Source organism: Schistocerca serialis, chromosome 4, assembly GCF_023864345.2.
Source record: "Schistocerca serialis cubense isolate TAMUIC-IGC-003099 chromosome 4, iqSchSeri2.2, whole genome shotgun sequence".
Classification (NCBI taxonomy): Eukaryota; Metazoa; Arthropoda; class Insecta; order Orthoptera; family Acrididae; genus Schistocerca; species Schistocerca serialis.
Genome location: NC_064641.1, coordinates 487,367,481 through 487,439,569, shown reverse-complemented (window position 1 = coordinate 487,439,569; position 72,089 = coordinate 487,367,481). Strand labels below are relative to the sequence as shown.

The 72,089-nt window shown below is 40.0% G+C and overlaps 1 protein-coding gene across 1 annotated transcript; it reads right to left on the bottom strand.

Moving 5' to 3' along the window:
- Positions 1-30,718: 30,718 nt before the first annotated feature.
- LOC126475198 (39S ribosomal protein L21, mitochondrial) lies at positions 30,719-68,976 on the bottom strand. Its single transcript, XM_050102850.1, has 5 exons — positions 68,708-68,976; positions 63,411-63,530; positions 35,939-36,102; positions 31,776-31,932; positions 30,719-30,886 (listed from the first exon to the last, which is right to left on the bottom strand). The coding sequence occupies exons 1-5, from the start codon at positions 68,796-68,798 to the stop codon at positions 30,819-30,821; spliced, it is 600 nt and encodes a 199-aa protein (XP_049958807.1). The 5' UTR covers positions 68,799-68,976; the 3' UTR covers positions 30,719-30,818.
- Between the last annotated feature and the right edge of the window lie 3,113 nt (positions 68,977-72,089).

The window sequence follows — 72,089 nt, the reverse complement described above, 5'->3', positions numbered from 1 at the left end:
CCAAGTTCTAGTTGTTTTCTGTACGGCAAAGGAGTAGACCGCTGACCACATCAAAAACTTATAAAATTGTACCACAAAAGACCTTGATTGTAGAAAATCACATAGGAACATTACATGAAGAAGAATATAGAAAGTAGGATGTATGAAGAGCTTGTTGAAAAATTTCTAAATGATATAAAACTGTAGACCAAAGTGTAATAAAAACTTAATCACAAAATTTGAGATCAAGTTTCATAAAATAGCTCAGAAATGTGGAGGCGTGTGAGAGAAGCAGAAAAAGGAAAGGATGAATTCTATAAATGAAAAAAGTTGCTTGTACTATGTTCATTATTGTTACAATTTTTTTGCATTACTATGTTGCATTCATTATTTTACATTGCAAACTATTTTTCTTTACGAAGGCTCAAGAACAGCCTCTTCCTAGCATATCAAACCTCCAAAATTCTCAGAGGAGTGCAGACGATTGAGAAAGCTGCTCTGCTTGTGTGGCCTGTCATTTCCGCCTTCCCAGCACTGTCTATTTTCCCATTGCACCGAGCCCTGTTGACTCCTGGGCCAGGCGGGGTACGCAAATGAGTCGCGGGCTTCGACAGCACATTGCAGCTCATGCACTCTGTTTCCGGTACACCTGACTGCCACATGGTGCGGTTGACCACCGGTGGGCTGAGGCAGGTAAATGTGGCATGATGAAGCACTCTGGTTTCAGTGTGTTTACGAAAAATGTAATCAGCATTGCTCATTCGTATCATTTCACTTATTTTTCCATAAAAACAAGAGATATGTAATCATTGTTGTGTCACATCCCATGTATTTAAATTGTAACCAGCAGATCGTAAAATTTCTTGTAACTATCAACAACTTCTGTAATTTTAGTTAGTGAATTTACTATACACAACAATACATCAATTGCTATCAAGAGTATACAAAACCCATGAGAAATCGTGTAAGATCTTGAGCAGCACTCTGTGATTTAATGAATTGTACACCTAAAACTTACACTGAAGAAACTTGCAGGAAACATCAACTGCAGCAAACAACGAAATGAAGGTAAGTTCTCATAAATGTTTATATTTTGAACAAACTGAGTTACATCCACCGAATTTCAAGAACATTTACTTCAGTTACCACTTACATAACTAATATTTCGTAAAGATGTTTAGTTTGAATAATTTTCTGTTGACAGCATTTATCCCCAGCAAGGTGGTTACACCACAAGCAGTTGTCGAACAGGAGTTATCCTGTTGCTTTTGCATTCAGACAGTTGAAGAGAGTGAAATGGAACTACTGTACAGCGAAGAGGGAGATGCTTAGCTTGTTGTACAGATTAACATGCTTCCAGTGTTACTTGTGTGGTAGAAAGTTCAAGGTTGTGGCGGTTGCTGCTGCTTTGAAGTAGTTGCTAGGTTTGAAGGACCAATCCAGTAGATTGACTAGGTGGGCACTAAAACTCAGTGAATTTGAGTATGAAGTAATCCACAAACCAGGGAAAAAACACAGATATGCAGGCAAATTGAGGAGGAAGATAGTGGTTGAGTGCTCGCAGAACAACGTGGGTGCTAGATGCGCAAGCGGCAGGTTATGCGTGATGAGGGCGGTAGTGGTGGGAGCTGGGGGCAGGAGCTGTATGGGAAATGCCAAGCAGAGGGTAAGTGCCATTTTAAACTGAACCCTATACTCATATCTTTTGTAAATATTACGTGGAGCCCCTCCACACCCACACTTGAATGGTGACTATTCAAAAAGATCTACTGTCACCTCTGATTTGGCTATATCTAAAAACATTTCTGCTGAACATAAAAGATATAGGAATGAAATAATGACTTCCAAGCACAAAGGACATTGCGTCAATGCAACGTCAATTTTTTTATTGTTAATAAGTGGCACAACTCTTTCATCATGTCTGACATGAAGTCTGTCCTCTGCTCTGCAATTATTGTACCTAGCCCACCAAACGTCAGTATCCACCAATTCACCAACAAATGTGTGACTGTGACTGCCTTTTGGTCTGGAATTGGCACAATATCTTTATAACAAAAAGACAGTCTATTATTGTCAGTGCAAAACGATTACCTGCTGGTGTTCAGATGAATGGTCGTAACATATCTACCCCAATAAAACTAAATGTTTCCATTGTCTCTGCAACAGTACCTGCTTTTGAGTCGAATCAGCATACATACACATACAATTTCTGACAAAAAATGCAATGACTCAAACCCGGATGTCCCACTTCTCTACAACAGTTGCCTTAATTGCTTTTGGCACCTGGACATGCTCTCTGTCTGACCCAGACTCCCAACTCCCTGCTTGCTGCACCACAACGACCGCTGCCTACTAACTCCCTACTCGCTGATTTCTGATTCTGATAGGAGTTTGGACATTGGTTGTGCATCTGCACTGAAACTATTTCACCGTACAGCTGTTGCGCCCATAGAATTATAGAGATGCTGTATGTCCTATCGGACATGTTCTGACTAACTTGTATCTATAATCAATATGTAGTGTGATTTTAGGTATTTTTTTCTTGTGTGTGTAGCATAGGTTGTGTACATTGTTACAGATAGGTTGTGTGTTTTCATTACGGTAGGATGTATCTATAATGACTGAGACATGCTGCCGGAGACAGCATGCTTGTGAGGGGAGGTTAGGTGATAATGGTCCCTATCCTTGGTTGCCATTTGGAGAAAGGGCCAAAGGAGAAGAATGCTGTTTTAACAGTGCTGTACCTCTTCAGTGGAGGTGGAGCGGGGGTGCTGCAAGACCATCACCGCTATTTTCCAGGCAACAAGATGTAGTGTTATCCTGTGAGAGATGGTCATTGACTTTAGTATTTAATGTATGGGAATTATAGAGTGAGGTAAGGAGGCTTGAAGAGGAGTTTTCGAGGGTACTTCAGTTAATGAATAGTAACAGGGTGATTAGAGAGGTTGCCAAGGAACACAAAAAGTTACTTAGGGCATATGCATGATTAAAAGAGGAGATGCAGAAAGTAATCACAGTACTGTCAGCAGTTGGCACACCGCACAAACCCAGGAAGGTAACAAAAAGGGTGGATAGATGCGGGAGGTAGAATTCTGAAGACCATATTCGGGACAGCCAATGCAAGTGATGGGAGCAAATTGAATAAAACAGTAGAAGACGCAAAGATGTTAACAAAAACAAATATAGTAACAACAGAGTGCCATTTCAAGAATGCTGTGCATCTGAAGAATGGTGTGTTGAACAACATACACATGCACACTTTGGCAGCTTGCCAAGTTATGAATTACATCAGGGCCTCATGTGGTACTCTGAACCGAGATTTGGAAGCCATACAAGCATGGATACAAAGAGTCCAGTCCTGCTGTCACCTGAGCAGTGTTTGAGGGGGTGGAGGAACGTACAAGGAACTTAATGCCAGAATTACAGTTGGTAGCAGAGCCAGGTTGCCAGAAATTCCCATTCTACTACCATAGTGCAACAGTGGGTGTGACAATGGATAATGCATGGTTGTATGTATCAGTGAGGATACTGGTAGTGAGCGAGTACACATTATTCAGATGGTACATGGTGCACACCTATCCAGTGAAGTTAGCAGCAGTTAGGAAGTTTGTGCAAGTGAGAGAAGAACCCGTGTTATTAGTGGCAGAAGACAGGTATCGACACATGGTAATGACTGAGTGTGAGCTTCAGCAATGCCAGAACAGGATGGTCACCATATGTCCAATGTTGTTGTTGTCTTTGTGGTCTTCAATCCTGAGACTGGTTTTATGTAGCTCTCCATGCTACTCTATCCTGTGCAAGCTTCTTCATCTCCCACTACCTACTGCAGCCTACATCCTTCTGAATCTGCTTAGTGTATTCATCTTTTAGCCTCCCTCTACAATTTTTAGCCCCCAAACTGCCCTCCAATACTAAATTGGTGATCCCTTGATGTCTCAGAGCATGTCCTACAAACCGATCCCTTCTTCTAGTCAACTTGTGCCACAACCTCCTCTTCTCCCCAATTCTGTTCAATACCTCCTCATTAGTTATGTGATCTACCCATCTAATCTTCAGCATTCTTCTAAAGCATCACATTTCGAAAGCTTCTATTCTCTTCTTGTCTAAACTATTTATCGACCACGTTTCACTTCCATACATGGCTACACTCCATACAAATACTTTAAGAAACGACTTCCTGACATTTAAATCTATACTCGATGTTAACAAATTTTTCTTCTTCAGAAACGCTTTCCTTGCCATTGCCAGTCTACATTTTACATCCTCTCTACTTCGACCATCATCAGTTATTTTGCTCCCCAAGTAGCAAAACTCCTTGACTACTTTAAGCGTCTCATTTCCTAATCTAATACCCTCAGCATCACCCGACTTAATTCGACTACATTCCATTATCCTCGTTTTACTTTTGTTGATGTTCATCTTATACCCTCTTTTCAAGACACTGTCCATTCCGTTCAACTGCTCTTCCAAGTCCTTTGCTGTCTCTGACAGAATTACAATGTCATCGGCGAACCTCAAAGTTTTTATTTCTTCTCCATGGATTTTAATACCTACTCTGAATTTTTCTTTTGTTTCCTTCACTCCTTGCTCAATATACAGATTGAATAACATCGGGGAGAGGCTACAACCCTGTCTCACTCCTTTCCCAACCACTGCTTCGCTTTCATGCCCCTCGACTCTTATAACTGCCATCTGGTTACTGTACAAATTGTAAATAGCCTTTCGCTCCCTGTATTTTACCCCTGCCACCTTCAGAATTTGAAAGAGAGTATTCCAATCAACATTGTCAAAAGCTTTCTCTAAGTCTACAAATGCTAGAAACGTAGGTTTGCCTTTCCTTAATCTCTCTTCTAAGATAAGTCGTAGGGTAAGTATTGCCTAACGTGTTCCAATATTTCTACGGAAACCAAACTGATCTTCCTCAAGGACTACTTCTACCAGTTTTTCCATTCGTCTGTAAGGAATTCGCGTTAGTATTTTGCAGCTGTGACTTATTAAACTGATAGTTTGGTAATTTTCACATCTGTCAACACCTGCTTTCTTTGGGATTGGAATTATTACATTCTTCTTGATGTCTGAGGGTATTTCGTCTGTCTCACACATCTTGCTCACCAGACGGTACAGTTTTGTCAGGACTGGCTCTCCCAAGGCTGTCAGTAGTTCTAATGGAATGTTGTCTACTCCGGGGGCCTTGTTTCGACTCAGGTCTTTCAGTGGTCTGTCAAACTCTTCACGCAGTATCATATCTCCCATTTCATCTTCATCTACATCCTCTTCCATTTCCATAATATTGTCAATATTGTCCTCAAGTACATCGCCCTTGTATAGACCCTTTATATACTCCTTCCACCTTTCTGCTTTCCCTTCTTTGCTTAGAACTGGGTTTCCATCTGAGCTCTTGATATTGATACAAGTAGTTCTCTTTTCTCCAAAGGTCTCTTTAATTTTCCTGTAGGCAGTATCTATCTTACCCCTCGTGAGATAAGCCTCTACATCCTTACATTTGTCCTCTAGCCATCCCTGTTTAGCCATTTTGCACTTCCTGTCGATATCATTTTTGAGATGCTTGTAGTCCTTTTTGCCTGCTTCATTTACTGCATTTTTATATTTTCTCCTTTCATCAATTAAATTCAATATTTCTTCTGTTACCCAAGGGTTTCTACTCGCCCTTGTCTTTTTACCCATTTGATCCTCTGCTGCCTTCACTATTTCATCCCTCAAAGCTACCCATTCTTCTTCTACTGTATTTCTTTCCCCCATTCCTGTGAATTGTTCCCTTATGGTCTCCTAAAACTCTGTACCACCTCTGGTTCTTTCAGTTTACCCAGGTCCCATCTCCTTAAATTCATACCTTTTTGCAGTTAGTTCAGTTTTAATTTACAGTTCCGAATCAATAAATTGTGGTCTGGGAACACATCTGCCCCTGTAAATGTTTTACAATTTAAAACCTGGTTCCTAAATCTCAGTCTTACCATTATATAATCTATCTGATACCTTCTAGTATCTCCAGGATTCTTCCATGTATACAACCTTCTTTCATGATTCTTGAACCAAGTGTTAGCTATGATTAAGTTATGCTCTGTGCAAAACTCTACCAAACGGCTTCCACTTTCATTTCTTAGCCCCAATCCATATTCACCTACTATGTTTCCTTCTCTCCCTTTTCCTACTCTCGAATTCCAGTCACCCATGACTATTAAATTTTCGTCTCCCTTCACTACCTGAATAATTTCTTTTATCTCGTCATACATTTCATCAATTTCTTCATCATCTGCAGAGCTAGTTGGCATATAAACTTGTACTACTGTAGTAGGCACGGGCTTCGTGTCTATCCTGGCCACAATAATGTGTTCACTATGCTGTTTGTAGTAGCTTACCCGTACTCCTATTTTTTTTTTTATTCATTATTAAACCTACTCCTGCATTACCCCTATTTGATTTTGTATTTATAACCCTGTATTCACCTGACCAAAAGTCTTGTTCCTCCTGCCACCAAACTTCACTAATTCCCACTATATCTAACTTTAATCTATCCATTTCCCTTTTTAAATTTTCTAACCAACCTGCCCGATTAAGGGATCTGACATTCCACACTCCGATCCGTAGAATGCCAGTTTTCTTTCTCCTGATAACGACGCCCTCTTCAGTAGTCCCCGCCCAGAGATCCGAATGGGGGACTATTTTACCTCCGAAATATTTTACCCAAGAGGACACCATCATCATTTAATCATACAGTAAAGCTGCATGCCCTCGGGAAAAATTACGGCTGCAATTTCCCCCTGCTTTCAGCCGTTTGCAGTACCAGAACAGCAAGGCCATTTTGGTTAGTGCTACAAGGCCAGATCAGTCAATCATCCAGACTGTTGCCCCTGCAACTACTGAAAAGGCTGCTACCCCTCTTCAGGAACCACACGTTTGTGTGGCCTCTCAACAGATACCCCTCCATTGTGGTTGCGCCTACGGTACGGCTATCTGTATCGTTGAGGCACACAAGCCTCCCCACCAATGGCAAGGTCCATGGTTCATGGGGGGGGATGTCCAATTTTTTTTATTTTGGTGTCCCTCTGCTCTACCCCTGAACCAACATACGTCCAATGAGTGAGGTTACAAATGTTGGTTCAGGGGTAGAGCAGAGGGACACCAATGTAAAAAAAAGGTGATCAAACCAAAACCATATTTTCATAGAGGAGTTTTACATTGGACATTCTCAACATACGACAATGTAGTAGGTAGTTAGTTACATGTTCCTTAGATCATTTGAACAATTCTTTTATTGAAATGAAGTGAAACGAGTCAGTTTACAGGATTTGTTGATTAGTGTTAACATTAATAAACACATTATCATTTTATTCCTACTCTTGCAGTTACACTTTAATTTAATTTAATTTTTTTACTGGCTACCAGTTTTTAAATAGGAATTCTTCAATAGAATAGGAGGAGTTATCTAGGAGAAATGATTTTAAATTAGATTTAAAACTTGGTTTGCTACTTGTCAGACAGTTTATGTTATTGGGCAAACGACAAAAATTTTATTGCTGCATACTGAACTCATCTATGGGCCACTCACTGCCTTAACAATGGGTAATAAAGATAATTTTTCCTCTAGTGGTGTAGGTATGTATATCACGGTTCTTCTCAAATTGTGATGGATTATTTATGATGAATATCATTACTGAAAATATGTTTTGTGACAGCACAATTAAACTGCCAAGCTCCTTGAAGAGGTACTACATGATGTCCATGGGTGAACACCATATATTATTGTTACTGCTCACTTTTGTGCAATCAATACTCTCTTTCTAAGTAATGAGTTACCCCAGAAGATTATTCTGTTTGACATTACTGAGTAGAAATATGCTAGATATGTCAGGAGATTGATACATTTGTTTCCAAGATGAGCAATTATATGAAGAGCAAAAGTCACTGAACTTAATTGTTTCGGAAGCTCAGTAATATGCTTCTTCCATTTCAACTTTTTATCCATACGTACAACCAAAAATGTGGAGCATTCTATCATTCTTACTGAGTCCTGCTCATGTGCTACATCTGTTGTTGGTATGACTCTATTTGTTGTACAGAACTTAATGTAGTGAGTTTTTTTTCTCAACATTTAAGTATAGCCCATTTTCAGACAACTACTTCTCTCTAATGGAATTTATTATAACACTAATATCATCTGCACAAAGTACTGATTTTGCTTGTTAAATATTGAGTGGAAGGTCATTCACATGTACAAGGAATAGGAGTGGGCCCAAAATTGAACCCTGTGGGATTTTACTCCGGTCACTAAAATTTTCTGCCTTTCTGACATGGTATGAATCATTCAGCACAACCTCTGTTTTTCCAGTATGATTCAAACCAGTTGTGTGTAAAATCATCAAGGCCATAGAAGTTGAGTTTTCCTAAGAAAGCATCATGATCTAACAGTCAAGGGTCTTGGAGGTCTCACAAAAAATACCACGCGTAATTTAGCATTATTTAAGGCTTGTACTATTTGATGAGTGAATGTATAAACAGCATTCTCAGTCGAGCAACGTTTCTGGTATCCAAACTGTGATATTCTAAGTAAATTGTTTCCACTTAAGTGTGTGACGACTATTGAGAAAGAAACTGGATGATAATTGTTCAAGTCTGCTTTGTCACCTTACTTATCAATTGTTTTAATAACTACATATTTCAACCTGCCTGGAAAAATTCCCTGTGGCAGGGAGGCATTGCATATATCACAGTTCTGTTTGAAATACCATCAACTCCAGAAGAGCTTTTGCTTTTTAGAATTTTTATAGCTGTATTAATTTCAATGAAGGATGCTGGTGCTACTTCTAGTCGCTTAAATTTTTGTGGAATGACATTTTTAATATATCCTCTTGCTTCTTCAACTGAACCACTTAATCCTATATTTGCTCCAACATTATGAAAGTAATTGTTAAAAGTACTTGCAACTTGTGAATTATGAGTCTGAACATTGTCATTTAGTTTAATTGTTATGGAATCTTGAACACCGACTGACGGGCTGTCCTGTCTCCTGTTTGACAGTGTCCCATATAGTTTTAATCTTATTACCTGCATTATTTCTGTCAGGTCATGCATACATCTGGACACTGTAATGAATTTCCTTAAAATACTAGTGTACGAGGTGCACTCAAGTTCTAAGGCCTCCAATTTTTTTTCTAATTAACTACTCACCCGAAATCGATGAAACTGGCGTTACTTCTCGACGTAATCGCCCTGCAGACGTACACATTTTTCACAACGCTGACGCCATGATTCCATGGCAGCGGCGAAGGCTTCTTTAGGAGTCATTTTTGACCACTGGAAAATCGCTGAGGCAATAGCAGCACGGCTGGTGAATGTGCGGCCACAGAGAGTGTCTTTCATTGTTGGAAAAAGCCAAAAGTCACTAGGAGCCAGGTCAGGTGAGTAGGGAGCATGAGGCATCACTTCAAAGTTGTTATCACGAAGAAACTGTTGTGTAACGTTAGCTCGATGTGTAGGTGCGTTGTCTCGGTGAAACAGCACACGCGCAGCCCTTCCCGGACGTTTTTGTTGCAATGCAGGAAGGAATTTGTTCTTCAAAACATTTTCGTAGGATGCACCTGTTACCGTAGTGACCTTTGGAACACAATGGGTAAGGATTACGCCCTCGCTGTCCCAGAACATGGACATCATCATTTTTTCAGCACTGGCGGTTACCCGAAATTTTTTTGGTGGTGGTGAATCTGTGTGCTTCCATTGAGCTGACTGGCGCTTTGTTTCTGGATTGAAAAATGGCATCCACGTCTCATTCATTGTCACAACCGACGAAAAGAAAGTCCCATTCAAGCTGTCGTTGCGTGTCACTTGGCAACATGCCACACGAGCAGCCGTGTGATCGTCCGTCAGCATTCGTGGCACCCACCTGGATGACACTTTTCGCATTTTCAGGTCGTCATGCAGGATTGTGTGCACAGAACCCACAGAAATGCCAACTCTGGAGGCGATCTGTTCAACAGTCATTCGGCGATCCCCCAAAACAATTCTCTCCACTTATCGATCATGTCGTCAGACCGGCTTGTGCGAGCCCGAGGTTGTTTCGGTCTGTCGTCACACGATGTTCTGCCTTCATTAAACTGTCGCACCCACGAACGCACTTTCGACACATCCATAACTCCATCGCCACATGCTTCCTTCAACTGTCGATCAATTTCAATTGGTTTCACACCACGCAAATTCAGAAAATGAATGATTGCACGCTGTTCAAGTAAGGAAAACGTCGCCATTTTAAGTATTTAAAACAGTTCTCATTCTCGCCGCCGGCGGTAAAATTCCATCTGCCGTACGGTGCTGCCATCTCTGGGACGTATTGACAATGAGCGCGGCCTCATTTTAAAACAATGCGCATGTTTCTATCTCTTTCCAGTCCGGAGAAAAAAAATAGGAGGCCTTAGAACTTGAATGCACCTCATATTTTCTGTAGTATGCAGTAATGTTGGATCTTGACTTACTCTGGCCTTTACATAAATTTTCCTCTTAAACGAGATTTTAATTCCCTTAGTTATTCACAGCTTACTTTGCCCCTTTTTTTTCTAATTGATCTTTTGGATAATTTTTTAGCAAATCAACTTTCATATATTGACATAAATTTACTATAGAATAAATTGAATTAGTTGTTATCATCTCTTTTTGCATATACCTCATCCCATACCACTGTTTTTACCTTAGAGTTGTTCAGTAGCAGGTTGTTGGTCAACAGCACTAACAAGGGGAGGCCGCCAATTGTGAAATTCAGATTCGATTGATACTGCGCATAATAAAAGCTCATGGCCAGAGGTGTAATGTGGCAAAGCACCAAGATGCACTTCTCAGCCATTGTCGAGAAAATCGACAGTTAAAATAAACCGTTGCGGTGAAATACTCTCTACGATTAATAGCTTTCTACAGCGTCGTGGCGCAGCGGTAAGCCCTCGGGTTCGTAATCCGAAGGTCGCCGGATCGAATCTCGCGCCATGCAACATTTTTTTATTATTAGTTTTTTGTAATTCAAATATATATATATAAACTATTAATGAATTGCTTACGCACGTTGGTGAAGGCAGATCGCTCTCCAATTGTACCGCCTCCATTTTTGTGTTTGTTTAACAGGGTGTACCAAAGCTCTCACGTCCGCACTGATTTTTGACGATGTTATAAGTTGCGCTACGGACCGCATCTACCTTCTTTCGAAGTTAGCAGGCAACTACGCTGTTATGCGGCGGCTCGTTTCGGCCCATTCAACATCTGTCCTTCAAGTGTAACGAGCGAGTAACGGAGTTTATATTTCATACCTGCCACAGCAAATTTGTGTTCATGGGGTTTCTATTCTAATTCGAACGTTTGACTTACGCTATACGTATTCGTTTCAGAATATCGTTTCTACGTCTTCCGTTAACTATACGTGATTAACATTATGAAGACAATTAATAACATTTGTGAAATACAACTTTGTTTGCGGAAAACATAATGATGTTCGAAGTCGCCAGTTTTTCCACGACAAACGACTTTCAACAACTTATTATATGCATAATTGTTGCAACTGATTACCGGGAATTTTTTATATATATATATATATATATATATCTGTGTGTGTGTGTGTGTGTGTGTGTGTGTGTGTGTGTGTGTGTATATGTACACACATTTGAATTACAAAAAACAAATACTAAAAAAAAAAATAAAAAAAAGTTGCATGGCGCGAGATTCAATCCGGCAACCTTCGGATTACGAACCCGAGCCCTTACCGCTGCGCCACGATGCTGTAGAAAATTATTAATCGTAGAGAGTATTTCACCGCAATGGTTTATTTTAACTGTCGATTTGCTCGACAACGGCTGAGAAGTGCATCTTGGTGCTTTGCCACATTACACCTCTAGCCATGAGCTTTTATTATGCGCAGTATGAATTGAATCTGAATTTCACAATTGGCGGCCTCCCCTTGTAAGTGTGATGTTGCAGGACCTACATTTAATTTACCAGCCACTATGATGGGTGTTAACCTGTTACATATAACACTGCCACAGCTGTATTGGCCAGATGAACTGGTGGAAATGATGTCCAAACAGATACCTGGGAACCCATCCTGGACCATTCATTGAGCCAGACGATTGGCATGCAGGAGGGGTGAATCACAGCGGAACAACTGTTGCAGCATATAAAACAATATTTGGATGGCAGATATCAAATAACCTTGATGTGGGAGCCACAATTCCTAGCATCATAGTAATTCTGATTTTGCTTGGCTTAGCCTTTACGTATCAGAGAGGACGAGCCATTCAGAGACCTGATCCAGTGACAATTTGAGTTCCCGCAGACTGAATACCCAGAGCGAGGGATGGAGAATAGACTGTTAGGTTCAGGATTAATGTGATAATTGCTTAATAAGTAGGAATAACAAGTCTAGTGGTAAATGTATTTGTTCACGAAGGGGAGGAAGTAATCTTAGCAGAAGAAATGGTCGAATAAGACGTGAGGGGCCAGGTCTACCCTGTGGAGGAGGGCAGTCTAATCCCAGTACCCAGATTTAGCAAAAATAATGAGTAATCTGCTCTGGATCATTGCATTAACAGTCACAGGCTTGTAACCACAAATAAGGCAACATGTGAGTCAGAATAACATACATGTAAGGGGATTGTGAGACGAGGGTAGCTGCACTCAGTGGAAAAGTGCACCACACAGAGATAATGACTGTAGCAGGTGGGTCAATGTCACCACACCAGCCCAAGTCTCTTGTTATGGTCGATGTGACTAGGGGCCTGGTATTAGTGGAACAAATGCTCTTCAGAGTGCTGTAAATATATCTGCATTTTGAGGCAGAAGGCATTCTCTTGCTGACAGAGCCCGGCAGCAGCACCACCATGATGCCAAGGGCCATGCTGGGCAGCAAGAAGAGTGGGCATTACCAGCAGCAGCCATGGGTTTGAGGCCAGACTGTGCCTGCCACCACCAGCACTAAGTTCCTCAGTTCTGCCACCCTTCCACCCATGCCTGCTGCCACCAGCACTGAGTTTCTAGTGGGACTTAGTGCTTAAGTGCAAGCCATTGTCCGCTCCTGCCAGGCAGCAGTGAGTCGAAGCCCTCACACAGCTGTCTCCACATGCCACTGCAGTAGATGTGTGCTGAGTCAAGGGGCTGCAAGGGACCCACAGCGCTGAGGAAAGTAGAACGTTGCTGTCATGGTCATTGCCTCGACAGTCCACCAGCCTTCCATGGGCCTTCTATCAGCATCACAGGGTGCCTACACAGCATTTGAGGTGGAAGCTGCTCCCCATGCATCAGCACTGGCCAGGGACAACAGAGTGAGATATGTTTGCCTTGCTGAATTATGGCATACTGTGTATTTGAATGAAATAAAGGCATTCTTCACTGTTGCCTTTGTTTCCACTAGGCCTCCCAGCATGTCACAACCACTCACTCACCCCACCCCTCCCCCTGAGTGCAACTGCACTCTTCACTACAGGCCATTGAAGTTACAGGGAAAAATGCACGCCACTGAGCCATTCATTTAGCAGCAAACACTGATGTCTCTGCCGACACTGTACTTAGCAGCACCTGTAGTGTTGTTGCGACAGGCATAGACATATTAGATGCCATCTAATGTCCTGATTGCTGTCAGGACCAGTGCATGGAGATTGGCGCAAACCCATCAGCATTACACTTCACGTTTAAGCCAAAGGAGTGGTCTAGTGGCAGGCTTTTGCCCCTGTAATTTTGATGGTATGTAGCATTGTCAAATCGTTGATGGGTTCTGGGTTCTTGTCCTCACTTTGTCTCTCAAGACACTTTCCACAGCACCACAAAGTTTGTTGGTGCACTTTTGTTATTTGCGAAATATCTATATGTCAATGAAACATTAGATCCAGCTAAATTCCTGTTGTCACCAATCTTAAAGAAAGGTCATCAGGTTACTAGTTTATTTGAACTACATTAAGGACAAAATTTCACATTTATAAGTGATAAACTAAAAATACTTTGAATTAAAAAGTATCCACCTTCTTGCAAGAACACTTTCTTTTTCCTGTTGTTTAATCCCCAAACATGTTTCATTACAGTTGGGGTATTTTCAGTGGTTTTTGTTTCTTTTATTGTTTCTCAAATACATACAAATTCAGCTAAGTACCTAGTGTTTACAATTATAAATAACTTAAATTGGAATGATCACAAAGTCAATGTTGTGGGGGAAAACAAACTAAAGACTGCTATTTATTGGCAGAGCACTTCTAAAACACCACATACTATGCTTGTTAGTCCTCTTCTGGAGTATTGGTGTGCAGTGTGCAATCTGCATGAGATAGGATTGACAGAGGACAACGGAAAAGTTCAAAGAAAGACAGCTCATTCTGTATTATCACAAAATAGGCGACACAGTGCCAAGGATATGATACACTAATTTGGGTGGCAATGATTAAAACAAAGTGGTTTTCATTACAACAGGATCTTCTCATGATATTTCCATCGCCAACTATCTCCTCAGAATGTGAAAATATTTTGTTGGCACTCACTCACATTGGGACACATGATCATCATAATACACAATAAGAGAAATCAGACCTTGCATGGAAAGTTTTAAATGTTTGTTTTGCCCTGCACTGTTCGAGAGTGGAACAGTAGAGAAATCTGTGATTCTTCAGTTTCCCTCGGTGTATTTCTTGCTCGATCAGTCCATAGTGTCCAATAGGCAACATTTCAGCGATCAGCCAAGTCGCCAGTCTCCATGATCCGCGCCAGCGGGCATGCGTCAGCAGTCACTGAGATGCTGGCATCGGCGTCTGTGGTGGCGTTGGTGTAATTGCCTCGTCCCCCATGGTCGCCCTCTTTGCTGAGCGTCTTTTAAATTAGACTCAATGCTGGTTCCCATGCCCTGCTGAGGTTATAGCTGTAATCTCGGTTGATGAGTCCATCCCTGGTACAAATTTTGATAGCCTCTCTAATGACACTGTCCCAGTATTTAGATGTCTGTGCCAAGACCCGGGTATGTTGGTAGTCCATTTCATGATTTTCGGAGAAACAGTGCTCTGAGACCGCCAACTTGTTGGGGTACCCAAGTTGCATGTGCCTCTGATGTTCTTGGCAATGATGTTTGATGGAGCACACTGTCTTTCCAATATAAGTCTTCCCACACTGACATGGAATTTGGTATATGCCGGCCTTCTGCAAACTGAGACTCTCAGCAAAGAAAACGAATGCGCGACCAGGGCGCACGAGGCAATTACACTGATGCCACCACAGACGCTGATGCCAGCATGTCAGTGACCACCGACACATGGCCACGGGTGCGGATAGAACGCCTCACAGGGAGGGGATTTAAGAAGGCTACACCCCCCCCCCCCCCTCAGGAGCTCAACTCATCAGTGCACCTGACGATGGTGACATGTCTGATCACCGAAATATTGTGCCCTGTGGACACTATGGACCGGCAGTACACCCGTGGACTGTTCAAGCAAGAAATACGTTGGGAGAAACTGAAGAATCACGTCATATACCTCTACGCGGAGGAGGTCTATCGCAGCATGAAGAAATTCAACAAGCTGCACCACCAAAGGAGCTGCTTGCTCAGTGCTCTTGCTTTTCTGAAGAGATATGTGCCAATTAGGTTGTGCCAAACTTTGCTAAGGTCACGCATTACATTGATTCTGCAGCAGCTAAGAGAATTAAGAAGCGTGCTAGCCATGCTTTTTTTTGTGAGAGGGTGCAATTTACCAGACGCAGCCTTGAGAACAACTCCCAGGAACTACTTAAACTACATCTACAACTAGCCAATCATTTTAATTCCAGGACCTGGGACTGGATTGATGGTGTTACCTGGGTGACAGCTGATTCTGCACATAAGAAGGCCTCGGGATGTCAGATATCTAAATTCTCTCGTCTCTCTGACAAACCATTGTTGGAGGCCCCACGCAAGACGGTCATCGATCTCACGGACATTGAGCTGACTGGGGATGCAGTTTCTGTTCTGGAGAAGGGACTTAATTTAGTTCCCACACTTAGGTTCACGCCAGTAGCAGACATTGTCAGTGCAGTTGAACAGGTTGCTGCGCGACTACCACCTGAAACAGCTGAAGAAGTACGATGGGAAACCTGCCGTGCTCTGACAAGAACTAAACCGATCAAGTCAAATATTACCAGCAGGGAGGGGGCAGCCATTTGAGACCTGAGACAGAGCCCTGAAATTGTTGTCTTACTGGCTGAACAAAGGTAATGCTACAGTTGTTCTTTCCCATAAGGACTACATTGAGAAGATGCAGAACCTGCTAAATAACAAATCTTACAGGAAGATCAATGCTGACCCCACAAAAAAGGTGAACAACAAGAATAAGGCTCTTCTCAAGGATGCAGATTTACCAGAGCGTGTCGCCAAGAAGTTGACACCTCAAGGGCCTGTACCGCCAAGACTTTATGGACTCCCTAAAGTCCACAAAGAAGGGGTGCCATTACGCCCAATTGTCAGCAACATTAGGGCACCTACATATTTACTGGCCAAATACCTGGCAGAATTACTAAGCCCTTATGTGGGTAAATGCCCTGATCATATTTGTAACTCTGTGGATTTAAAACGCCTTGACAACTTCAAGCTGAAAGACTCAGATATCCTGGTGAGTTTTGATGTCATTTCATTATTCACCAGGGTGCCTCTTCGAGTCAGTTGAGCTTATTGCACAGAAATTTGACGAGAAGATGACCGACCTTTTCAGGCACATTCTGACCTCCACATATTTTCTCTTTAATGGAGAATACTACCAACAAACAGAAGGAGTCACACTGGGGAGCCCACTCTCACCTGTGGTCACAAATTTCTGTATGGAGTACTTTGAGGAGGAAGCTTTGGCACCATACAAATGGAAACTATCTTGTTTTCTCCATTATGTGGATGACACATTCATGATCTGGCCAAGCTCCTAGACTTCTGTACACACCTGAACTCCATATATCCGAACATCAGATTCGCTATCGAGACTGAAACAGAAGGAAGATTACCATTCCTGGATGTCATGGTCAAAAGAAGAGTGCATGGCATGCTGGGCCAAGGAGTACACAGGAAGAAAACGCACACCGACCCATATTTGCATGCGGATAGCTGCCACCACCATTCCCAGGAGAATGGGGTGCTGAAAACATGCTAAAAACACTGGTGCACAGGGCGTGCACCATCTCTGACACAGAGTGTCTGCCCCAAGAGGTGAAACACCTCAAAACTGTATTCCGGAAAAACTGTTACTCGGAATGGCAGATCAGACACGCTCTCTGCCCCACCTCTACAGTACAGCGTGTGGAGATGAAAGAAGAGATAGCCGCTGTCTATATACCATATACCAGTGCACTATCAGGGAAAATAGGACAAATGTTGAGGAAACACCGAGTAGGAACTGAGTTTTGCCCACCCAATAAAACACAAGCATTATTGGGAAGTGTCAGAGATGACCTTGGTTTGCGGAAGGCCGAAATACACCAGATTCCATGTCAGTGTCAGAAGACTTATACTGGACACACAGGGCGTACCATCGAAGATCTTTGCCAAGAACATCAGAGGCACATTCGACTTGGATACCCCAACAAGTCGGCGGTCGCAGACCACTGTTTGTCCGATAATCATGAAATGGACTACCAATGTACCAGGGTCTTGGCAAAGACATCCAAATACTGGGACAGTGTTGTTAGAGAGGCTATCAAAATTCGTACCAGGGATGGACTCATCAACCGAGATTGCAGCTATACCTCAGCAGGGCATGGGAACCAGCATTGAGTCTGATTAAAAAGACATTCAGCAAAGAAAATGAACGGGCGAACAAGGCAATTATGCCGACACCAGTGTCTCAGCGACTGCCAACGCATGGCCGTGGGTGCGGATAGAACGACTCGCAGGGGGAGGGGATTTAAGAAGGCCACCCTCTATCAGGAGCTCAGCTCGTCAGCGCACCTGATGATGGTGACACATCTGGACCGGCAGTATACCCGTGGACTGTTCCAGTAGAGAAATAGATTGAAAGTGATTCAATGAACATCTGCCAGGCACTTTATTATGAATTGCAGGGTAATAATGTGGATGTAGACAAGAAGTTGCATTCCTCTGACTGTTAAGGTTGCAAATTAAACCTGGGTACGCCAAGCTACTCTGCAATTCAGTATCCATACTAAACTTTACGTCCCTCTGTAATTGGATGTGCAAGTTCGATCAAAAGTTGGAGCTAGCAAGGGCATACCACTTCAGATAGACCTGCCTAGTAAAGCACATGTGTTTACTCCAAGCTTTGGGTTGAGAATAACTTTAAATTTTAGTAATAAGTGCATCTTAGTTAAGTAGCAGCTTTTCTGTGCCTTTTTAAAAAACCTCACTATTTCCATAGGACTGCTATTTTTAGCATTACTTAAATTTAGCACAACGAATATTGATACTGGAACAGGTGCAGACAAAGATGTAAGAAATTGATAGGTGGTAACACAGAAAGTCACACAAAGATATGAGTGGTGTTTTCACTATAAAGCTGTAAGAATTAACACAAAAGTAACGGAAAAAGTAAATCTATAAGCTACACGTAAATCTCTCACCATTTCTCTGTTCCAATAAACAACTGAAAAGGGTTGCAGACCATGACAAATTCTTACAGAAATAATGCAAGGAAAGCTGAGTTACATATTAATCAGAAGAAAACAGAAAACAAGGTCGTGATCAAGGCACTAGTCATGGTACTCCACTGACAACTGATGAATTCACTTTTTAAAGAGTAGACCCATTCAAATATTTGGGAGACATCTTTAGCAAACAGAATAGAATGGAAATTGAGATTAAGGCAAGGATTACAGCAACAAGACGACCATATTTTCACTTTGGGGAGCATGCTGTGCAGTTGAGCTATTTTGAGAAGTTTTAAAATCAGACTATAACAGAGTGTTATTTTCTCGGTAGTTCTATATGTGCCAAACAATTACATTAAGGAAAGCAGGTGCAGATGAACAAAATCAATCTTCAAGAGGAAGATACTAAGGGAAATATTTGGCCCCATGAGGGGCCGAGACCACTGGACATAGAACTAGAGGATACTAAAAAGCAGTAACTGGCCGAGCTATACCCACAAGATGATATTGAAATAGTTAAAAAAAAAAAAAAATGATGTTGGCAGGACACCTAATCAGGATGAAAGAGGAAAAACCCCTACGAGTAGCATTCTCAGGATTTATAAAGGGGCTGAGGAAGACCATGAACAATGGTGGTACCAACAAGGATAAGGAGGCAATGGGCCTGAGAAAAAAAGAATGAACCTTGGAAGCTACGAACAGATATGGCTGGTGGAAGTATGTAGAGTACGTTTACAGTCTTCAAGGCCAAAGTTACAATTAAGAAGAAGAAGACACCTTTTTTAATGTTGCTAGCTACTTTCTTTACAGTAGCATCTCTAAATCCTTAACAGCTGACCTTAGAGTGTTTCCCTAATGTGGAATTTCTGATATGATCTTCACTTTGCATTTTCATACAGTGCTTATCAACTAGTTCTTACCGATTCGCCTTTCTGTTTACCATTGTTTCCATGCACCAGCACTTGTTTTGTTTAATTTTCATGTACTTTTGAAACTATTTAATCAACATTCTCATAAATTTATTATTATGAAATGACTAATTGGGTCTTCTGTGCATAAATGCAGAATGTTGCAAAATGTGAGAAAACATAAGGTCCAAAAAAGTTTCATTTCAACATCATCTCCTTTATATTCCATTATGCATTCAGCTAAATGGGAGATGGTCTTTGATGTTAGGTTATCATGGAGTCATTTCTCTATATGTTGTAGAGCTTTTGCTACTGTGATGTTTTATACTATGAGGGACAGTTAAATGAAAACTGAACATCCACCGCAACAAGACCATGGAATCATTCCATTAAAAAGTAAGCACCATACATGTTAAGACATTTATCCCCCTGGGAGATGAGATGATCAATTCCTGTTTCATAGAAAGTGGTTGGCCTCTGATAGATCCACAACCACATCTGCTCTTGCACTTACTCGTCCGACTGAAACTGACGTCTACACATCTTTCTTCAGGTTGCCAAAGATGTGAAAATCGTGCAGTGAAAGATCAGGCTGTACGGAGGATGTTGCAGTGTTTTCTATCTGAATTGCTGGAGTTTAGCCTTCATCCAATTGGCAGAGTGGGGTGTGCATTATCGTGCAACAAGATGGCTCTGTCTGACAGCAGGCCAACAGCCTCAGGGCGAAAGGCAAGCCAACAATGGAAATGACCTTCTGCTTCAACTACAGGGGCCGAGAGAGAGAGAGAGAGAGAGAGAGAGAGAGAGAGAGAGAGAGAGAGAGAGAGAGAGGAGGGGGGGGGGGGGGGCAGAAAGAGGAGTTATAGGTTTGGTGGCTAGGAACACATGAGGTGTGGACTGGGAAGGGGACAGGACAGAGGAGGCGACACTGTTGGGTGGAGGGTGTGGAGACAGTGGGTTAAGTGAGTGTTACGGGAGTGAAGGATATGTGGCAGCGGTAAATCCCACCTGCATTGTTCAGAATAGTTCATGCTGGATGGAAGGATACAGATGGCACAGGTTGTGAAGCACCCTTTGAACTGGAGCAAGTTGTGCTCAGCTGCATGGTGTGCCACTGGGTGGACAACTTTGTTCTTGGCCACAGTCTGGCAGTAGCCATTCACTCTCATTGCAGTGACTGCTGCAGAGCTGATAGGTGGCTGCTACTCTGATTTGGTAGGATAAGCCCCTGAATGGACTGGAGTAGGAAGTTCTGGGTGGTTGGATTGTACAGGTCTTGCACATGGGTCTTCCGTAGGGATATGGTCCCTGTGCCAAGGGGTTGGGAGTGGAAGTTGATACACAACAAACAAGTTTTGAAAGCATATTGCATTGTTTGATACCATGACTTATCATTTCACTTAGGGCACGTAAACACCCAAAGTTCAATTACTGCAATAATTATAATTCAGAATAATGTTTGAAACAGGAATCTCTACCTTGTGGATGACATACAATGTTAATAAGTATGAAACATCAATACATCTAATTTATAGAATTTGGTTGATTGGCATGAATGTTGGAAATTATCGTATTCTGTTGTAATAATTGAAATAATGTAATACAGTGTTACTCACTGTTATCTGCTATCTAAAAATACCTGAAACAGAATGTGGAACAAATTGCTGACTGTTGTTATCTATCTGTATAAGAAATGTATGCAACCAAAGTTACTAATTTTCAAAGTAATTATATCAACTTGAGGGTTTATTCCAAACAAGACATGTCAACAAATCATCAAACAGCACTTTCTGAGTAAAAGACAGCATTTATACTAATACTGTACTATTAAAACAGGAACATGCCAGAAAGTCATGTTTAATTTCATCTTCATGTAATTAGGAAAACTTGTAAGTTCAGGGTTTGTTTTACATCTTATTATTGTTGTTATGGTCTTCAGTCCAGACACTTGGTGCAGCTCTCCATGCTACTCTATCCTGTGCAAGCTTCATATCCCAGTACCTACTGCAACCTACATGCTTCTGAATCTGCTTAGTGTATTCATCTCTTGGTCTCCCTCTACAATTTTTACCATCCACGCTGCCCTCCGATACTAAACTGGCGATCCCTTGATGCCTCAGAACATGTTCAACCAACCAATCCCTTCTTCTAGTCAAGTTGTGCCACAAGTTTCTCTTCTCCCCAATTCTATTCAATACTTTCTCATTAGTTATGTGATCCACCCATCTAATCTTCAGCATTCTTCTGTAGCACCACATTTCAAAAGCTTCTATTCTCTTCTTGTCCAAACTATTTATCAGCCATGTTTCACTTCCATACATGGCTACACTCCATACAAATACTTTCAGAAAAGACTTCCTGACACTTAAATCTATACTAGATGTTAAAAAATTTCTCTTCTTCAGAAACACTTTCCTTGCCATTGCCAGTCTACATTTTATATCCTCTCTACTTCGGCCGTCATCAGTTATTTTGTTCCCCAAATAGCATAACTCATTTACTACTTTAAGTGTCTCATTTCCTAATCTAATTCCCTCAGCATCACCCGATTTAATTCAACTGCATTCCCTTTTCCTCATTTTGCTTTTGTCGATGTTCATCTTATATCCTCCTTTCAAGACACTGTCCATTCCGGTCAGCTGCTCTTCCAAGTCCTTTGCTGTCTCTGACAGAATTACAATGTTACTGGCGAACCTAAAAGTTTTTATTCTTCTCCATGGATTTTAATACCTACTCTGAATTTTTGTTTCCTTTACTGCTTGCTCAATATACAGATTGAATAACACCGCAGATGGGCTACAACCCTGTCTCACTTCCTTCCCAACAACTGCTTTCATTTCAAGCCCTTCGACTTTTATAACTACCACCTGGTTTCTGTACAAATTGTAAACAGCCTTTCTCTCCCTGTATTTTATCCCTGCCACCTTCAGAATTTGAAAGAGAGTATTCCAGTCAACACTGTCAAAAGCTTTCTCGAAGTCTACAAATGCTAGAAACATAGGTTTGCCTTTCCTTAATCTATCTTCCAAGGTAAGTCGTAGGGTCAGTATTGCCTCACATTCCCGTATTTCTACGGAATCCAAACTGATCTTCCCCGAGGTCGGCTTCGACCAGTTTTTCCATTCGTCTGTAAAGAATTTGTATCAGTGTTTTGCAGCTGTGACCTATTAAAATGATAGTTCCGTAATTATCACATCTGTCAACACCTGCTTTCTTTGGGATTTGAATTATTATATTCTTCTTGAAGTCTGAGGGTATTTTTCCTGTCTCATACATCTCGACCTCCAGATAGTAGAGTTTTCTCGGGGCTGTGATAACATTGCAATTTGGCTGAATTGTATGCCTAAAACTGATGATAGTATTTGGAACTACAATACATGCAGGTCAGTTCAGTTACATGTAATTATTTTTACTGCAATATCTAAAATGCATAACACCAACAATGAAAACATTGTTTGGTATGGTATATAAGTGCCAAATCTAGATTCTGTCAAGTCTTTATAGTCATATTTTTACATAAATTAGTTTTTATTTAAAGATGATGATGTTACAACATGAAGTAGTTGGAATATTATGACTTATATAAATAGAAACACCAGTGAGTGACATAGGGATGGATCAGAATGTTGTATAGGTTGCATGGGTGATAGAATACTAATTCAGGTGGCAAGGTAAGTTCTTCAGTAGGATGTCCCTAATTTTCGGGCACAACGATCTACATCTGCATCTACGTCTACATCAATACTCTGCAAATCATATTTAAGTGCCTGGCAGAGGGTTCATCAAACCACCTTTACAGTTCTGTATTATTCCAGTCTCGTATAGCGATTGGAAAAAACAAACACCTATATCTTTCCCTATGAGCTCTGATTTCTCTTATTTTATCGTGGTGATCGTTTTCCCTATTTAGGATGTGTCAACAAAATATTTTCACACTCGGAGGAGGAAGTTGGTGATTGGAATTTCGTGAGACGATTCCATCGCAATGAGAAATGCCTTTCTTTTAATGATGTCCAGCCCAAATCCTGCATCATTTCATTGACACTCTCTCCCATATTTTGCGATAATACAAAACATGCTAACCGTCTTTGAACTTTTTGGTTGAACTCCGTCAGTCCTATCTGGTAAGGATCCCACACCGTGCAGCAGTACTCTAAAAGAGGACGGACAGGTGTAGTGCAGGCAGTCTCCTTAGTAGATCTGTTACATTTTCTAAGTGTCCTGCCAATAAAACACAGTCTTTGCTTAGCCTTCCCCAGAACATTTTCTGTGTGTTCCTTCCAATCTAAGTTTTTCGTAATTGTAATTCACAAGACCAGTCACATAACAGACGATATTCCATAAGCACGCAATTTCACTACAAGCTGCTTGTGTGAAACAGTGTCCAAAGCATTAAGGAAATACGGAATCGATCTGAAATCCCTTGTCGATAGCGCTAAACACTTCATGCGAATAAAGAGATAGTTGTGTTTCACAAGAACAATGTTTTCTAAACTCATGTTGACTGTGTGTCAATAGACTGTTTTCTTTGAGGTAATTCATAATTTCCAAACACAATATATGTTCCAAAATCCTGCTGCATATCAACATGAACGATATGGGCCTATAATTAAGTGGATCACTCCTAATACCTTTCCAGTCTTTGGGTACAGATCTTTCGTCGAGCGAATGGTTGGATATGATTGTTAAGTATGGAGCTAATACACGAGCATACCCCGAAAGGAATCTAATTGATATACAGTCTGGACCAGAAGACTTGCTTTCATTAAGTGATTTAAGATGCTTCATTACTCCAAGGATATCTACTTCTACGTTACTCATATTGGCACCAGTTCTTGATTCCAATTCTGGACCATTTACTTCATCTTCTTTTGTGAAGGCATTTCGGAAGGCAGTGATTAGTAACTCTGCTTTGGCAGCACTCTCTGCAATAGTATCTCCATTGTTATTGTGCAGAGAAGGCATTGACTGTTTCTTGCACCAACATACTGCACATACAACCAGAATTTCTTTGGATTTTCTGCCAGGTTTTGAGACAAAATTTCCTTGTGGAAATTGTTATAAGCATCTCGCATTGAAGTCCGCGCTAAATTTCGAGCTTAAAGATCGCCAAACTTTGGGATTTTGTGTCTGTTTAAATTTGGCATGTTTGTTTCATTGTTTCTGCAACAGTGTTCTGACCCGTTTTGTGTACCAACACCTCCGTTGTTTGTTAATTTATTTGGTATAAATCTCTCCACTGTTGCCTATACTATTTCTCTGAATTCAAGCTACATCTGGTCTACACTTATATTATTAATTTGGAAGGAATGAAGATTGTCTCTCAGGAAGGCATCAAATAAATTTTTATTTGCTTTTTTGAATAAGTATGTTTTTCATTTATTTTTGGAGGATTTGGGAGTTACAATAGTCAATCTCGCTACGACAACCCTATGTTCACTAATCCCTGTATTGGTTTTGATGCTTGTTATTAACTCAGCATTATTTGTTGCTCAGAGGTCAAGTGTGTTTTCACAATCGTTTACTATTTGCATACCGAGCGAGGTGGCGCAGTGGTTAGCACACTGGACTCGCATTCGGGAGGAAGACAGTTCAATCCCATCTCCAGCCATCCTGATTTAGGTTTTCTGTGATGTCCCTAAATCGTTTCAGGCAAATGCCGGGATGGTTCCTTTGAAAGGGCACGGCTAATTTCCTTCCCCATCCTTCCCTAATCCGAGCTTGTGATCCGTCTCTAATGACCTCGTTGTCGACGGGACGTTAAAAAACACTAACCTAACCTAACCTACTATTTGCATGGACTCATGAACCTATTGTTCAAAATAATTTTCAGTGAATGCATTTAGCACAATTTCGGATGATGTTTTATGCATACTCTGGAATTAAACATGTATTTTTGCCACCACATCGAGGATAAATTAAAGTCACCACCAACTATAATCGTATGAGTCGGGTACGTGTTTGAAACCAAACTCCAGTTTTCTCTGAACCTTTCAGCAACTGTATCATCAGAATTGGGAGGTAACAATGCATAACCAAAGTCCTGGCAATAGGTATGATTAAGTTGTTCCAGTCTAAGGTGATGTTGTTGTTGTCTTCAGTCCTGAGACTGGTTTGATGCAGCTCTCCATGCTACTCTATCCTGTGCAAGCTTCTTCATCTCCCAGTACCTACTGCAACCTACATCCTTCTGAATCTGCTTAGTGTATTCATCTCTTGGTCTCCCTCTACGGTTTTTACCCTCCATGCTGCCCACCAATGCTAAATTTCTGATCCCTTGATGCCTCAGAACATGTCCTACCAACCGGTCCCTTCTTCTCAAGTTGTGCCACAAACTCCTCTTCTCCCCAATTCTATTCAATACCTCCTCATTAGTTATGTGATCTACCCATCTAATCTTCAGCATTCTTCTGTAGCACCACATTTCGAAAGCTTCTATTCTCTTCTTGTCCAAACTATTTATCATCCATGTTTCACTTTCATACATGGCTACACTCCATACAAATACTTTCAGAAACTACTTCCTGACACTTAAATCTATACTCGATGTTAACAAATTTCTCTTCTTCAGAAACGCTTTCCTTGCCATTGCCAGAATACATTTTATATCCTCTCTACTTCGACCATCATCAGTTATTTTCCTCCCCAAATAGCAAAACTCCTTTACCACTTTAAGTGTCTCATTTCCTAAATAATTCCCTCAGCATCACCCAACTTAATTCGACTACATTCCATTATCCTCGTTTTGCTTTTGTTGATGTTCATCTTATATCCTCCTTTCAAGACACTGTCCATTCTGTTCAACTGCTCTTCCAAGTCCTTTGCTGTCTCTGACAGAATTACAATGTCATCGGTGACCCTCAACAGTTTTGTTCTTCTCCATGGATTTTAATACCTACTCTGAATTTTTCTTTTGTTTCCTTTACTGCTTGCTCAATATACAGATTGAATAACATCGGGGATAGGCTACAACCCTGTCTCACTCCCTTCCCAACGGCTGCTTCCATTTCATGCCCCTCGACTCTTATAACTGACATCTGGTTTCTGTACAAATTGTAAATAGCCTTTCGCTCCCTGTATTTTACCCCTGTCTTATTTAGAATTTGAAACAGGGTATTCCACTCAACATTGTCGAAAGCTTTCTCTAAGTTTAATGCTAGAAATGTAGGTTTGCCTTTCCTTAATCTATTTTCTAAGATAAGTCGTAGGGTCAGTATTGCCTCACGTGTTCCAACATTTCTGCGGAATCCAAACCGATCTTCCCCAAGGTCGGCTTCTACCAGTTTTTCCATTCATCTGTAAAGAATTCGCGTTAGTATTTTGCAGCTGTGACTTATTAAACTGATAGTTCGGTAATTTTCACATCTGTCAACACCTGCTTTCTTTGGGATTGGAATTATTATATTCTTCTTGAAGTCTGAGGGTATTTCACCTGTCTCATACATCTTGCTCACCAGATGGTAGAGTTTTGTCAGGACTGGCTCTCCCAAGGCCGTCAGTAGTTCTAATGGAATGTTGTCTACTCCCGGGGCCTTGTTTCGACTCAGGTCTTTCAGTACTCTGTCAAACTCTTCACGCAGTATCGTATCTCGCATTTCATCTTCTTCTACATCCTCTTCCATTTCCATAATATTGTCCTCAAGTACATTGCCCTTGTATAGACCCTCTATATACTCCTTCCACCTTTCTGCTTTCCTTTCTTTGCTTAGAACTGGGTTTCCATCTGAGCTCTTGATATTCATACAAGTGGTTCTCTTTTCTCCAAAGGTCTCTTTAATTTTCCTGTAAGCAGTATCTATCTTACCCCTAGTGAGATAAGCCTCTAAATCCTTACATTTGTCCTCTATCCATCCCTGCTTAGCCATTTTGCACTTCCTGTCGATCTAATTTTTGAGACGTTTGTATTCCTTTTTGCCTGCTTCATTTACTGCATTTTTATATTTTCTCCTTTCATCAATTAAATTCAACATTTTTTCTGTTACCCAAGGATTTCTACTAGCCCTTGTCTTTTTACCTACTTGATCATCTGCTGCCTTCACTACTTCATCCCTCAAAGCTACCCATTCTTCTTCTACTGTATTTCTTTCCCCCATTCCTGTCAATTGTCCCCTTATGCTCTCCCTGAAACTCTGTACAACCTTTGGTTCTTTCAGTTTATCCAGGTCCCATCTCCTTAATTTCCCACCTTTTTGCAGTTTCTTCAGTTTCAATCTACAGCTCATAACCAATATACTATGGTCAGAGTCCATGTCTGCCCCTGGAAATGTCTTACAATTTAAAACCTGGTTCCTAAATCTCTGTCGTACCATTATATAATGTATCTGATACCTTCTAGTATCTCCAGGATTCGTCCATGTATACAACCTTCTTTTATGATTCTTGAACCAAGTGTTAGCTATGATTAAGTTATGCTCTGTGAAAAATTCTACCAGACTGTTTCCTCTTTCATTTTTCTCCCCCAATCCATATTCACCTACTATGTTTCCTTCTCTCCCTTTTCCTACCCTCGAATTCCAGTCACCCATGACTATTAAATTTTCATCTCCCTTCACTACCTGAATAATTTCTTTTGTCTCATCATACATTTCATCAATTTCTTCATCATCTGCAGAACCAGTTGGCACATAAACTTGAACTACCGTAGTAGACATGGGCTTCGTGTCTATCTTGGCCACAATAATATGTTCACTATGCTGTTTGTGGTAGCTTACCCGCACTCCTATTTTTTTATTCATTATTAAACCTACTCCTGCATTACCCCTATTTGATTTTGTATTTATAACCCTGTATTCAGCTGGCCAAAAGTCTTGTTCCTCCTGCCACCGAACTTCACTAATTCCCACTATATCTAACTTTCACCTATCCATTTCCCTTTTTAAATTTTCTAACCTACCTGCCCAATTAAGGAATTGACATTCCACGCTCCGATCCGTAGAATGCCAGTTTTCTTTCTCCTGATAATGACGTCCTTCTGAGTAGTCCCCACCTGGAGATCCGAATGGGGGACTATTTTACCTCCAGAATATTTTACCCAAGAAGATGCCATCATCATTTAACCATACAATAAAGCCGCATGCCCTCGGGAAAAAGGTGATACTGGACAGGAAATCTGTTTGAGGACAAGGTTTTGGGGATAGTCTGTGAAGAACATTGTGGAACCTTCAGCATTCTGGGCAAGGAAATTCTCATCACTGCAGGTATGCCACCCACAGATGGCCTGGCTGTATGAGAATGATCTTTTGAGAAAGAGGTGACAGCTGTTGAAATGTAGGTACAGTTGCTGGTTAGTAGGCTCTTAATAACAGAAATGGAACTGTCAGAGAGGTGGGGGTCAACACCCAGGATGGTGGTATATTCAGTTGAGGAGTACCAGGTGAAGCAGATGGGAGAGAAAGTATTGAGGTTGTGGTTTGTACATCTGCGCAATCATTTCCTTGTTTAAGTAGTAATTAATACACCTTGAACTGGAATAGAGACTTTACTGCTTCAGGAACGATAACATTTTTTTGAACTACTGTAAGCTGCGCTGGTAATGAACAATCCATGAGACTTTTTAAAAAATTTCCCCCATTACTTACATGGGTTAAATTTTTCAACAAGAATTTGCATTATGTCACTTACCTCAGTACAATCAAAAAATGTATTTGACTATCATAGTTGAGACTCTAGAGTAGTAAGAATGGCAGCATTTAATTATCAGCAGATAATTTTCTGTAGAAAACTTGACTGTCAACAGTGCTGTTAATGTCTGGGATATGCTTATCAAATGGAAACCTCACTTCACAAAAGACACCACTGTTAAGAAAGACACATATATACATAAATTGTATATTAAATTAGTACTAAAAACTTGGAGGTATTCCCATCTACATATAACTCCAACTAAGTAAATTGTGAACAATCTAGAGTGATGCATTAAGAATTTCACATACTATATTTTCATACTTGTATCACCAGGTGCTGACTTTCTGGGAATAGCTTCACACTTCTTCACAGCTAACATCAGCATCCACCATCCTTCAGTGCCTCATGGTCTACTTTTTTCAAACTTAGTACTTTTCCTATAACCAATTATTTTGCATCGTTAATTGACCATATTTTTGAGTGTCAACTATGTCCCTTCTAATTGTAACTTTGTTTGTCATAGTAATAATTTAGATTTATATAAAAAACAAAGATGCTGCGACTTACCAAACGATAAAGCGCTGGTAGATAGACACAATAACAAACACACAAACACTCACACAAATTTCAAGCTTTCGCAACCCAAGGCTGCTTCATCATCAGGAAAGAGGGAAGAAGAGGGAAAGACAAAAGGTTGTGAGTTTTAAGGGAGAGGGTAAGGAGTCATTCCAATCCCGGGAGCGGACACACACACACACACACACACACACACACACACACACACACACACACACACACACACACACACTCTGCTTGTGTCTGTATATGTGCGGATGGATATGTGTGTGTATGCGAGTGTATACCTGTCCTTTTTTCCCCCTAAGGTAAGTCTTTCCGCTCCCAGGATTGGAATGACTCCTTACCCTCTCCCTTAAAACCCACATCCTTTCGTCTTTCCCTCTTCTCCCCTTTTTCCTGATGAAGCAACCTTGGGTTGTGAAAGCTTGAAATTTGTGTGTGTGTTTGTGTGTTTTTCATTGTGTCTATCTACCAGCGCTTTCTCATTTGGTAAGTCGCAGCATCTTTGTTTTTTATATATATTTTTCCCATGTGGAATGTTTCCCTCTATTATATTCATATTAATAACTTAGATTGTTTGACAAAAGCTGCAAAAAAAGTCACCTGTAGCCGGAAAAATTTATTTATTATATACAGGATGTCAGACATGACATGACTCTACCTTTTTAAATTCTAAACTGCAGTATTATTCAGGGTAATAATTCATTTGTGCTACATTGAATATTATCATTCATTTAAAATACATGCATTTAATTATAATGTCTTGCAATCTGTGTTCCTTTTGCTGTAATACAGCTGATAAATACTGTTGCAATATATAGTTGTGCATACTATTTTCTTTCCTGCTTTTCACATTCCGCCAATGACTGTACCATCTTACAGGGAATGGGTAAAGAAATTATTTTGAAACTGTGTTACATATAAGCAATGATAACTTGTTCCATTCTTCAACTCAGCTCCTTTTAATATGAGTCCAAATGTCTTTTTTGCACTGTCTAGCTGTATAATGAATATAAGACACATAACAAAATGGCATGCATAAATTAAAATACTATGAAACAAATATGTTTTATTAATAAAATGCACAAAAATCTGACAGGAATCATTGTAGTTTACAAATTTCTACTACTACACATTTATTTCCAGTTGTCAATGATGCAAATTTTCCTCAAGTGTGATGCAGTTGATGCGCAACATTGTGAAAGGGCTGCGATAGACTGAAAAAGAAAATCCTTATCAGAATACTGTATGAAAAAGGCAAAAATTAACACTGAGCTTGATGAAGGAGTTGTTCTTGCACTCTGGAATTCAACGTTTTTCTAACATAACACTGCAAAACGTATCTAAATAACAACTAGCACAGAAAATTCTTCATACATCAGTAATTGATTTTATTAATATAACATTCAACTCCCCACAAGAAGACTGGCATGAACTGGGGAATGTGAATGCTAATAAGAGGTAGAAATAACAAAAAGGAGAAGAGTAAGAAAAATAGGGGACAAAGAGAAAATTAGGTCAAAAGAGGTCTCATCAGTATATACGTTAAAACCATATGTGTTCCAAGGAGAAAGGTTTACCTTGAAAAGCCGTTATCCCATATGTATTAGCCACACAAATGATCTGCAAAGCATGTTTCACAGTCAAACAAATTGTATACCATCACTTTCACTGGTTGCATATTATATTAGTAATTACCTAATTTCTAAACTTAAAGCGCTTTATAAATTAGAAACTACTTAGCAACCAATAGTAAGAGCCATTATTTTTCCCCGCTGTTCTCTTCCGAATCACTGAATCACATTTATTTTACATATTTATTAACGTTGCTCCTATGGATGAAGTTACAATATAGGAGTATTCTGACAGGATGTATTGAGTGCACTGCAGGTTTTACCAAGGTTAGTAAATTGAAGGGAAAAAAATGACCCTACTGTCTAGCAATAAAACATTAACAATGTGTCTTCCTATTCTTAAATATGGTGCGACAGATAAACTTTTTACAATGATTGACAAAATTTTAATCTTTCTAGCTGAGGATTTTTCTCTTGATACAAGAAAGAATGAACTTCACTTCTAAAACACAATATGGTGATCAGTACTCACAATTTATTCTCATGTATTGTTTTCTTCTTATTTTTCTGAAATGTGTCTTTGTATGTGACAATGTTTTTTCAATAACAGTTGCCTCAACATTAACCAGATTAGGTGATAGAAGTGGCCGACCAATGAGTGTAAAATCAGCACCTCCCACCAGCATAACCTTGAAAGGAAAAAAGAAAATTTAGAAAACTAGCAGTTAGTTGAACTTTTAAAAAATTGATTATTTGAACAGTTACAAAATCTGAGAAAGTAAATGCCACAAAACATACTGAAACCTAACTTTTCCCAACAGCATAGACAATGAAGACCAAAAAAGGTCAATTAGGGGAAAAAATCACGTAGTCACAAATTTTTGCACGGTGCTAGGAGAGAGTGTCCTGAACAACACACTAAAAATCCTGATTGGTGGGGTGTGAGCACTGGAATGGTGGTGAGTTGAAAGGTCACTTTTTTATGTTTTTCTCAAATAACTCTAAAACCTCAGCTTCAAACAAAAATGTTTTCCAGTACAAAATTAAACTAAATTAAATTTTCCACAAAAAAACAGGGCCCCACCTTTTTTGCTCTAGGACTAATCGTTTCTACATTCAGGAGATGGAAAAACTGCAGATTCTTAAAAATACTGTTCTAATGGTAGGAAATCAATATTTTTCATTAACTGGAGTGGGTTAAAAACAAATATTAAATGTGTGTGTCTCATGTAGATCCATATTTGGGAATAAACTGTGTTCCAGAGTGTAACAGGGTGGACAGGGGAGATGTGTGTAGTAGAGGTGCAAGGGAAGGTAGGTTGCTGGATTAAGCACATGCACTTTCCCTCCTTCCCAGGTCTGTAAATGGAAGATTGAGCAGGTGATGCCCCACTCTATCAACTCCATTACATCACAGGATGCAACTACAGTGAGTTTCACAAAATTGTACACGCCCTGCACAGCACGCCTTATGAATCATTGGCGACATAGAGGGCAGAGGTGCTTGGGGAGCATTTATTTTGCACAAAATGTATTCACACTACACTGGATGCAGATATATGGGTTACTAATAACACTAAGACAGGTAATGCATATGGACAGAATCTATGATTCATATTTGATTCACCCTCAGAACTTTACTATTAACTCCTTATTTCTGGAGTTTGTTTTCTGGCTTTGCAGAAATGTACTAATATAGCTTTTGTTTTCCGCTCAAACTGTATCATCTATGGCAGCATTTCAAGTCTGAGTGCCATAACACATCTGGTCATTATAGTTTTTTGTTAATCTTTCAATTTGTCAGGCCTTGGACTTCCAATTTAAAGTGCCTGCCTAGTTGGTGCAGATATGACATTAGTCACATATTTGGTTAGACTATTGGCAAGTAATGCTACCAGACATATTGATGGAAGACATGGAAACATTGAAACCTGTCATGTCTATGTCCAGCGAGGTTGCTGTCAGCACGGAAAAAAGCAGTTTCTCCGGCCGACCGATCACATGACATCAGCGAACTGGGCAATTTACAACCAAAGGCATAAGCTCACCTCCATTCTTTGTGAGTCAGCCAACACAGTGTTCCAATCTTAACTGACATTTCCCTAGATAACGATGCTATACTTATGGCCTCTGCTGGATAACAAATCAGACTGTTCTTACTGTTGTGCAAGTTGACTTAGCCTGTATGTGAGAGTACCAGAGTGAAGTGGTATACTTATTCAGCCAAACGAACTAACCATTGAGGTGGTTTCCACCAATGTCTATTAATATTGTCACACCTGTGTTACTATCCAGCAACTTGGGTGTATTCAAATTAGCCTGTATGCACAGGTAATTAATTGTGCAAATTATTTTAATTTTCTTGTGGTTCAGGACAATTATTTTATTTTATTTGGACTTACTAATTTTTGTTTCATGCTGCACTGTAGTAATGGAAGCGTAATAAATATCCATTACCATGTAAGAGAGAATCACAAAACTGTCACAGTAGTATACAAAAATCATGAAGATACTTCATCTTGTACACACAATTTATTTTATTTTCCACAGCCATTTAAACAGTTAGTTTTGAGAAAGCAGTAGTTGATAGTGCCTTTTCACTGAGCAGGCAACATTGTGTCAGGTGGCCTGGATCTCGCACTTCACATGGGACAGCTGCTTCATCCAAGAGGTGATCCAACTTCCGCATGTTGACCTTCCAGCATGGCACACCCATACTTACCCTGTTCAAAGTTCACAACACAGGGTAGGAGAGCTCACTCCCACAGGCCAGCTCTTCTCTTGTGTTCTCTGTTTGTGTGTATGATGCATGCCTGCCATAGATTTCACATGTATCATTTTTGCTGTTGACAAAGCATTGAGGCTATGCCATAGCATTTATATGGATCATTTTATTGATGACTCGGCATTATGGATATGCTATAGCATTTATATGGATCATTTTACTGTTGACTTAGCCTTATGACTTTGTTTCTCTTTTCACACACTATGTAACACCTGTTATTACTTCTTTTGTGGCAGACCCGTTTATATCTGTTAAAATGTAGGTAAAAATTTGAATAAACTTTTGACTGGCAATTGGTTGGCTGTAGGATTCCCACTGTATCCATAATTCTACAGTTGCTGACTGCTGCCATATTCAAGATTTTAAAATTCTTGTATTTTCTTTTTTAATTGCTAGGCAAATGAGTGGACATGGGAAAATTTGTTCCTTACAGTTTACACAGAAAGGCGGTTGTTTCCAAGTACGACATACGTGATCTCCACATTTTGAGTCTGCCATGTAGCAGGATGAAGTATCCAAAACATAATCATAAAAAACACCCCATGTAAGACAGGACGTAAGGTTTCACATCGCACATGTACATCATAACATTAACTTTTTCCGGGAGGCCATTTTCTTCAAAAGCTAAGATGAAAACACCTGTACCTATTTGGTTATCTTTTTGCCCCTTTTAGTGCCTCTCAGATAAAATGCACACCACGTAGCTCCTCATCTATCTGGAGTATAAGGTTTCTGAAAGATAACTCTCTGTAACATAATCAAAGTTTTATGTGGAATAATAGTCAATGCTGTATCGTCCAGTCTTTCACATGTAAGCAGCACTAGAGACTGTACAACAGAGGGGGCTTTAATCAACAATGACCCATTTCATATTTTTTTCCAATGCATCTTCTGCTACAAATTTATGCTGTATTTGTTCTACAAAAAATAACAGCTTTGTGAAGCTGTTTTGCTCTCAGTTTTCTGGCTTGTTCCTCTTCCCACAGGCTAGAGAAAGCAGATGGGCTATCCACACATCTATTTGTTGAGACGGTTGGATCAGTATGGCCATTGAGTTTCGTTTGATACATTTCATGTGCAACCTACTCTGATCAAATGCTCTCTCCATCAACGCCACCCAGCCACAGAAAAGGTCATTTGGCAAAGCAGCTGTTGCCCAGAGTCCTGATGCTGCAACGAGACAGGTATCGGCTCCTTGTCATGTGTAGGGAGCTAGCGGATGAGGCATCAGAAGTGTGATCCCTGCCTTATTAGAGGCTCTATTGAGAGGATACATAATAACCCCACCACACTGGATTGGCTACTGCATTGGCTTTTAAGTGCATATGTATCTACACAGTCATTGTGCACAGAGAATCTTCAATACTGGAGGCAGTAGGTGCTCTTTGAGGTGTTCTGTAATTGGACTACACTGTAGAAAAAATTTAGAAAAAGTAAGTCAAACATAAAACATCACCAAAAATTACTTCAGCCTAAAGGTGATGTAAGGTAAATGCTTAAAGATATAACCAAAAGAAAGTAGAACCCAGATACATAGCTGGGTCAACATCAAAGATTGCCACCACTGGGCAGAGAGTAAGAAAATGAAGGATAGTTGGAGATGGGAGATTGCAGGACAAGAAAGAAAGTAGGTGCTGGACCACACACTCACCATGTACGTACTAACAAAAAAATTGTGACCCTCGAGGGACGTACACCATTTATATTATTGCAAATTTTAAAGTGACATTGTCAAAGATCAAAACAGAAGCCTTGGAGTAATATTAACAAACACTTCACACAACGAATAGAACGACACATTTTAATACAACTCAATTACTCCACCATAAAATTCTACATTTAATCACAAAATTATGTTGGTCTGAATTTAGAAGGAAATTTTATACATGTGTGATTAATGTGATACTTACCTTTTCTAAACGTATTCTGTCGCCTACGGCTGGTGGCCAATATCCTTCAACCAGAATTATATCTTCATCTGTTACTTTAAATTGCTTCCCACATAAATGAACAACAGCAAACAGACGGCCATGTTTTGATGTTTCAATCTGCTCATTTACCCTCGAGATTACATCTGTCATACATAACACAAAACTAAATAAAAGTGTTTTCGGATAATGTCAGCAGACGGGAGGGGGGGGGGGGGGGGGGGGGGGGGAGACAGTTATGAGATTTTGATAAATTATAAACAAAAGAACTATTTGATGTGACTTTTAAACATATTTATTCATCTGAAACTCTATTCAGGAAAGATAAATATCTACGGCCACTGGATTAAAGTCATAGGAATTGCTTCACTAGCTATAAACTGATATTATTTTCTGTACTACTTTCCAACAAATAAAATGGAATGTTTCAGAATTTAAGGAATTTCTGAAGGATTACCTAATTTTACGCTGCTGGCCTGTTATATGGAAGTTTTATATGCATTCAGCACAAGAAAATAATATCTAAATACAACTTTTAAATATTTTTATTCTAAAACACCTTTTAGTTATGTAGGTGAAAACACAGGCACTGAAGTTGGTAACAGATATCATATAACGACCATAACATACAGTTACACATTTCTGGACTAATTCATAGTACTACAGAGTACTATACAAGAGTGGAATACAATGACGCATAGAAAATTAATTCTAGCTGCTCTGATCCAACAATTAATTTAGTAAGTAGCGCCAGGCCCTAAATTTTCATACTGGGCTCAGGGCTGAGTCACATTAATACAAGTACATTATTTTGCTTTTGATTCCACATTTCATAATTTTATGGAAAACAATGCAAGAAAAACCCTGTTAGGATACATGTAAACACACAGAATAATCAGTTTTCCTATGCAATGTGAGACACAACTCTCAACCTCATTATGAAACCAGTGTTCAATTCTGTTAACATTTCTGCAGCTCTGATGAATTTTCCTGTTGCTACGAGTGTGACACTAACTCACAAGATAAGAATTATCAGGATAGCAGGGCATTTGACAGTGTGCACTTTCACACACAATGGTAATTACTTCAGGTAATTCATTTTTCTGAATTATTAGTTACCTTGGTAACTAGTTGGCAGTTTATCCTCCAGTGCTTTTATTGGATAGTAATGCTGTTATCTTGCTATCCACTATTTTCTTTACTAAACAATAGATACTAGAAAAAGTAATACACCCATAAAGGTCCACAGCTAGAAAAATAAAAATAAAATAAAATACAATAAAATAAGAAAATAATCCAGCAATCAAGCCTCATCTCCTCCAGGGCTGCACAGAGAGTAAGCTTGGCTGATCTACTTCTAACAAAGACAACCCCAAGAAAATAGCATACACAGCTGAAACATCTCTTTCCAGATCAGTCAGTGTACATTATGGAAAAGTTAAAAGAGAATGATTGCCATATATAAAAAAAAAAAAAACAGAAACTTAAATATGTAGTTCTGAGAACAAGATCTCCCGCAGCTCTGCCGACCCTCAAATTACAGTATTGTTGAATAATTTGAGCTAGTTTTGGGCTTATATCAGGGCAGGCTAAGTCGTGCTCCCAGACTACAAGTTTGGTTAGTATAGTTTACCTACATCACTCTACACCGGAGTCAGTACAGCTCCTTCTACTAACCAAGCCACAATTAAGTTACTGCTATACTGCTGTAAATATAATTCTCTTGTTGACAAATTCAAATTTAAATAGATCTATTTGGTATAAACAACTGTGATACTGACATTATTATACAAATGGTTTACAAAAAATAACTATCTTCTTACTCTTCATATAACTTAGTTAAACAAATTATGTATACTATCAAATAAAGTATTTGCAATAACTCATATGTGTTACAGAAAGTTACTTTTAACTGAGGCCCTACTACCTTTTCAAATGCTTTGGCAACATGTATGGAATTCTTTTTTCTTTACTGAATCTAGTCCCAGGATTTTCCTGTTTCTGGTGCCATATGGGTGTATGGGTGTACAGCTGATCTAATTTTCATAGATGTGGGAATTCTATTTAACATACATACGTATTTTGGGTATGTATACTCTGGGGACTAAGTATTTTGTGCTCAATACAGTACTACTTAAACAAAAATAAAAATACAATCTAATGGCTTTCTTTTGCTATAGCTAAACTTCTTTCAGCCCAGCACTTCTCCCAAAAAGTAATTCATAGTGTAAGTGTGCATATAAAGCGGCTTAATATGCCACAAGCATAACCTATTTACTCTCACAATTCTTGTCTTTTCTTAGGTGATATCATGTTCTTCCTACCTTACTGCTGTACTTTTCAGTGTGGGCATCCCAGCATTATTTACTACCCAGGTAAATGCCTAACAGTGTCACAGAGTCCTTGAGTTCATTTGGTCTACTTCAACATTTGTAAAGGAAGAGACGATGTGGTCAGTTTTATAGTTTTTTAAGTCAATCTGTTTTTGTGGAATCATTAAGCTAGCTCTTCCATCATCAAATTGATCGTCTGTTCAGAAACTTGCACATTATTGTGTGATGTGCTGAAAGTTGAGTTATCAACATATATCATAGCTTTATAAGGCAATAAATTGGACAGATTATTTACATACAGTAAACAAGAGAGATCCATACACAGAGCCTTGTTCAGCTCCATAGATTTTACTTATGATATTGTTATGAGTCTGTAATTTTGAGGTTGATTTCTGTCTCTTTTTTGTATACACCAAGACAATTTATGCTTTCAGGAACAACCTGTTTATAAGATGAAAATGTCTAACACACGTACCACCTATTTTTTACGATACAATTAGAGAAACCATAGCAATAAGTATGTCCTTAAACATAATGGAATGTGCGTTCATTTCATTTTGGACTCATTTGCATGATTATTTTTAGATATTGGATCAATGAAAGTTAGTACAGAACCATAGTGTTGAAAGTTTAATCAAGTTACATAAATTATCTTTGTTTGGATCTTAGGTACAATGCTATTCACTGCGGCAATTTGAAAGTTGTTTCAATCATATTCTCTATTCTTCTGCTGTGTTTGAGATTTGAATGGTTTCCATAAACTGCAGTGTCAGCAACAAATGCTCTAATAGTGCAGTGCTCTTTTTGTGTAAACTGTCACCTGCATGGAAAATGAGCCAAAACACTATGATCACACTCATGTTCCTGAAATGTAAGCACCTAATTATCACCATGAAGACCACACACATTGAATACGTGACAGAAGAATGAGCTTTTCTTTGAAAGCGAATTCATGCAAGATAGAGAGACTTAACAGAAACTGATGAGCAATTTTTAGACATTTTCTATAAACTTAGTGACAGCATGCAGCAAGACAACTGAGATGAGATCAACAGCACCACTCATAGGAGCATGCAGAACAAATACAATCATCGCACCAAGCCACGACAGAAAAAGTACGAAAGATGCAGAAAGCATATCGACAAGTCATCTCTCGATATGTAATGCAGAGTGGTCAACCTGAGTGAATGACCACTGACCTCAAACTGTCTGTCCTTCAAAAAGGAGGGGATTTAACTATCATCTCCAGTACTTTATCCTTGGAGGATGTCACTGCTAACATCAAAGAGGCCATCCAGACCTCTTCCTTGTGAAAAACTTTAGGAAATATGGATTGAAACCAACAGGATACTGCACTGAGCAGCAGCACCATCTTGCAGACTGAAAGAAAGACGAATAGTTACAAGCTATCAAGAGCCATAAGCCAACAAGAGCATATTGGTACTGCCTGCTGAAATGAGATGTAATGAACACCAAAGATTATGATCAGAGGACCTATAAGATCCAATGGTGTACTGAAAGTTAAGTGTAGACTTGATACAGCAGATCTCACAGAAAAAAAAAGTTGGTTAATCAAAGCATCTTCTCACCAGGCGTCCTAAAATGGTGGAAAGAGGTCATTTTGACTGCACATAAAATACTTTCATATTTGACTTAAACAAGTACTTTTTTTAACGTTTGTTAACCCATACTTTATTTCTAGTAATAACAGTTATTTACAATTATAAATAACAATTACTAATTTATTTGAACAACAACATATCATACAAATTTATTGTTGCTACTGCTGACAAGTTCCTTAACTACAGATATTAATAAATTAACTGCTCATACAACCATCTAGACACATGTAGATTATTTGGCCCATTTTACTCTCACATGTGTTTTACAAACAGCTCTGTTTTACTTACAGCTCTGTTTTACTTTTCACACAAGTCATTTGAAGCTGCTAGATGCACTTAGCACAGGTGATTTTTTGTTTTACATGCACATTTTCTGCACATGGCTTTGTGGAACTTTACACAGTTTTTGCTGGTCTTGTTGCCTTTGCAGAGGCTGATTTGGCACTTACTCTGCTTTCTAGATGATTTAAGTCCCATATCCTCTTCCTTTGCCTGATGTTCTTGCTCTTTCTTTCCCTTGAGTTCATTTGCCAGTTGAAGAATAAACTTCTTCCTTTCCATTCCTGTTTGTTACTATGTTATAGTTGAGCCAAGCATTTATTGCTGCCATGTCGAGTATATTGTAGAAGACATGCACTGGCCATCTCCTAATCTCCTACATGCAGCCTTCATAGTATATTTACGGATCATCTGATCAACGACATCCACCCCGTACTCTGTTGCATTGTAGAATGTTACGGTTTCAGGTTTTTTCTTTCTTTCCTTGTTTATTGCTATTTCAGTGTGCAGCGTACTCAAAAGAATGGCATCTATATTCTTCTTTCCTTGGTATACAGTTCAGGTACAGTCTGTGTTGCCGCTATTGTGCAATATTGTGGTGGAGTGTGTTTCAGCATTCGGCTTCCTTACTTCATTGGGGATTTTATGGTGGATCATGTCCACTGTACCAACTAATGAAGTTTTCTTTTCTTTGAGTTTTTTAGCTAGTTGAGGAGATGTAAAGAAGTTGTCTGTGGTCACATTTCTTCCATGATTTAAAAATGGCTCTATGAGATGCAGAATAACGTTCTCTCCACGTGGTTGTTTCTCACTGTAGGGGTTGTTTGGGGAAGGAGACCAGACAGCAAGATCATCAGTCTCATCAGATTAGGGACGGACAGGGGAGGAAGTCGGCCATGCCCTTTCGAAAGAACCATCCTGGCATTTGCCTGGAACAATTTAGGGAAATCATGGAAAACCTAAATCAGGAAGGCCGGATGCGGGATTGAACTGTTGTCCTCCCGAATGCAAGTCCAGTGTGCTAACCACTGTGGCACCTCGCTCGGTTCTCTCTATGCATGTCCTCTTTGTCAAGGTATGGGAAAGCATTACATATACACTTTGTCATCACATCAACAACCAACCAGAATTTCAGACGTTATTTGTCTGGTTTGTTGGACATGAACTGAGTAAACCTTCATCTTGCTTTGCTTGTTAACAGTTGCTCGTCAATGGTTATATTTTCTCCAGGGTGGTAAGTGCAAATACTGTTTTCATTGAACTTTCCCCAAATTTCAGATACAAGAGCGAATTTGTTGGCTGATAGGTATTCAGCCTGGGTTGATTTTTCATCAAAACGGTGAGATCTGAGAAGCTCCTGAATCTATCCCTTGGCATAATGTCCTTCATAAAAGCAGAACCCCGAGAATGAGACCAGAGATCATCCACAGACATACCTTTTGTGCACAATATTCCCCGAACATACATGATGGCTATCAGTTTCTCCAGTTCCTCAAGTGACACAGTCCAGTCATTGTTTTTTAGTACTCATTGAGTATCTGATTGTGTATATTTATTATTGAGACGCAGCATTGCTTCATCAAAAATAAGACAGAAGGCACTGACAACAAGAGCTGTCTACTTGTTGGCAAGCATAAGCAGTGGGACCCCCTCTCTCCTTCAGAACATTCACCGCCTTCCAGAACATAAATAATTTACAATCTCCCACATGGTTCCATCCCTTGCAATCATCTTTGTAGATGCTTCCAACTGTACTTGCTGTGGTGAAAGAGGTAATAATTGACGTACATCAGCATCTGAATCCTCTTCCATTAATTGCCCCTTTTCACAGTGTCTTTATCTTCACTTGTGTCAGGTACATAATTGTCATCTTCATCAGTGAAGTTAATTTCCGATTGAACTTCAGAATTCTCTAAAAGACGTAACACTTCATCAGAAAGTCCACACTGACGATACATGTTCGAAAATGTGTTTCACAGACAAAGACTGCCTGAGTGACACAACATAAGCAGTGGTGGACTGGAATGTACATGCGCCAAGTTGCAACAATGAGCAACTGCTCTGTGTTACTGCTCACTGTTGCCACTGTATTGTTGGATAATTTACTTATATTCTAGGTATTCTGAATGAAACAGCGAAGAAAACTAAAATATTTTGTAAATACTAAAACATCCCCCTCATGAACCATGGACCTTGCCGTTGGTGGCAAGACTTGCATGCCTCAGCGATACAGATAGCCATACCATAGGTGCAAGCACAACAGAGGGGTATCTGTTGAGAGGCCAGACAAATGTGTGGTTCCTGAAGATGGGCAGCAACCTTTTCAGTAGTTGCAGGGCCAACAGTTTGGATGATTGACTGATCTGGCCTTGTAACATTAACCAAAATAGCCTTGCTGTGCTGGTACTGCTAATGGCTAAAAGCAAGGGGAAACTACAGCCATAATTTTTCCTGAGGGCATGCATCTTTACTGTATGGTTAAATGATCATGGCATCCTCTTGGGTAAAATATTCCGGAAGTAAAATAGTCCCTCATTCGGATCTTCGGGTGGGGACTACTCAGGAGGACATCATTTTCAGGAGAAACAAATCTGGCATTCTACAGATCGGAGTGTGGAATGTCAAATCCCTTAATTTGGTAGGTAGGTTAGACAATTTAAAAAGGAAAATGGATAGGTTAAAGTTAGATATAGTGGGAATTAGTGAAGTTCAGTGGCAGGAGGAACAAGACTTTTGGTCAGGTGAATACAGGGTTACAAACACAAAATCAAATAGGGGTGATTCAGGAGTAGGTTTAATAACGAATAAAAAAATAGGAGTGCAGGTAAGCTACTACAAACACCATAGTGAACGCATCGTTGTAGCCAAGATAGACATGAATCCCACACCTACCACAGTAGTACAAGTTTATATGCTAACTAGTTGGGCAGATGAAGAAGAGATTGAATAAATGTATGATGAGATAAAAGAAATCATACAGATAGTTAAGGGGGATGAAAATTTAATAGTCATGGGTGACTGGAATTCGGTAACAGGAAAAGGAAAGAAAGGAAAAGTAGTAGGTGAATAAGGATGGGGGTAAGGAATGAAAGAGGAAGCCGCCTGTTAGAATTTTGCACAGAGAATAACTTAATCATAGCTAACACTTGGTTTAGGACTCATGAAAGAAGGTTGTATACGTGGAAGAGGCCTGGAGACATTGGAAGGTTTCATATAGATTATATAATGGTTAGACAGAGATTTAGGAAACAGTTTTAAATTGTAAGACATTTCCCGGGGCAGATGTGGACTCTGACAAGAATCTATTGGTTACGAACTGTAGATTAAAACTGACAAAACTGCAAAAAGGTGGGAATTTAAGGAGATGGGACCTGGATAAACTGAAAGAAGAAGAGGTTGTAGAGAGATTCAGAGAGAGCATTAGGAAACAATTGACAAGAATGGGGGAAAGAAATACAGTAGAAGAAGAATGGGTAGCTTTGAGGGATGAAGTAGTGAAGGCAGCAGATGATCAAGTAGGTAAAAAGACAAGGGCTAGTAGAAATCCTTTGATAACAGAGGAGATATTGAATTCAATTGATAAAAGGAGAAAATATAAAAATGCAGTAAATGAAGCAGACGAAAAGAAATACAAACATCTCAAACATGAGAGCAACAAGAAGTGCAAAATCGCTAAACAGGGATGGCTAGAGGACAAATGTAAGGATTTAGAGGCCTGTATCACTAGGGGTAAGATAGATACTGCCTACAGGAAAATTAAAGAGACCTTTGGAGAAAAGAGAACCACTTGTATGAATATCAAGAGCTCAGATGGAAAACCAGTTCTAAGCAAAGAAGGGAAAGCAGAAAGGTGGAAGGAGTATATAGAGGGTCTATACAAGGGTGATGTACTTGCGGGCAATATTATGGAAATGGAAGAGGATGTAGATGAAGATGAAATGGGAGATATGACACTGCATGAAGAATTTGACAGAGCACTGAAACACCCAAGTCGAAACAAGGCCCCAGGTGTAGACAACATTCCATTAGAACTACTGATAGCCTTGAGAGAGACAGCCATGACAAAACTCTACCATCTGGTGAGCAAGATGTATGAGAGAGGTTAAATACCCTCAGACTTCAAGAAGAATATAATAATTCAAATCCCATGGAAAGCAAGTGTTGACAGATGTGTAAATTACCGAACTATCAGTTTAATGTCACAGCTGCAAAATACTAACATGAATTCTTTTCAGAAGAATGGAAAAGCTGGTAGAAGCTGATCTCGGGGAAGATCAGTTTCGATTCCATAGAAAGGTTGGAACACTTGATGCAATACTGACCCTAAGACTTGTCTTACAAGATAAATTAAGGAAAGGCAAAGATACTTTTTTAGCATTTGTATACTTAGACAAAGCTTTTGACAATGCTGACTGGAATACGCTCTTTCAAATTCTGACGGTGGCAGGGGTAAGATACAGGGAGCGAAAAGCTATTTACAAATTGTACAGATATCAGATGGCAGTTATAAGTCGAGGGGCTTGAAAGGGAAGTAGTGGTTAGGTAGGGAGTGAGATAGGGTTGTAGCATATCCCCAATGTTATTCAATCTGTATATTGAGGAAGCAGTAAAGGAAACAATAGAAAAATCGGAGTAGGAATTAAAATCCATGGAGAAGAAATAAAAACCTTTAGGTTTGCTGACGACATTGTAATTCTGTCAGAGACAGCAAAGGATCTGGAAGAGCAGTTGAACAGAATGGACAGTGCCTTGAAAGGACGATATAAGAGGAACATCACCAAATTTAATCACATGATGCTGAGGGGTTTAGCTTAGTAAATGAGACACTTAAAGTAGTAGATGAGTTTTGCTATTTGGAAAGCAAAATAACTGTTGATGGTCGAAGTAGAGAGGATATAAAATGTAGATTGCAATGGCAAGAAAGTGTTTCTGAAGAAGAGAAACTTATTGACATCTAGTATACATGTAAATGTCAGGAAGTCTTTTCTGAAAGCATTTGTATGGAGTGTAGCTATGTATGGAAATGAAACGTGGTTTATAAATAGTCTAGACAAGAAGAGAATAGAAGCTTTTGAAATGTGGTGCTACAGATGAATGCTGAAGATTAGATGGGTAGATCATGTAACTAATGAGGATGTACTGAACAGAATTGGGGAGAAGAGGAATTTGTGGCACAACTTGACTAGAAGAAGGGACTGGTTGGTAGGACATGTTCTGAGGCATCAAGGGATCATCAACTTAGTACTGGAGGGCAGCATGGAGGGTAAAAATCGTAGAGGGAGACCAAGAGATGAATACACTAAGTAGATTCAGAAGGATGTAGGTTGCAGCAGATACTTACAGATGAAGAAGCTTGTACAGGATAGAGTAGCATGGAGATCTGCATCAAACCCGTCTTTGGACTGAAGACCACAACAACAACAACAACTAAAACATCTTCAAATGAGGAGAAAAAATTAGAAAAAGTCATATAATTTCATTAACAAAGTAAATAAATTGGATATAACAATGAATGAAAAAATGCATGGCAGGGGTCATTTTGACCACTTCTGCCATTCTACTGTTAAGACCAATTATATGTGCTCCTGGATGACCTAAGTACAAAAGGCCAAGCACTTGGCCTCTGCATCTGCTGCACATGGGAAAGACCAGCACACACATAAAGGATTGAAGACAATTCCCTGACAAGCCGAAGAAACTAAAATTTACGACAAATGACATCCAGGGTAGCGTTAATGTTGTTTATTTGTTTATCAAAGTGCCACTCAATGAAATGCTGCAGTGTATCAGTTCCATTTTCCCACAGGATATCAACAAGCCCTTTCACGCATGTCTTATAACAAGCTACTTTATGTGGAATCACAATTTCTAAGAAAAGCTGGAAGGCATCACCATGGACAGTCCACTGATCCCAGTGGTTGTCAGTGTCTTTATGAAGATTTCAAAAAACAGGCACTGGACTTGGCACACTATAAACCTAAAATGTGGTACAGGTACAGCAATGATACGTTCAGGTGGATCCATGCTGGGGAACAGTTAGGTGACTTCCTAAGACATCTGAACAGTCTCCACGCAAACATAAAATTTACTGTGGAAGCAGAAAAGGACCAACAGCTACCCTTACTAGATGTGCCAGTTACAAGGAATGGTGGGAACCCGGGACACAGAAAGTACTGAAAACTGACCGATACTTGCAAGGCGAATATATGAGCTGCAGTAGCTCAGACATGAGATGCAACACCTGGAATGCCATCTGACGGGCAATGTATACTCCACCAGTTGTGTAGGAAATGTCACAAAACCTGGCACTTGGAGAAGTGACATGTTGGGAGAAGAAATGTCAGGTACAGCTTTTCTGCCATACATCCCCAAAATGATGGACAGAAGTGGCCATATACAGTGCAAACCAAACGAGAAAATCAAAGACTCTCTCAGATGAGCAACAGGCAAAAGAGACCCACTCACAATGTCGCGAATATACAGCATACTATGTACATGGGGAAAAGTCTATGCTGGAATGACTGGACAATCCAGCAATGCTAGTATCAATGTACACAAAAGATGTTGCAGATTGGGGCCAGTACATAAATCAAACTTAGTGAAGCATGTATTGTGATAGACTGACCATGATATGAAGCTTCTTTTTACGGGAAAGAGCTGTCACACTTGTTCAGGGAAGCCACAAAAGTTCACGAACAAGAAAATAGCTTCAACAAGAATGAAGAAAATCTCAAGCTAAACAGATCCTGGATTCTTGGACTGCAGCAAATGCCACTGCAACCAGCAACAGAGGGTGAACCTTTCAACAATACCAGCCATTCATGCTGGTGCACCTTCAGGAAAATTGTTAAACAAATGTCAGCCGAACAACCCGAGACAGAAGACAATAAGAAATAGGTCATTATGACCAATGCCCAATGTGAATTTGAATGTTGTCTGGTGGTGCTGCAGGAACACACATGGCAAGGAAAGCATATGAGCGGGTCAGAGATGAATGAGGAATCATCCTAGTGACAATATTGGTTGCACATGGGGAACTCTGCTGATATAAGCGAATTTGACAAAGGCCAGATTGTTACATATTACCCGGCACCAAGGAACAAGCATTTTGTAAGCTGCGAAGCTGGTCTGCTGTATGCATGCTACGAATGTAAACGTCTGTGGCAAGTGGTTGAAGGGCAGTGAAACCACAAGCAGGCAACGAGGTGTCGGACGTCCATGCCTCATCGCAGAATGGAGAGGTCAGAGACTTACTCCCTGTGTAACATAGGTTATTCGGGCAAATCACTGCTTGAAACATACACTATGCAGTGGGCGAAGGATGATGGAAGCAGTATTATGCTATGAGGGACACCTACCTGGGCTTCATGAGACTTCTGGTATTAATCTCAGGCATGAAGACAGGCTCATACCATGGTCACAAAATTCGCCTGATCTGACTCGGTGGTACATATCTGGAGTGCTACTGGCCACCAGCTCTGCACCTACAAACCACTAATCCCACACGCATACCTCCAGAAACCTACCAAGGACTTGTCGAATCCATGCTATGCAGAATAGCAACTGTACTGAGTTCCAAAGGAGGAACAACACAGTCAGTAAGCAATTATCATACTGTTTTGGTTTATCAATGTTGTTTATGAATGGAATGTCATCTGCCCCCAGTAGCTGAGTGGTCAGCGTGACAGAATGTCAATCCTAAGGGCTTGGGTTCAATTCCCGACTGGGTCAGAGATTTTCTCCGCTCAGGGACTGGGTGTTGTCCTAATCATCATCCTTTCATCCCCATCGCCGCACAGGTCGCTGAAGTGGCGTCAACTCAAAAGACCTACGCCAGACGAATGGTCTACCTGACGGAAGGCCCTAGCCACACGACATTATATTATAATGGAATGTCCAATCTGACGTGTCAGAACCCGAGCTGAAATTTTTTGTGAAACAAATGCACTGCCAAATTTTAGCTGCTAAGACACAGTGCACATATTTTATAAAATCTGTTGAAGTTCCACATTTCTGTTGCATGAAGAACCACTTATGACAGGACAGCAGTTTGTACAATCCTTCCAGCCTATGCGTGACCGGCCATGAGAAGAGAGCATAGCGCCGCTTAGTGCTAATATCCGGAGTAACACAAGCGAATTTGATGAACCTAAACCATACAAAAAATGCTACGTATCATTAATGTTTTGAGTAAGAGGCAGTTCGAATCGACAACTAAATTGTTGCATACATAATTCTTACAAAGGTGACCAAAAGAGGAAAATAAATCGAGGAAATATTTGATGTTATATTACGGATGACTTCCATCAATCTCGACTTTAAGTTACTGAAATGAGTATTTCTTACACACACATCATTTTATAGTAATTCTGCAGCACAGTTCTTATGATGATTTTTGAATAATGTACATTTTATAATAATAAACTTTATTGAGCACAAGTTGTGCATATTAAGATACATTGTTTAACAAAGAGGTCTATGATTGATTTCAGATGGTTTCTACACATTAGTACGTGGTATCGGTCACAATGTTTTCCACAGAGTTCACATATGCATATAGAGTGTGGGTTGTGGTACGTATTCACCCTGCAGATTATGTGATGGCATCCATGGAATTTATGATGTGTCTCAGCTCCTGGTTTGCGCCAGTCCAGGTTCTGTTCATCATGACCTCTGAAGAGTAGAACTCTGGCGATATCTCCTCCTTTTCTTCTCCCTCTCTAGCCACAGTTTCTTCCAGTTGTCTGTGTAGGGTAAGTTGAATTTCCATCTCAGGTCCTCTACTAGAAATGTTTCTCTCGCGAGTTCATACACTAACTAGTCTTGACTTGGTGTACTTGGAAATTCCGAGGGCTGCCTTTGGGAATCTGGCTTTCACTTTTTCCATTCATAGTAGGTCTCCATAGCTTAGCTTTCCCAATGTTATCTCTATTCCATATGTTAGAATAGGAATGATTGTGGCATCAAAGAGGGCAATGGCTGTATCCAGGGATAGTTTGCCTAGTGACTTGATGTCATAGATGGCTTTGGTTGCGGCTCCTGCTCACTGTATTGTGTTCTGTATGAGTGTGCTGTTGTCTGAACTGTTTGCCCAGATATTTGAAGCTGTTCATAGTTTGTAGAGGTTCTTGTTTGAGGTGTATTTTGTACTTCATGGATAGGCATCCTCCTTTCCTGAAGACCATATGTACAGTCTTTTCTGTGTTTATCTGCAGTCCATTGTGTTCAGCCCATGTTCCACAAGCATTTACTCCTTTCTGTAGTTCATTTGCATCATGTGATCCCACCACCATGTCATCTGCGTGTAAATAAAGATCTTGAGGAACGGAGCTAAAGTTCTTATTGCTAGGACCATGTTGTGTGTGGCTACATTGAAAAGAAGGGGACTGAGGGCGTCTCCCTGTAACACTCCATTTGTTTGTGTAATTTCTTGCAAGGTTGTTACATTGTCTAATATTATGATGGTGTTTTTGCTCAGGACATTGTGTGTTAAGACACTTACTTCCTCATTTTGTTCCACCATCCGTTCCAGTTTGGCGCATGTTATGGTGCTGTTGAGATTGTCAAATGCCTTTGTGAAATCGACAAGAACTGTGTGGAATTTTCCTTTCAGGAGTCTTATTTTCTCCTCTATGTTATCTATGAGGTTTTTGACTGTGTGTGGGGTGCTTTGGCCTTTCCTGAATCCAAATTGTTCCTCTGGGATCTTGTTATTGATTTCTTCTGTTAGTCTTATATTCATTAGGCTTGTCAGTATTTCAAGGATGTTGTTCTCTAGTGGAATTCCCTGGTGCAAGTTTGGGTCATGTGGTTCTCCTTTCTCCTTGTACAGCATTCAGACAGTCGAGGTTCTTCATCGCTTCAGGATTCATCCTGAGTGCAGACTAAGTTCATCACGTCTGTGATTGCTGGAATTAAAACCTCTGGGCCCACCTTGATGTGTTCATTGAATATCCCATCCGGCTCTGCAGCCTTCTTATTCTCCCGTGTTGATATAGTGTTTCTAATTTCCTCTGCCGTGAATCTTCTGATGTCTTTGTATTGTCTTGTTGTTTCGTGAGCTTCGTTGACTCTTGGTTGATTTAGGATGTTGGAGATGTGGTCTTCCCAGACTGGCATACCTATTTTCCCCATTTTCTGTGACTGTCGTGGCTTTAGAGCTATGTAGGGATTTTCTTTTGCTTCTTCCACCATTCTTCTAGCCTCGAGTTCTGTGAAACTGTCTCGTTTTTTCATTAGGAGGTTCTTGTATTCTTTACTGAGTCTGCTATATGTGATCAGGTCGTCCTGTTTTTGTGTGCGTTTGGCCACGTGGAGAGCTAATAAGACTCTCTTCTCTCTGTGTAGCACTGCTGATCGAACCACCTCTTTGCATTTCTCTCACTGGTTGTGGTGGTTGCAGCTTTATTTATGTCTCCTAGCGCTGTTGCTGCAGCATCTAGGTCCTTTTCCTGTATTTTGTTTTCAAAGACGGTAAGCTTGTCTCCATTTTTGCATATTTTATTCTTGACTATCTTTCTGGAGGTTCTTCTCGTGTGCTACCGTTGTGTGCGAAGTATGTGCTGTTTTTTCTCTTGTTAACCAGTGTGAATCCCTCTTCAGCTATCATCTGAAGTAGTTCCCTACTTCTGTAATCGTGCTATAATAACCCTTTTTCCTGGGGCTGTCTTTTTCTAGAGCAGTCATCACAATTGCTATGATGTTCTAAATTGGGGTCAGGGGTACATTTTAGTAGCAATGAAACAATTCCTTATTTATTCCCTATAGTCATCGCAATAGAGTAAAGTATCACCTGAATTAGGAAAACAAACATTTTTCATACGCCAAGGACATCTAACAAAAGCAAAATTAACGCTCTCAGGCATGTTACAGTAATTACTAGTTTTATTTAGACAAAATTGCAGTGGAGCGAGACATGGTCCTGGCTGTTGCTCCACTTATCGTACTGCATACTGAGCATACTTAAAACAATTTATAAAATGTGGCAATGTAGAATGATAATGCACAAATGACTGAAATTTAAGAATTCTGTTCTCCAGATTAACCTCAAATGACACGGAGCTACTGGAAATTACACTGTCCAAAAATTTTCTTGAAAATACTTTCCACAGTTGAAAAACTTCTTTATTGTGTGTTGCATTGGTTGTTCTGGCTGAAATCTGAATTGTATCAATAGTGTTTTCATCATCCTCCAGAGAAACAGAGGCATCGTTATGTCCAGGCCAAGAGTCCAGTTAAGCAATGAATTAATTTCTCCAACTAGTTAGAAACTGTTTGGAATTAAATGTGAAAAATTCTTCTTTCGTATTTTCTCAGATTTTGATAGGTTGATTATAAGATTTTTTCCCACTAAACAGTCCTTTTTTATTTTTGGTGCTAATATACCTTAAGACCCTTGAAGATAGATCTACAGCTGCAGAAACAGTAATCCATTCATACTTATCACAGTCATTGTTGTATATGAATGTGCCACTGCATTAATCAACTGCACAAAAGATTCTGTCTTTTTTCACCTCGAAATGATAAAGTGCAGTTTGCTCATGGTTCTTTTAAGAAATCTGACTGATTAGCATTAGAAACACCCAGTGTGGGGATAACAGCAAGCTTCTTCTTCACATCAGCTACAAATTAATGGCATTCCTCTACACTTTTATTTGAAGTAAAATTTGTTGTTTTGTGACTTCCTATACTATATGATTTCTTGACTCTGCTTAACTATGTCAAAGTAGACATGAAATCAGCAATGTGCATCTCAATTGTCAATTTGGAGGGTCCAGTCTCATAGATCTTCATCAGTAATAGTGCTGTGCCTCTCACGAGCAGCTCTACATGGTTCATATCTCAAGAAAACTCCTGTAAGAAACTGTTGTTCATATTATTTATTCTAGTTGTTTATTAACGGAAGGTAATGAGACTTTATGGACACCCTGTCCAGTAAATCTTTAGGACAGCTTTTCTTCCACAGTTTTACATGTTCAAGTTTTTGGGTATTTGTTACTTTGTTTAAGTCTTTGATCCATTTATGCAATCAGGTCAGATTTTTCGAAGCAAAATCAGGTTTGCTTAACATAAGCATTAAACACAGTGATTATGTTTTGACATGTTGTATTGCACCATTCCCTTATTAGGCAGATAAGGCATGAACTTCATTAATAAAAATAAACATACAGTTCTGCTTCTTTGTCAAAGTGTTAGAGACAGTATTATGAGGTACAAACTGTAAATTTTTCTGTCAATCTTCCTCTGGTCCTGTTCCTGATGAGTGCATCTTATTTCTATGAATATTCTGTAACATTCTTTATAACAATAATGGAAATTCTTGGATGAAAAATACATAAAATAAAGAAAAGGTAACCACTTATCTTTAGAGAACCAGTGAGTGGCACAAGGAAACATGTAACAGAAAACAGTTAACAACTGCTTACAAGCACAGTGGTTTGTGTGTGTGTGTGTGTGTGTGTGTGTGTGTGTGTGTGTGTGTGTGTGTGTGTGTGTAAGGACTCATGCAGGAGATTAGGTTAGATTAATACTTGTTCCATAGATCATGAATACGACACTTCGTAAAGATGTGGAACGCGTCAGACTAGATTTAAAATTTGCTTTCCTACCTATCAGATATTTTATATTATTGGGTCAATGATAAATGATTTTTGCTGCTGTATATTGAACTCCTTTCTAACAGGTAGCTTTAATAAGGTAACAAAAGTTATTTTTCCCTCTAATACTGTAGGTGTGGATCTTGCCGTTCTTCTCAAATTGTGATAGATTATATATGACGAATTTCATTAGCAAATACAAAATATTGTGACCACACAGTTAAATGTATGGCTCCTTGAAGACATACCAAAGTAACATCCCTGGATGAACACTTATTCTTACTGCTCGCTTTGCACACTCAACACTTTCTAAGTGGCTAGTTACCCCAGAAAATTCTCTCTTACGACATTTCTGAGTGGAAATACGCAAAGTATGTCAAGAGGCTGATATGTTTGTTTCCCAGATTAGAAATTATACAATGAGCTAAAGTAGATGAACATAATTGTTTGAGACGCTCAGTAATATGCTTTTCCAGTTCAAGTTTTTATCACATGTACACAAAAAATTTGGAACATTCTACCCTACTTCTGCCTCCTGCTCAAGTGTTACATCAATTACTGGTACGACTATTTGTTGTGCAGAATTGGTTGTATTTTTTTTTTTTTTTGTTTGTTTTTAATTTTAGTGAAGGTCCATTTACAGAAAGCCACTTAATAATTCTTTGGAAAATATCACTTACTAACTCTTCTGTTGCTTTCCTTCTAACAGGATTTGTTATGACACTAGTATTGTGCGTGAGAAGTACCAGTTTTTCTTACTGAATGTTAAGTGGAATGTCAGTCATATATACAAGGAACAGGACTGGGCCCAAAATTGACTCCCCTTATTGACCCAGTCACTAAATTTTCTACCTTTCCAATATTGTCTGAATTATTCAGCACAACCTTCTGAGTTTCTGTTTGTCAAGTATGATTGAAACCAACCGTGTGTAAAGCCATCAATTCCATAAAATGTGACTTTTTGTAAGAGAGTAACATGATCTGCACAATCAAATTCCTTGGAACAGTCACAAGAAATACCAAATTGTGATATTTTATTATTTAAAGCTTGTACTCTTTGATGAGTGAATGTATAAATAGCATTCTCAGTCAAGTACCCCTTCTGGAAACCAAGCTGCAATATACTTAAGCAAATTGTTTCTATGTAAGTGTGAGACTGCTCGAGTACAATACTTTTTTGAATATTTTGGAAATATACGTCAGTAAGGACATTGGGTGAATGTTTAAGTGTATATATATATATATATATATATATATATATATATATATATATATATATATATATATATATATATATATATATATATATATATCAAACCCACCAACAAGCAACAGTACCTCCATTACGACAGCTGCCACCCATTCCACATCAAACGGTCCCTTCCCTACAGCCTAGGTCTTCGTGGCAAACGAATCTGCTCCAGTCCGGAATCCCTGAAGTATTACACCAACAACCTGACAACAGCTTTCGCATCCCGCAACTACCCTCCCGACCTGGTACAGAAGCAAATAACCAGAGCCACTTCCTCATCCTCTCAAACCCAGAACCTCCCACAGAAGAACCACAAAAGTGCCTGACTTGTGACAGGATACTTTCCGGGACTGGATCAGATTCTGAATGTGGCTCTCCAGCAGGGATACGACTTCCTCAAATCCTGCCCAGAAATGAGATCCATCCTTCATGAAATCCTCCCCACTCCACCAAGAGTGTCTTTCTGCCGTCCACCTAACCTTCGTAACCTCTTAGTTCATCCCTATGAAATCCCCAAACCACCTTCCCTACCCTCTGGCTCCTACCCTTGTAACCGCCCCCCGGTGTAAAACCTGTCCCATGCACCCTCCCACCACCACCTACTCCAGTCCTGTAACCCGGAAGGTGCACACGATCAAAGGCAGAGCCACGTGTGAAAGCACCCACGTGATCTACCAACTGACCTGCCTACACTGTGACACATTCTATGTGGGATGACCAGCAACAAACTGTCCATTCGCATGAATGGACACAGGCAGACAGTGTTTGTTGGTAATGAGGATCACCCTGTGGCTAAACATGCCTTTGTGCACGGCCAGCACATCTTGGCACAGTGTTACACCGTCTGGGTTATCTGGATACTTCTCACTAACACCAACCTATCCGAACTCCGGAGATGGGAACTTGCTCTTCAATATATCCTCTCTTCCCGTTATCCACCAGGCCTCAATCTCCGCTAATTTCAAGTTGCCGCCACTCATACCTCACCTGTCATTCAACAACATCTTTGCCTCTGCACTTCTGCCTCGACTGACATCTCTGCCCAAACTCTTTGTCTTTAAATATGTCTGCTTGTGTCTGTATATGTGTGGATGGATATGTGTGTGTGTGTGCGCGAGTGTATACCCGTCCTTTTTTCCCCCTAAGGTAAGTCTTTCCGCTCCCGGGATTGGAATGACTCCTTACCCTCTCCCTTAAAACCCACATCCTTTCGTCTTTCCCTCTCCGACAAAAGGCAGAGCTAAGCACTATCTGTCGGCGAATTAAGGGAGCTATAAAGTTTCATTTAGTTGTACATTTGTTCGCCATTTCAGCCAATAAAGTTTTTGGTCCCTTTTTCTTCGAAGGTGCTACTGTTTCAAATGGCTCTGAGCACTATGGGACTCAACATCTTAGGTCATAAGTCCCCTAGGTGCTACTGTAACTGGACTACAGTATCTGGAGATGTTAGAGAATTGGCTGTTCCCTCAGCTCGAACAAGAAGCACAACAATTCATATTTCAGCAGGATGGAGCGCCACCACAATGGCACTTATCTGTCCGTAACTACCTGAACGTCAACTACCCGAGGCGATGGATCGGCCGCCAGGCAGCCCATGACAGAGCACTTCATCACTGGCCTCCAAGAAGCCCTGATCTTACCCCCTGCGATTTTTTCTTACGGGGATATGTTAAGGATATGGTGTTTCGGCCACCTCTCCCAGCCACCATTGATGATTTGAAACGAGAAATAACAGCAGCTATCCAAACTGTTACGCCTGATATGCTACAGAGAGTGTGGAACGAGTTGGAGTATCGGGTTGATATTGCTCGTGTGTCTGGAGGGGGCCATATTGAACATCTCTGAACTTGTTTTTGAGTGAAAAAAATCTTTTTAAATACTCTTTGTAATGATGTATAACAGAAGGTTATATTATGTTTCTTTCATTAAATACACATTTTTAAAGTTGTGGTATTCTTTTTGAATATATATATATATATATATATATATATATATATATATATATAGACACACACACACACACACACACACACACACACACACACACACACACACACTCCTGGAAATTGAAATAAGAACACCGTGAATTCATTGTCCCAGGAAGGGGAAACTTTATTGACACATTCCTGGGGTCAGATACATCACATGATCACACTGACAGAACCACAGGCACATAGACACAGGCAACAGAGCATGCACAATGTCGGCACTAGTACAGTGTATATCCACCTTTCGCAGCAATGCAGGCTGCTATTCTCCCATGGAGACGATCGTAGATATGCTGGATGTAGTCCTGTGGAACGGCTTGCCATGCCATTTCCACCTGGCGCCTCAGTTGGACCAGCGTTCGTGTTGGACGTGCAGACCGCGTGAGACGACGCTTCATCCAGTCCAAAACATGCTCAATGGGGGACAGAGCTGGAGATCTTGCTGGCCAGGGTAGTTGACTTACACCTTCTAGAGCACGTTGGGTGGCACGGGATACATGCGGACGTGCATTGTCCTGTTGGAACAGCAAGTTCCCTTGCCGGTCTAGGAATGGTAGAACGATGGGTTCGATGACGGTTTGGATGTACCGTGCACTATTCAGTGTCCCCTCGACGATCACCAGTGGTGTACGGCCAGTGTAGGAGATTGCTCCCCACACCATGATGCCGGGTGTTGGCCCTGTGTGCCTCGGTCGTATGCAGTCCTGATTGTGGTGCTCACCTGCACGGCGCCAAACATGCATACGACCATCATTGGCACCAAGGCAGAAGCGACTCTCATCGCTGAAGACGACACGTCTCCATTCGTCCCTCCATTCACGCCTGTCGCGACACCACTGGAGGCGGGCTGCACGATGTTGGGGCGTGAGCGGAAGACGGCCTAACAGTGTGCGGGACCGTAGCCCAGCTTCATGGAGACGGTTGCGAATGGTCCTCGCCGATACCCCAGGAGCAGCAGTGTCCCTAATTTGCTGGGAAGTGGCGGTGCGGTCCCCTACGGCACTGCGTAGGATCCTACGGTCTTGGCGTGCATCCGTGCATCGCTGCGGTCCGGTCCCAGGTCGACGGGCACGTGCACCTTCCGCCGACCACTGGCGACAACATCGATGTACTGTGGAGACCTCACGCCCCACGTGTTGAGCAATTCGGCGGTACGTCCACCCGGCCTCCCGCATGCCCACTATATGCCCTCACTCAAAGTCCGTCAACTGCACATACGGTTCACGTCCATGCTGTCGCGGCATGCTACCAGTGTTAAAGACTGCGATGGAGCTCCGTATGCCACGGCAAACTGGCTGACACTGACGGCGGCGGTGCACAAATGCTGCGCAGCTAGCGCCATTCGATGGCCAACACCGCGGTTCCTGGTGTGTCCGCTGTGCCGTGCGTGTGATCATTGCTTGTACAGCCCTTTCGCAGTGTCCGGAGCAAGTATGGTGGGTCTGACACACCGGTGTCAATGTGTTCTTTTTTTCCATTTACAGGAGTGTATATATATAAAAACAAAGATGATGTGACTTACCAAATGAAAGTGCTGGCAGGTCGACAGACACACAAACATACACACAAAATTCAAGCTTTCGCAACAAACTGTTGCCTCATCAGGAAAGAGGGAAGGAGAGGGAAAGACGAAAGGATGTGGGTTTTAAGGGAGAGGGTAAGGAGTCATTCCAATCCCGGGAGCGGAAAGACTTACCTTAGGGGGGAAAAAAGGACGGGTATACACTCGCACACACACACATATCCATCCACACATATACAGACACAAGCAGACGTATTTAAAGACAAAGAGTTATATATATATTCACACACACACACACACACACACAGATATATATATATATATATATTACGACACTGCTTATTAAGGGGAGCCAGAATGATGAAAACGGCAAAAATTAAGGTTTTTGGGTTTTTTCATTATAAAATTATTAGGAATTTTTTGGTTAAAACGATCAAGTTTCACTCTTCTAAGTGTGTTTTTTATCGTTTCAAACTTGATGCGCTGCACTCCGTAAATGGCCATAGTGAGTTGGTGTGTTATCTCTGACGGCATCGCTCACAGTCTTTAGGCAGCGTTTCTTGGCGGAATTCGACATTGTTTTGTTTTCCAACATTATAGGCCTTGATCTCTGTGACAGGTGTATGTTCATATCTGTAAACAAAAATGGCATACTGTGTTTGTTGACTTGTGAAGTTTGCTATGTGTTTGTTGCCTGTCTCAGCAATTTTGCATATTTGATGAATTTTCATCATATCTGTGTTACATATTTGGTTTGTGGATATAAATATGCCACGTTTCACCAATCGAATGTATAAGAAAAGATGCAATGAGTGGAAGAAGAAATCATTTGTTGTGTCACAGGGAGATGCTGTTCCGCTTGCTTCACCAAACACTCCAAATCTGTGTGAGAAAACTTCTTCCAGCAAGAAACTTTTTGACAGCAAAGAAAAATTTGAAAATTACGAAAGTGACAGTAATGATGTGAATTAAATAATTAACATTTCCTTGCTGTCTAATATTTTAAAACATAATGTATTATGCCAAGTTTGCAAAGAAAGAGGACTCAAATTGAAAATAATTTCGCACATTGGCTTGGCATGTAAAATGTTATTGAAGAGTGACAAATTTGGTGGAGAGGTTTCGTTTTATAATTCTAATAGTATTACTCATAGTGTTAACAGGGGGAAGACAGTGTATGACACAAATGTTAGGCTGGTGTATGGCTTGCATTGGACACGAAAGGGCAGTGGTACAGGGACAATGTTATGTGGAATTATGAACTTGCCAAAACCACCAACCAAGTTTAGATTATTGGTGGGATCTTCTGCTAAAGATGTTGCACAAGCAACAATGAAGAAAGCAGTTGAAGAGGCTGTGACTGATAATGGAAATTGTAGAGATTTAACCATTGCTTTAGATGAATCACGGCAACTTAGAGGTCATAAAACTTTAAATGGAGTTGTGACAGCTACCAGTGGAGACAGTTGCAATGTTACTGATGATGCTATTCTCTCCAAACATTGTACATGTAAGGGCAATACCAAGGAGCAACATAATGAAGGTTGTGAAGCAATTTTCGTGGCACAAGTGGAGCGATGGAAGTAGAGGGAGTGAAAAGAATATTTTCTAGATCAGAGGAGTGGTATAATGTACGATATACTAACTATCTAGGGGATAGTGATCCTAAGGGATACAAAACTGTGGAGGAACTCAAACCTTATTGCAAAGAAATTCACATTAAAAAACAGGAATGCACTGGACATGTGCAGAAGCACATAGGAGCTCGCTTGCACAAACTGAAGCAGACATTAGGATTCCAGAAGCTTAGTGATAGTAAGACCCTTGGAGGAAGAGGGAGATTGACAGATGAAACAATTGACAGATTGCAGAGGTATTATGGTTGTGGAATTAGGCAAAATACAGGAAGCACCTAGCGTATGAGGAAAGCAGTATGGGCATTATTTTTTCATATTTTATCAACAAATGAGCACCCGCAAGATACAGCATGTCCCACAGGTGATGGCTCATGGTGTAAGTACCAATCAGGGAAGGAATATGACCATAAAAACAGTTTGCCAAATGCTGTAACTGATGCAATTAAGCCCATATTCAGAGATTTGTCACAGCCAAATTTATTGGAAGAGTGCCTACTTGGGAAAACACAGAGTCCCAATGAAAGTGTGAACAATTTAATTTGGATTAGGATTCCAAAAACAGGGTTTGTACAGATAAAAGCATTGCACTTTGGAATGTATGATGCAGTTGCAACATACAAAGCTGGAAACACAAAATGTGAAGTGCTGAAAGGTTTAGGTTTCCAACCAGGGCACAACACTATTTCCACAATGCACCTAATTGATGAAGGTGCAGCAAGAAGAGACAAAAGTCTGCAACATGCAGCAAACAGGAAGAAGAGACCAGTGAAAAGAAAACTAACACTAGAAACAGAAGAGGATGCTGATGATCCATCATAAGGAGCACGAGTGTATTAAAAAACTCTGGGCGCCATTTCCTGCAAGTTTCAAATTTTCATACTTAAGGAACATTTTCTCAAAAACTACTAACAGTAGAGGGCTCAAAATTATACGTAATATTGTTTACTTCATTTCCTTCATTGTTACAAAATACTGTGTAATTACAGAGTTATAGAAGAAAAGATGCAAAGTTTTAGAGAAAAAACTGGCAACATTAAAAAAAAATTGTAAAACAAAAACCAGTAAATATTTCTTAACATGACATTATAACTTTGTAGAGAAATACTCATTGAAAACGTTGTCCTGATTTCAGAGTCATATGTCTAATGGTTTAAGAAAAAATGTTCATTGTATTTGCTGAAATTAACATTGAGGAAATAGAATATTCCGGCTCCCCTGTTGGAAAAACTTTTTGGAATTTCGTTTGAAAGTCCATCAATACCACATTAATCCCAGTACTAGCTGAAGTCTTTGAGAGCATCATGTGTAAACAAATTTATGAGCACCTAGAACCAAAGAAGATGTTAAGTACATCACAGTTTTGTTACGAAAGACAGATCATGCATGCATGCTGTAGTGCTCTTAGAGATATTTTATCAGCATTCGATGACTGTGCTCATACACAGTTAATCTACTGTGATCTAAGTACAATCTTCAATTGTGTTGAGAATCATATTTTGCTCTGCAAACTACAACACTATAGAATTTGTGGCAAAACTCTGAAACTAATGAATCATATCTCAATAAAAGAAAGCAGGCAGTGAGTTCAGGAGGTCAGTTATCAAACACACTTGATGTTCAACATGGAGTGCCACAGGGACCAAAATTAGGTATCTTTCTATTCCTAGTAGAAATAAATGACACACAAGATAATACAGATGCAAAGACATACACATACGCAGATGATACTGCTTTTCTGTCTGTAAACTAGGTATCTGAAGACCTTGTCAAAAGAAGCAAATTGGTGAAAGAAAGAGCAGCACCCTGGTTCAGTGCAAATGGTTACTAGTAAATGTAAATAAGATGCAGAATATGTGGTTCAGTTAAGCCAAGGCTGCAAAAATGAAAAACAAAATGTAACATTTTGAGACATTACACTTGACGACAAATTAATGTGGAACTCCCTTGTAGATCAAGCAACAGATTATCAAGAGAAATAAACTTGAAAATTGACTGTTGTCATGTGTCACCTTCAAATATGTAAGGACAGCCTATTTTGCCTTTTTTCGATCTACTTTAAAATACAAATTAATATTCTGAAGAAATAGCAAAAAATAAATAAAATTCTTGTAATTCCGAAGAAGGCAACTATGGTAATGGCAAGAACAATTGGAAAAACTCACTGGAAGTCTTCATTCACGAAGTATAAGATTGCAGTTACTATACGTATTCAAAAAAATCACTGAACAACAAGATTTCAGTGTAACAACTCAAAAACATGATTATAATACAATGACAATTACTATTCTGCTCTTACCATGAAACAGACTAGCAAAAACAAACAACAGTCATGCCTATACAGCAATCCAAATACATAACAAACTCTGTAAACACTGCACTGCTTCTTGCTGGCTAACCCATTTTATTCTTTAGAAGAATTTTTAGAAATGTCTAATACACCAATGTAAATGCGTATTTTGTAATATAAATAACTAAAGGTACTGACAAAGTTTACTGCATGTACAGATGCTGAACAACTAATAAAGAATATGAACCCTAGCTTTCACTTCTTAGAAATTTTATAATTCAGTGAAGGATGTTGGTGCTGCTTCTAGTTGTTTAAAGTTTTGTGGAGTGACAGTTTTTAATATATTTTCTTGCTTCTCAAAATGAACTGCTTAATCATTTTTGCTACTACACTTAGAAAGTAGTTGGTAAAAGTACTTGCAACTTGTGAATTATCAGTCACAACATTGTCATTTAAGTTTTGGCTGTCCTGTCTCTCATTTGACAATATTCCATACAGTTTTAATCTTATTATCAGCATGATTAATTTTAGTCAGGACATTTTAATGGCTTCCCTTAAAATAATATTGTAGTTTGTGCCAAATGTCAGATCCTGACTTGTTCTGTCCTTTTAATTACCTATGACTGTTTGTAATTGGCCTTCTGGATAACTTTTTAGGAAAGCATATTTCAAATATCAATACAAATTTACTATGGAATAAATTGAATTTGATTTTAGCACCTCTTTCTACGTCTACTTTATCCCACACCACCCCTTTTAGCTTACTCTTAAAACATTGTATTCTGTTCTCATTAATAGGCCTCTCTGCTTTGTATGAACCTGTCTCATGGCTGTAAGGTCCTATACTGTTTATTTACATTAACTGCGCATCATGATCAGATTGTCCATTAACCACTGGGTCCAGATTAATTGTTTCAGTTCGAGCACTGCCTATAAAAATGTCATCAATCAGTTTTCTACTATCTTCCTCCACAAGTTGGAAAATTGACTAGTGAAATTATATCGAAACACCCACATAATGATTCTAGTTCACTTTTCCTGTCTCTATCGTTTAAGAAAACTACATTGAAATCTCCACAAACTACTAACTGTTTCTTCTTGTTTGACAAATAGCTCAATAATGCATCTAGATTTCTCATAAGTAGCTGAAAGTTTTCTGGAGGGGATCTGCAGACTGTTACTATTATCAGAGAAGTATTCTGCAGTAACAACCCACAAGCACACACTTCTAGGTTCTGATTAACACAAAGAGTATTGGTTTCATTCTTTTTTTTTAAATTTTGTGTCCCACTTTTACATAATTTGCAACTCCTCCTTTTTCCATGTTAATTCTACACAAAATGATGCTACTATGTAATCCCTGATATTTAACTTCTCCATCCTTGTGGCTATCTGGTGTTCAGAGGGGCACATGCCATTTATCATTTCAGAAGTTTCCACAACTTCATGGCTTACTAGAAAGTTCTTGCTTTACAACCCCTTCATGTTCCAATGAAACAAATTAATTATATTTTTCTGGAAATTGTTACATAATGATTCTGTTTGCTCCAGTTTCCTTCTATATTGCCTGTCATGTGTAACCTGGCTCCACCCCAAAAAATGTGTCCCTATGACTCCAGTGATCACAGGAATTTTGTTTTGTGTGCTTGCAGCCCCCACCCCCATTGCACTTTCTGCAAGATGCTCAGCTAATCTTTCATTCTCCCTCCTACTCAGGTGCAGACCATGATTCGAGCATCCCAATCTCCCAGTTGCAGCAACAGACACAGATCTGATATGAGACTTTGTCTCAGTCAGAAGCAATCTGATTAGCTCTCGTTAAAAAGGCTGTTAGTGCTCTACATCAAAATCTCTGCACAATGCCCCATGTTCACTGTCCCTTCCTGCATATATCATTCAAATATACAGCATATACATGTACTGAAGTGATAATCTCACCTCTTGTTAATTTATTTTCTGCTTCTGTAGAATCGACAACAACTTCTTGCTTTATTTCTGATGGTTGTGTAAGTGCCCTTGCCCTAGCATCAGAAGATGAAAATTTGACAGTTGTTGAACCTGTAAAATTATTGCAAAAAAAAAAATGCTATAAATAACAAGAATAAATTTTACACAGTACAAATGCCAAAAGCAAATCAAACCACTGTTCCAAAACACTTTAAACCATTATGAACTCCCGCTCCATTACTGTAACATACTGTAATACAAACTATAGTTCCTGTTATTGCTATAACAAGAATTATAATTATTATCTTGAAATCTCATTCATTCATTTCACCAACATGCAACCAAACTCTGGTCAAGTGGAGCATTCGACACAGTGCGTCAGCTTTGACTGATGACATAATGATGTTAAGGCATATGACATCATATTTTGATGGTGTATTTGAAAGTTGGCTTTTGAAGTAGGCACTGTTTGATGTGGCATTCCCTTTTGGTAAATTTCCATTTCTGGAAAACTGACGGGCACAATGTATCTGTAATTTGCATTTGGAGATTTCTGTATTATTGCCATAGATTTGACTTTACAATATAGTAGCTGAATGTTGAACTAGGAAATACATGAAAATATGATACCATTTTTGCAAAAGTATGGGGCGCTGTCTGGTATGCTGACCTGGCAAGACTGAAAGACCACCAGAAGCACAAACTTTGATGACAGCCGCTATTTGGAACTGCTGCAACCTCCGAGCACTGCCATCGCTGCCGCAAGAACACGCTGTCATCGCACCTATCAGCATTCACAGTGGCCCCCTAAAACCAGCAGCTCAGCCCTCAGTAATCAGTCATGATTTCTTGCACCATTATATTGATATCGCTATACATCATTGTCTATGTTCTGAATTCACTACATCTCAGCCTTCAGTCTTAGTTTATTTGTTGGACTTATTACTCTCCCATGCCTTCTCCACTGCTTGTTGTTCCCTAGTTGATTTTTTCCGCCTGTTTACTCTCGGCAACTGGGTGTGATGCCCTCAGCTGGTCGGCCTGTTGTACTGGTTTTCAAGTCGTTCCCGGTCTTGTCAAATTCAGGTCACAGAAACTGTTGACGAGGTAAACATTTAGCAGTGTCCCATGGATTCCAAGCTCGTAAAACTCGTGGAGCAGCAACAGCAACAGGGCGAAACAGGTCAAAACCCTCGTGGGTGCCAGCTACTGTGCTTGCCACCCATGGGAGATGCCTTACGACAGTTGACACTCCGAGGACGTTGGAGTGCCATTATTCAAATCAACTCCACCTGCACCAACAGACTGCACCACTATCAGATCTATAACACCCACCCTTGCCGATCCCCTACCCTCCTAGGTACAATTTTCACTCCAGTGTACCACAAGCGGCTCCCACGGATGCAGGCATGGAGGTGGAGTCCTCACTGTGGCCTCCACCCCCATGGCCATCATCAGCCCTACCATCTTGCCCCAGTGTGTTGCATGACAACCACGCCTCTTCCTTTCAAGTGACAGGCTTCAATGCCAAATCTCCTTACGTGACAACATTTCACCTTCCCAAGCTTCATGCTGGGCGCTTCCACCCCTACGTGCCCATTTCAGGGGAGAGGGAACCAGTATCATGGCCCGGTGAGTTTGAAAGCCCGGTGGAATGCACAGACCTTGATGACAGCCACTAGGCAGCAATCTGTGAGGGATGCTGCAGTGCCGACGTGAAGATACTCCTGTCGTGCTACCCTATCAGTACTCGCGGTGGCTTTTTAAAGGCAGCAGTCCAGCACCTCAGCAGTCAGTCATGATTTCTCTGTGCTGTTGTACTGATACAGCTATACGTCTTAGTTCAAAATTCACTATGGCTCCAGTTTCGATTTTAGTTTACTTGCTGGACTTATTACTCTATCATGCTGTCTCCATTGTTTGTCGTTTGTCAGTTGCTATTGTCCACCTATTTACTCCCAGGCAACTTGTTGTGATGAACTTGTCTGGTCGGCCTGTTGTACAGGTTCTTGAGCCATTCCCAGTCTTGTTGGATTCTGGTCACAGTACACTGACCAAATATCAAACTACAGTAAACCTATGACAATGGTACAATCACAGGGGGTTGGAGCTTTTCAGAGATTGATGAATCAACTTTTGTTAATGTTGAATATAGGAAGGGTAAAGGAGTTGTGTGTAATCGGGTGTGGAAACCACCTGCTTTTTAGGTGTTGGGAACCTGCAGTGGTTTATAAGCTCACACCAAAAGTCATTGGTAAGAGTTTCAGATCATTTTGCTTCTCATTGGGAAGTTGTGAACCACAGAACTTAGTTTAAAAAAGGAAAGGGTTGTACGAAAACTATGGAAGGTCACTGGGGTGCTGTGATATAATTGCACTTATTGGTCAGCACTGCAGTCCTCGTTGAGCTTTGGTCTCTTTTGTCACCTGCCTACATTCTCAACATCCTCCTTTGTATCTTCAAGCAATCTTTTCTTAAAATTCACTGGAACATGTAAATGCTCCCTGTGCAGCATTGCAGATGCCTTCGATACGTATGTGTCTCATGGGAACCAAAATTATTGTAACGAGGGTCAGAAGATGCTCTTCTGACCTGCAAGGTTGTTTGGATTAATACTATTGACAGAGGAGATTTACTGTCTATTTTAATTCTTTTTAAAACTTACAAGAAAAACGCATAAACTGAATGTTATGAGTTGAATTATGGGAGGTACGGCAGGCTTGGGAGAGGGGGGAGGGGGGGGGAGGGGAGGGCATATTTGTGGTAGGTAAGTCTCTTTTAATAAGAATTTTGCGGAGGGGATGTAGCTCTCTTTTCGTATGAATTGAGGAATGAGGGTGTTGGAAGAACAGTGGGAGTTTTGTGCATTTAAGTCTTTTGTGTTTGTTATGATTTATTTCAAATAAAGTGTTCTTTCATTTGTTGTATAACTTAACTTTAGTCTACACAATAGGTATTACAGGAAACTAGATATTTGTTGGTGAGGAGGGTGGGTTTTGATATTTCAGTGATTTTTTTTTGAGAGGGGGGGATTATGGATGCTTGGTTCGGGTGATTAGATAGGCTATGTATTTAATTTTTTTTGTGTGTGTTTTGGTTTGCATATTAATTAGTGTTTTATTTTTGATTTTTATTTTCAGTAAGTCTTGATTAATTTTTTATGATGATGATTCTGAAACGTATGTTAGCTATGTAATGTATTTATTAAGTTCTTAGGATTTTGTGAGAAACAGGACTGATGGGTATCATATGGTTCATTGCATCCATATAGGTTAACTGAAGTTTATGATATCAGTTCTATGTTCAAACAGTTTTGGTCCCCCCCCCCCCTCCCCCCCCCCCCCCCCCCATCTCCTTATACTGCTGTTTTGAGATTTGTGAGTATTGTGGAGTTCAGTTTAGTTATAAGCGTTGATTTAGGCAATGATACCAATTTTACCCCAGAACTGGACATTTTGTTAACATTCTTGCTTACTGGTTGGTTTCTGTCATGCAGTCAATTTTAGCTACATATTTTAAGTGAAGATAATGATACCAGCATTATGTCAAAACTGGTTTGCTATTTTGAAGATAACACCAATTTGTGGTTGGCTTGTTTAGGTTCACTTAAAGTAACGATACAAATTTTAAATATGAATTAGCTATAATTTTACAGATATTGTGTTTCATGGTTGCCGGATGTTATCAAGTTTAATTTACCTATAAAGATTTAGTGACTACAATGATAACAATTTTACAACTGAATTGGCTTTTTTTGGTTACGTTGTTTTTGGGTATCCAGTAGTTCCAAAGAAAACAATACCAATTGGCTCTGAGCACTATGGGACTTAACATCTGAGGCCATCAGTCCCCTAGAACTTAGAACTACTTAAACCAAACTAACCTAAGGACATCACACACATCCGTGGCCGAGGCAGGATTCGAACCTGCGACCGTAGCGCTCGCACAGTTCCAGACTGTAGCAACTAGAACCGCTCGGCCACACTGGCCGGCAAACAATACCAATTATATGGTGTATTGCGCATGTTTTATTTAATGCAAGGTTCATGGTTAAAAACTAGGATGTAGTTTACACATTGTTGGTGGATCTCAGTGGTTTGCCCTCACCCAAAAACCTCAACTTCTCACGATATGTAACTAACTATTATGATATAAAATCACTGGTAAAAATATACCCACTGCATCTTCTTTTGTAAGTTATTAGCAGAGGTTGAGGGTGGAACCTACAGAATCTCTGATTCTGCCGACTGCTGTCATCCTAAATGGAACAAATGACAGTGGTTAATGTTCCCATTAACACTGAAGTGGGGATGGGATGGAAAGCATTCTGTTTCCGAAATTAATATGCAGAAGCCACATACACAGTATTTGCATTCAGCAGAGACGCTGTATTTGTATTCACTAAGTGATGGTTCAACCACAAGAAACTACACATTGAAGAGGTTTCTCATCACCCTCATACAAGTTCTCTGTGGCTGGAACCCAGTTTTCCTGAATGCAATTCAAGTCTCTTACTTAATCTGTATACTATAATAATATAATATATGAGTGTACTGCTTACTGCTAGCAATGACTGTGCCAGCCATATGTAACATAACAAATTAAAATTAAAATCTGTACTTTGGTAAAACCTGTTGTTTCCTCCATTATATTAAATAGGCCTAGCTGTTGTGTAACACTTGCTGATAGCTAGTATTTACCTGGTTACATTGGTATTTATCTAAGGAAGTAGTTAGGATACATACACCTGCAACAACATGCGCCTGTTTAATATACACTAATGTTGTGTGATGAAACTTTACAACAACTATCAATTTCTATGCAGCTAAGGGGAATTTCAAAGCCTTGAATTTATATTGTCAGGTACTTCAGGGCGCAAATCTAGAATTATAAGATCGTTACGTATGGATGGTTGTAGTTGCATACCTACAACAAATTCGTAAACATTGTAAACGACATGTATTGAACGTCGCATTCAATGGAAATAAACCAGGTAAATGCTCACAATAAAAAAGGCATCGGGTATGGAATTCGAGTTACACAAATAATTAGGAGGCACACAAATGGATGCTACGTAAAACGTTCCGTACTAATCTCGCTAGAGCTGAGAAGTTGTGCACTAACATTTGTTACTAAGAAAGATGTAGCAATGAAACTAACAGCAGAATCACTGCTTCAATATGGCAAATACACTGCTTAGTTTATGTTTCTTGTCATCAAATGTAACTTTACAATTCGTTCTGAAAAAGTACAATAATTACTAGCATACTATCATAATTATTACTAACCTGCTATGGGGAAAAATTGTCTTTTACTAACCCATTTATGGGTACCAAATGAGATTCGGCCGAAACTTTTACATATTGTAGCCAATGCCATTACGTAATAATCAACATGAAAACCACAAGGAGTATTTTTTTAAATATATTTGGTTAATCCTTCTCCGCACAACTATTCGTGCAGTACACTGTGCCCCATGCTTTGTTTTGTAAACATTTCAGACCAAAGATTAAAGGCCCCTCAACGTGCAACAATTTGTCTGTGCCAGTGATCTCCATATTAGTATAGAGATCACTGGTCTGTGCACTTTCAGCTGCGCAGACAGGTCGTTGCACATATACAGGAGATTTGCGCAGGTTTCAGATGTGCGCATAGCTGGAAGATGGAGTTCGAGGTTTTAGCGAAATAGCTGAAACCTGTGAGTTCGAATCACTTCTGCGCAGACAAGCTGACCGGCGCTAATACGAGTTCGATTCAGTTGTTTGTTCAGTCAGGCGTTTCTCGTCAGTTTGTGTGCAGATTGAATATTAAAATGACAGCTAAACGTCAGTGTTCTAGACAGCTCATTGTAGAATTTGTCAAATTGCATAGGAATCACGCATGTTTGTGGAAAATCAAAAGTAGGGGCTATAGCGATAGGGATAAGAAGGTAGCTGCTTATAATTCTTTAACAAATAAATTACGAGCTGCTGACCCCACGGCTCTCCCAAGGCCATCAGTAGTTCTAATGGAATGTTGTCTACTCCTGGGGCCTTGTATCGACTCAGGTCTTTCAGTGCTCTGTCAAACTCTTCACGCAGTATCATATCTCCCATTTCATCTTCATCTACATCCTCTTCCAATTCCATAATATTGTCCTCAAGTACATCGCCCTTGTATAGACCCTCTATATACTCCTTCCACCTTTCTGCTTTTCCTTCTTTGCTTAGAACTGGATTTCCATCTGAGCTCTTGATATTCATACAAGTGGTTCTCTTTTCTTCAAAGGTCTCTTTAATTTTCCTGTAGGCGGTATCTATCTTACCCCTAGTGAGATAGGCCTCTACATCCTTACATTTGTGCTCTAGCCATCCCTGCTTAGCCATTTTGCACTTCCTGTCGATCTCATTTTTGAGACGTTTGTATTCCTTTTTGCCTGTTTCACTTACTGCATTTTTATATTTTCTCCTTTCATCAATTAAATTCAATATTTCTTCTGTTACCCAAGGATTTCTACCAGCCTTCGTCTTTTTACCTACTTGATCCTCTGCTGCCTTCACCACTTCATCCCTCAAAGCTACCCATTCTTCTTCTACTGTATTTCTTTCTCCCATTCCTGCCTTTGTTCCCTTATGCTCTCCCTGAAACTCTGTACAACCTCTGGTTTAGTCAGTTTATCCAGGTCCCATCTCCTTAAATTCCCACCTTTTTGCAGTTTCTTCAGTTTTAATCTACTGTTCATAACCAATAGATTGTGGTCAGAGTCCACATCTGCTCCTGGAAATGTCTTACGATTTAAAACCTGGTTCATAAATCTCTGTCTTACCATTATATAATCTATCTGAAATCTTGCAGTATCTCCAGGCTTCTTTCATGTATACAACCTTCTTTTATGATTCTTGAACCAAGTGTTAGCTATGATTAAGTTGTGCTCTGTGCAAAATTCTACCAGGTGGCTTCCTCTTTCATCCTTAGCCCCAATCCATAATCACCTACTACGTTTCCTTCTCTCCCTTTTCCTACTACCGAATTCCAGTCACCCATGACTATTAAATTTTCGTCTCCCTTCACTATCTGAATAATTTCTTTTATTTCATCATACATTTCTTCAATTTCTTCGTCATCTGCAGAGCTAGTTGGCATATAAACTTGTACTACTGTAGTAGGTGTGGGCTTCGTGTCTATCTTGGCCACAATAATGCTTTCACTATGCTGTTTGTAGTAGCTTATCCGCATTCCTATTTTTTTATTCATTATTAAACCTACTTCTGCATTACCCCTATTCGGCTTTGTATTTATAACCCTGTATTCGCCTGACCAAAAGTCTTGTTCCTCCTGACGCTGAACTTCACTAATTCCCACTATATCTAACTTTAACCTATCCATTTCCCTTTTTAAATTTTCTAACCTACCTGCCCGATTAAGGGATCTGAAATTCCACGCTCCGATCCGTAGAACGCCAGTTTTCTTTCTCCTGATAACGACGTCCTCTTGAGTAGTCCCCGCCCGGAGATCCGAATGGGGGACTATTTTACCTCTGGAATATTTTACTCAAGAGGACGCCATCATCATTAACCATACAGTAAAGCTGCATGCCCTCGTGAAAAATTACGGCTGTAGTTTCCCCTTGCTTTCAACCGTTTGCAGTAGCAGCAAAGCAAGGCCGTTTTGGTTAGTGTTACAAGGCCAGATCAGTCAATCATCCAGACTGTTGCCCCCGCAACTATTGAAAAGGCTGCTGCCCCTCTTCAGGAACCACGTGTTTGTCTGGCCTCTCAACAGATACCCCTCCATTGTGGTTGCACCTATGGTACGGCTATCTGTATCGCTGAGGCATGCAAGCCTCCCCACCAACGGCAAGGTCCATGGTTCATTGGGGGGGGGGGGGGTTGAGCGATATGAGAGCGATATATTCCTAGAGTCATCGTTTTAGGTTGGTTCTTGAAATTTTGTAAGTACATTGCTCAGAATAGTTTCCGTCTATCTTCAAGAGCCTGCCAGTTCAGTTTTTTCAGCATCTCTGTGACACTATCCTATGGGTTAGGCAAACCTGTGACCATTCTTGCTGCCCTTCTAAGTATGCATTCCATATCCCCTGTTAGTCATATCTGTTAGAGATCCCAGACACTTGAGCAATATTCTGGGATGGGCCATACAAGTTATTTGTAAGCGATCTTCTCTATAAGTTGATTGCGTTTTCTCTAGCATTGTACCAATAAACTGAAGTCTGCTACCTGCATAAACCTCAAATGAGCCCATTTTATAGTTCCATTAAACGTCCCTAGCCAGGTGCTTGTATGAGTTTATCGATTCCAACAGTGACTCCCTGATTATCTTCATAAGATACTATGTTTTTCTCATTATATAAAGTGCATAGTTTTATATTTCTGAAAATTTAAAGCAAACTGCCAATCTTTGTATCACTTTGAAATCTTATCACGGTCTGACTGAATATTTGTGCAGATCCGTTCAGACTGTATTTTATTGTAGATAGCTACAACATCTGCATGAAGTCTGAGATTAATATTAATATTGTCTGCAAGGTCATTAATATATAACATGAACAGGAAGCGACCCAACACAAGTTACTTTTACATCTGTCAATGACTCTCCATCGAAGATAGCATGTTCCTTCCATCTTACCAAGAAATCCTCAACCCAGTCACAAATTTCTTCTGGTACCCTATACGA

Coding starts and splice junctions, on each gene's coding strand:
- LOC126475198 (XM_050102850.1), bottom strand. CDS start 68,798: ATGGCATTGGCTACAATATGTAAAAGTTTCGGCCGAATCTCATTTGGT. Junction 63,531..68,707: donor ACAATTTTTCCCCATAGCAG/GTTAGTAATAAT, acceptor ATAATTTTACAG/GTTCAACAACTGTCAAATTT. Junction 30,887..31,775: donor ACAATACATGAGAATAAATT/GTGAGTACTGAT, acceptor TTTCTTTTTCAG/TCTATCGCAGCCCTTTCACA.